This window comes from Lacerta agilis, chromosome 5 (assembly GCF_009819535.1).
Source record: "Lacerta agilis isolate rLacAgi1 chromosome 5, rLacAgi1.pri, whole genome shotgun sequence".
NCBI lineage: Eukaryota > Metazoa > Chordata > Lepidosauria > Squamata > Lacertidae > Lacerta > Lacerta agilis.
The window spans coordinates 15,381,935-15,453,795 of NC_046316.1; the positions used below are offsets into that span (position 1 = coordinate 15,381,935).

At 45.0% G+C, this 71,861-nt stretch overlaps 3 protein-coding genes and 1 long non-coding RNA gene across 4 annotated transcripts; all 4 read right to left on the bottom strand.

Annotated features, from left to right (window-relative positions):
* Positions 1–1,579: 1,579 nt before the first annotated feature.
* Positions 1,580–47,893, bottom strand: LOC117046598 (disks large homolog 5-like). The gene is made up of 6 exons (XM_033148705.1): positions 47,871–47,893; positions 42,460–42,559; positions 41,232–41,395; positions 40,305–40,314; positions 2,388–2,488; positions 1,580–1,659 (listed from the first exon to the last, which is right to left on the bottom strand). The coding sequence occupies exons 1-6, from the start codon at positions 47,874–47,876 to the stop codon at positions 1,657–1,659; spliced, it is 384 nt and encodes a 127-aa protein (XP_033004596.1). The 5' UTR covers positions 47,877–47,893; the 3' UTR covers positions 1,580–1,656.
* LOC117046600 lies at positions 18,744–23,537 on the bottom strand. The gene is made up of 2 exons (XR_004426593.1): positions 23,390–23,537; positions 18,744–18,844 (listed from the first exon to the last, which is right to left on the bottom strand). It is a non-coding gene; the product is annotated as an uncharacterized LOC117046600 (long non-coding RNA).
* Positions 28,013–34,774, bottom strand: LOC117046596 (calcium-activated potassium channel subunit alpha-1-like). The gene is made up of 2 exons (XM_033148703.1): positions 34,388–34,774; positions 28,013–28,299 (listed from the first exon to the last, which is right to left on the bottom strand). Exons 1-2 carry the CDS (start codon positions 34,772–34,774, stop codon positions 28,294–28,296), a joined length of 393 nt encoding a protein of 130 aa, XP_033004594.1. The 3' UTR covers positions 28,013–28,293.
* A 28-nt stretch (positions 47,894–47,921) lies between the features above and the next one.
* LOC117046597 (calcium-activated potassium channel subunit alpha-1-like) lies at positions 47,922–59,305 on the bottom strand. The gene is made up of 3 exons (XM_033148704.1): positions 58,919–59,305; positions 52,573–52,790; positions 47,922–48,039 (listed from the first exon to the last, which is right to left on the bottom strand). The coding sequence occupies exons 1-2, from the start codon at positions 59,303–59,305 to the stop codon at positions 52,785–52,787; spliced, it is 393 nt and encodes a 130-aa protein (XP_033004595.1). The 3' UTR covers positions 47,922–48,039; positions 52,573–52,784.
* Between the last annotated feature and the right edge of the window lie 12,556 nt (positions 59,306–71,861).

Genomic DNA, 71,861 nt, shown 5'->3' on the forward strand with positions numbered 1-71,861 from the left:
GAGTTCCAGCACCTGTTTTTCTAGAAAAATAGCACTGCCACCATGGATCCGAATTCAGTGTTTCTCTTGGGAACTCCACTCCCTCGTGCTGAACTGCTTGGCCCCGAAGAAGGGCAACGTGAGGACCAAGCTCCTTGTAGAAGTGGAGCCCTTGCTTTCAACCTGACTCCCCTTCAATCGGCCTAGAATATAGAGCAGCTGCCCACCCCTACAGACGCAGAGACACAGATGCAGAGAGAGAAAAGGGGGGGGGGAATGAGGAAGCAGGTTACCTGATTGAATTGCGGGGACTGGTGGTTGGGGTGGTCTGCTTGGATGGAGGTGTCATGGTCCCTTCATCCTGTTTGCTCACAGTATCAATTACCGGTATGGAATGGCTGTCAGGGATTGCAGCTCCGTTGTCTTGTGGAGTGGAATGGCTGCTCACGGGTTCTAGCTGGGAACTCAAGTTAGAGGAAGGAAGAATACCAGAAAAATTAAAAGCTGATCAACTGCATTATATCTAAACAGTTTTAGATATTTAGATATTTAAATGGGTGCTTAGATTTTCATCCACAACCTGCTCTAAAAGCTTAAGGATGGCTGCCCCTGCTGCCTATAGATCTATCCTGGTCCTGGCTAGCAGCTGCAGCGACTGGCCTCTTGATTATTCTGGGATCAGCTGTATTCCCCTAGCCCTACCTAAGACATTCACAGAATAACTTAACTTATCATTTTGATGTTGCCCTACAGACACTGGGCTCGCAGAGACCCTGGGCAGGGTGGAAAGCGAGTTCTGTGACTGGCTACTGGCAAAGGACAAGATCTCTAGGTTAAGTGGCGACTGCGGTGGGGTTACCAGGCTGGGGCTGCTACATTCGGAATGGGACTGTGATCCTGTATAGAATGGCACCGGAGAAGCCATGGCAGTTGGATGTGTTGCAAAAGTTATCAGGGAAGTCACACCATCCCTTTACGTTGGCTTCCAAGTGTCTTTAAATAGCAGGCTTCCAATAAGAACAACACCTAATTGTTCAGTTATGTGCGCTATTTAAAGACTACCCCACCACTAGGATATCATGGAAAATTTCATATTAACACTGAGAGGTTGAGGGGGTAGAGAGAATGTTTTTAATACGTATGCACTAGAAATATGGGATGGGGGCACGTCCTTGCTCAAAACATGGACTGCCCAATGTGCACCGTGGTAGCTTCAGACTCTCCCTTGAGCCCCCCTTCCTAACTCTCTCAATTAAAAAATAAATAAACCAGGGTCTTGTTTGTTTTTAATTTGGGGGTCACCTCTCTTTGTCCCTGTGTTGTATTTGTTAAGGGCATGGGTGTTTTACCTCGTGCTTTGGGGAGGAGGCTTTTCTCATCCCATTATCGTGGTTTTTTTTCTGCAAAAGGGCTATGCTGTGGTGCCCATGACAGTTTCTTCAATTTCCAAATGTGACCCCGGGGGCCCACCAAAGATGGGAGGGTGCCCTGTTCTAAACATTGACGAAAATCTACTAGCTAGAACACAGAACTCTCCATTCATGCAGTAATTCCCAAGAAAGAAATAATATACGGTAAATATATATATATTACCCCTTTTGGAGCCAGTCTTTGGGAACTTGGGTGTCCAGGGTATTTTTATTCCTTCTCGGCCATATTTTAAGGTGATGGAAGAACCTACTTTAAAGTACAAAAGGAAAAACAGTCAGGCTTAATAAGAAAGAGGGGGGGGGAACTCCTTTAGGCCCTGAATTTCACAAGAGATCTGCAAGATTTCTGCTGTAAGCAATATAAAGTGGACTCTGGAAAACGCGTTATTGTTACAGAGAAAAATCAAACTGCATCCCCTCGTAGTTATATGGAGATATATCAATCACAAGGGGGACATCTTATTTTTAAAAAAACCCAAAAAACCTGCTATCCTTCTCCTGAATGCTTTCCTCCTCAAGCACAAGATTTACTCCCACAAGCACAATATTAAGATACATTGCTCTGTTCTATCTTTGGCAGTTCTAGACAAAGATGTAACCTCACTCAGACAAGGAATCATGTGCAGTGGGGCTGTAATATGACATGGGCAGTGCACGGGGCTCAACACAGTCCTTACAAGGGCTGAACAAACCCCATTATTCACTCCTGTGTCTCATAGGAGGCTGGTAGATGAACTAACTTGGGAGAATTCTAGAAATCTGCATGACAGCACTGCAGCAGCATTCCTGGTAGTTTAAATGAGGATTATTACTGGGCCTTTGAAAGGCTGTCTCTGAGTGGCCAAAGACAGAGAACAGAGTCTAAATCAAAGACTTGCAGCAACAGCTGGAGAGAAAGCAGAATATTTTCTTCCTAAATTGCACAGACAACTGAAGGAAAGAAATGTCTTGCACTGTCCAATCTGAAATGCCACTTACGAAGTCTTTCGCTAGAAGGCTGTGAATGTGAACCATGCTTTGATGAATACATTGGCATTCTTGCAGCTCAGGAGAAAGATGCTCTTCACTTGCTGGAGTGTCTTCCCCTCACACAGGGAAGACTGGGGTGTGTGGCTGAGGGAGGGGGATCCTAGCTTCATGCAGGGAAGACTGGGGTGTGTGGCTGAGAGAGGGGGATAATAGCTTCATGCAGGGAAGACTGGGGTGTGTGGCTGAGAGGGGGATAATAGCTTCATGCAGGGAAGACTGGGGTGTGTGGGTGAGGAAGGGGGATCCTAGCTTCATGCAGGGAAGACTGGGGTGTGTGGCTGAGGGAGGGGGATCCTAGCTTCATGTAGGGAAGATTGGGGTATGTGGCTGAGGGAGGGGGGGTGCTAGCTTCATGTAGGGGACACTAGGTGGTGTGGTGTAGGGGGTGGTGATGATGGTTTATCCATTGTACCTGTTGCCAAACACAAACAAGCATGGAGTTAGAGGGGTTAGAGAGCATTTAAAAAAACCCGAGCAATCTGTTTGCCAAAAAACTGCGAAGATAACATTACTAGCTAACAAAGACTGGGTCATCTAGTTCAACCCCTTGCAATGCAGGAATATTTTGCCAAACATAGGGCTGTAACCCACAACCCTGAGATTAAGTGTCTCATGCTCTCTGACGGAGCCATCCTAGGCATCCTTAGCTGCCCCCAACCCAACTCAAACAGCCGTGCCACGGAAAAGAGCCAAAGACCCATGCTCCAGTGCACATGTGTTAGACCTGGGAATATGCTCTCATGTGACCGTTCAGTCTTTTACCTGCAGTCATCAAAGGTTGATCCAGGAGACGACAGTGCAAGACGCTTCCTCAACTCATCCTGCTCCTGGCATGGCTGAAACAAAATGGTCTCCGGTTTCTCATTCATCTGCCTCACAGCAATAACTGCAGGGGGTGGTGATGGTGGTTTATCCGTTGTACCTGTTGCCAAACACAAATAAGCACAGAGTTAAGAAGGTTTAGACAAGAGCATTTTCAAACCAAGCAATACGTTTGCCAGAAAAGGTGGATAAGTGAACAAGCTATTCCAAAACAAGACTGATAAATTTGCCAGGGCCATGCATGGCTGCAATGAAGACAGACTTGTGGTCAAGTACACACATTTGGGGTGCTATCCACAATGCTTCCACAAACAATTGGTTTTGTTGATTTGTTATCCCCTAAAATCAATTATCTAAACACAACATATTGAGAACTGCAGTCAAGTTTCTAGGCCATATAACTTTGGAGATTGGCTCACACACCACTGAGCACCATCTGAATGACTCCCAAAGATTATCAAAATAACACTGCTCCCAGTGCCACGCGCAAGCAAAACGTGTCGCTGCCATTGTTCTGTGCGTGCCTCTTTTGGGGGCAGCAGATGCTTTTTGGAGGGGGGACGGGGCCCGAAGAGGGTGCGCAGGACAGGGAGTGGCCTTGGCAGGCCTCTCCAGCGGCCCGGAAAGTCGGCCTATGTGAAGAAAATGAGACTAGGCCGAATAGATTCGGCCTTACTTTGCCTTCGCCTCGCCCCCAACCCAGCTGGCCAATCGGCTGCGGGCAAGGGGCGGGGTGAAGGCAAGGCCAAGTCTCCTCGGCCTAGTCTTATTTTCTTCACATAGGCCGACTTTCCGGGACCCGGGAAGCCCAGCGCCGGGTCCCAAACTACCTCAGAGGGTAGGGCAGTAACTGTTCTTGATAATTTTGTAAAAAAAAAAAAAAAAAAAACCCATGGCACCCGGGGTGAACCATCCCCCCTGCTGTTCACCGCTGACTGCATATTAAATAAACGGAATGGAAGACACTCTCCTGCAGTGCCTCACAAAACACTTGAAAAACAGAACTCAGAAGGCAAAAACAGAGCAAAGGCTACCTGCTGCAGCTGACTGCGCAGGTCTGTTATTTCCTTCAGATCCTCATCATGAAGTCTCTTCATTTCCTCACATGACTGCTGGAGGTGATCGCGCTCTCGTACCAACTGGTTGTTCTTCTGCTTCAAAGTGTCCATGTCCTCCTCCAGCTGTGACTGTTCACTCAGCAGACGACTATGCAGTGTACTGTTCAGATATTAGAAACGTACGCAGGAAGGGCTCGTAAAAATGCCCCAACGGCAATTAAAAAGCAATTTTAGAAAACGTGGAACAGCAACATTGCTTTATTGAGTAAGCATCTCCGTTAAGCCATAAAAAAGGGGTCGGCATATCTGTCTGGCCCACTCCCCAGCAGACCTCTTGGCGGCACACGCTATTTCAACCACACACCTCACCAGTCTCCCCTCCAGGGATCTCCCCCTCCCTCAGCCACCCCCCCCGCCAGTCTTTGTTCCGTGAAGGCGGCATCTCCCTCCCTCACCCCACACCCCAGTGTCCCCTACCTGAAGCTAGGACCCCCTCCCCCAGCCACACCCGTCTTCCCTACATAAAGCTAGGATCCCCCTCCCAGCCACACACCCCAGTCTTCCCTACATGAAGCTAGGAGCCCCCTCCCCCAGCCACACCCATCTTCCCTACATTAAGCTAGGATCCCCCTCTCTCATCCCCCCAGTCTTCCCTGCATGAAGGTAGCATTTATTATTCCAAAAATGATACCTTCATCTGGTTGTAAAAATTAAGATTATACCAGCAAGAATGAGTCTTTTTGTAAAAAAGTGATTTAAATTGAGTCTTACTCGCTAGTGATTTAAATCATGATTATATCAATTTGATTCTTTGGCCTACCTAATGATAGTCAATAAACCTGACAAAAAAGAGATTTGTTGGTGTTTTGTCTTGTCCAGCCTCCTAGTGTTCCAACCTATTCCACAGCAGGTTATACTACCCTGGCCTAAAGGGATCAGGTTTATTATTTGAGAGTGCTCTTGGATCTAGCATTGTCACTGGAAGACCAAGTGGCCTCCATGATTAACAGCATTTTAAAACAAAACCAAAATCCCAGCTTATGCAAAGAAATCAATTGCAAGTCTTATCTGGACAGAGATAGCCCCCAACCCTTGTCTCTGCCAGAAACCCCACAAGAGTCCATTGGTTTAATTTCCTCACCCTTGAATTATGTGTTTTCAAGAGACGTGGGAATACATTTTTTTTTTAAAAAAACAAGTTTTTATTGAAATTTCTTTAAGATAATACAAATAATAATACAAACACAGTCTACACAATTACAAAAGACAATTACACAACCACATCATTACAATTACACAATCAAGTAAAAATAAAACTCAAAAAAAGACAGAGGAAAAAAAGAAAAAAAAGTTAAAATGACTTCCTAAAGTTCTTCTTCGTGTCTCCTACTAAAGTTCTTGTCTATGCTTTATTTAATAAATCAAGTTTGTTACAAAATATCTTTATATACTTATCCCTCGTTATCCATAATTACCTTTCCCTGTATGTCAGTCATTCCAAGCAGATCACCAATTTTGTTTCTACTCCTTCTTGGTTACAAAAGGACAAAAAGACTTATAGAGAATAAACTAGAGAATAAAACTCTCCCTCTTCACTTCTTTCTTCAAATATTCCTCCACATATTTCCATTCTCCTATAATTTTTTGTTTCGAAATATTTCTAATTGCTGCTGTCATTTTTGCCAAGTTCCATGAACTCTACTAATTTTAGGTGCCACTCCTGTATCGTTGGAACCTCTTCCCCTTTCCAATATTGGGCTAATAACATTCTAGCAGCTGCACACGAATATAGGAAAACATTTCTTCTATCTTCTTGTATTTCCTCCTGTACCAAACTCAATAACATTGTCTCTGGTGTTTTTTTAAAGGTGATTTTTAACATCTTTTTCATTTTTTCATATACCATATTCCAATACTTTTTAATTTTGACACAGGTCCGCCAACAGTGAAAGTAATTACCAACTTTCTCCTGGCACTTCCAACACTTATCTGACTTTAATTTATATATTTTGGCCAATTTTTCAGGTGTTAAGTGCCATCTATATACTAATTTTAGCATGTTTTCCCTTATTCGCGTGCAAGCCGTAAATTTCATACTAATATTCCATAAATTATCCCACTGAGATCGGTAAATTGTTCTACCTATAGAACAATACAATTTTTATGAGTAGCAAAGACCTGCCTCTGTAAAACAACAGCTTACACTTAATAGAAACAGTGCCCCCCCAACTTCCTTATCCCTCCTTTCTTGGCTTGGGTTCTGCTGGCTTCTAAGAGACAGCCAATCACAACACACAGGGTGCAGTTAAGATGAGTGAAAGCTCAGTTTCAGGGTTTTGCAAACATCACACAATGTAAAGGTGGGATGGGTTTTAGAAATGCATGTTTCAGGCAGGTGTCCTATTCAGATAAGAGCCACAATAGGCTGCATCATCCCTGCCATGAGTTTTCTGCTGCACACTACATGCAAGGATACTTGGTTTCATTTTACAGCCATTACCAATGTGGCTTGGCTGGAGCTCACTCTAGGAGTTTATGGCTAAACAAAAGTATGGTCCAGTAGTGCTTAGAGTGATAGGCTAGGACCTGAGAGACCAGAATTCAAATCCCCATTCAGCCAAGAAATTTACTGGGTGACCTTCGGCAGCCCACTCACTCTCAGTCTAAGATACCTCACAAGGTTGTTGTAAGGATAAAATGCTCAATCAAGAGTTATCTTAGATCCACTATGAGTCAAGCTCAGCTCTCTGGCTTAGCCATCTTGTCAATTGAATACAAAGCAGTGAAAGGAATTGATTTTGATCATGTGATTTCAAAATTTGCAGAATAAAGTTAGGGAAAAAAGTTTTAAGTGCTTATGTTCACAATGTTAAGTAAATAAACCACAAAATAACATTTGCAACTGTAAGCATGCATGAATTGCAGTGACCCTGGAAGCAGCAAGAAAAGGGCTCCTCCATCACGTGTGATGACTTGAAATGCAACCCTCAAACAAATCAGGAGTTGCCTGCACTATACAGACAGTAAAGGTAACCGGTGGCGCTGTGGGTTAAACCACAGAGTCTAGGGCTTGCTGATCAGAAGGTTGGCAGTTCGAATCCCTGCCACAGGGTGAGCTCCTGTTGCTCGGTCCCAGCTCCTGCCCACCTAGCAGCTCGAAAGCACATCAAAGTGCAAGTAGATAAATAGGGACTGCTCCGGCGGGAGGGTAAACAGCGTTTCCGTGCGCTGCTCTGGTTCGCCAGAAGCAGCTTTGTCATGCTGGCCACATGACCCGGAAGCTGTCTGCGGACAAACGCCGGCTCCCTCGGCCTATAGAGCGAGATGAGCGCCGCAACCTCAGAGTCGGACACGACTGGACCTGATGGTCAGGGGCCCCTTTACCTTTTAAAGGGAACCCTGACCATTAGGTCCAGTCGTGTCTGACTCTGGGGTTGTGGCACTCATCTCGCGTTACTGGCCGATGGAGCCGGTGTACAGCTTCTGGGATCATGTGCCCAGCATGACAAAGCCGCTTTTGGTGAACCGGAGCAGTACACGGAAACACCGTTTACCTTCCTGCTGGAGCGGTACCTATTTATCTACTTGCACTTTGACGTGCTTTCGAATTGCTAGGTTGGCAGGAGCTGGGACCGAGCAACAGGAGCTCACCCTGTTGCGGGGATTCGAACGGCTGACCTTCTGATCAGCAAGTCAAAAATGCTTTCTTCTTATATCACCAAATTTTTGAGGGAGAATTGCAATAAACTTTGTACATATCATTTATGTTGGGCTTGTCAGTTGGTGCAAGATTTTTGGAATTTAATTTTGATAGAGTATTACTGAAGAAACTACCGGTACTGTTTGTTGTCCAAGTTTAATGTTGCTGATTATTTTGATGATACCAGTGTAAATATACGGTCAAAAGAACTGGCTCTATATATGATCTTGGCAGCGTGTAAAGTAATTGCAACTCATTGGGAAACAGCCCGAAATCTTACACTGGACGCTTGGTACCACTCACTCTGAAATATAGCTATAATGGAGCAAGTTATGTGTAATCTGAGATTTCGACAACCACTTTTAGATCCTTCAACCACTTTTATGATTTGGCATTCCCTCATGACATATACAGAACCATCATTTTCATGACAACCCTCGTCACAAACCTGGCAAATTTGAAACTACAGTTGCAATCGAAATTATTCAACTCCCATTGCAAAGCAGGTTTATTATCAAAATTTACCTATTTTCAGTATACACACCCACCCACACACCGATAACGATAATAACAACAATAACCTGTTTAAAGGGCTGTGATATGGAGGATGGAGCAAGCTTGTTTTGTCCTGCTCCAGAGACCAGGACCCAAACAAATGGTTTCAAGTTACAAGAATTGAGATTCTGACTAAGCATCAGGACAAATTTTCCGACAGTAATATCTGTTTGACAGTGGAACAGACTCTCACCAGAGGTAGAGGATGCTTCTTCATTGGAGGTTTTTAAGCAGAGGTTAGATGGTCATCTGTCATGTATGATCTAGTTGAGATTCCTGAATTGGAGGATGAGAAGACCCTCAGGGTCCCTATGATTATCTCTCTTGTTTAAATAAACTTTGCCTTTTCCCTTCCTCTGTGCTTGGATTCCTTTCTTCCTTAACTTCAGCAGCAAGAAATTATGAACAGGGGGTGGGAAACTTTGGAGACAGATCAACATCAGTGCACTGAGAAACTGTTGGAAACAATGAATTTGCCTCAGGTAAAGGAAGGGGGGGAGGAGAAAGGCAAAGGAAGGGGGGGAAGGAGGAGAAAATGGGTGCCCAGCCAGTGATCAGTCAGCCTAGGATCCCTGAGCATGCCTTCTGACCAGTGGTGTAGGGAGCCGCTTTGCCGTCCGGAGCGGCAAACGCGGGGGCACCCCCAAGGGGCAGGGCACTGCTCCATAGCGTGCGTGCTGATGTCACAACACATGCGTCGTGACATCATGATGCATGCGCACTATGAAGCGCAGTCCGGCTGGGATGCCAGGTGCAAGCGGCCGGCACCCCTTCTGTGAGGGTGCGGCGGTTGCTCGCACGGCAACTCGTAAGGCTCAGCAGCCTTACGAGTTGCCGTGCGAGTAGCCACCGCACGGAAGGGGTGCCGGGCAGCGGCTTGGGAATCGTACTTGCGGGAGGGCAGCGCCGAGTGTCGCCACCCGGGGCGCAGTGCCCCCAACGCCCCAACCTCGGTACGCCACTGGTTCTGACATCAGGTACTTAAATCTAATTCAGGTTCTATTGATTAATTTAAGCTGCAATCCCTACCCAGCCTTCTGTGAGACTTACTTTTGAGATCAAATCACACTCTGACAGTAAACGAATCCAATTTTGGTTTATGCTGCTTCACATTGACTGACAAGGGATATCCCCAAAGTGCCATAAAACATGAGTCCATTCACATGCCAAGCTGCACATCTGGCAATAGCATGCATGTGCAAATGGGCCAAGGAAGGGACAACCAAGAGGGTGTCACCAATGCAGGATAACAATTAGCCAAGTCAACAGGTTCACACAAATATATATGAAAAATAAGCTGCCTTGAGACAACTTTGCTATCTTTTCACCTTTCAGCAGTGGTCACCCCCATCACACTCAGGTGTATGGGGAACAGAAGCAGCACGAACCAAGAAACCTTGCTTATAGCATGTTCCATCATTTGCCAGATTTGATAAGCCTTAAGGATGGAGAACCTTTGGCCCTCCACATGTTGCTGAACTACAACTCCAGGCACCCCCAGCCATTGGCCATGCTTGCAGGGGCTGATGGGAGCTGTAGTTAAGCAACGTCCAGAGGGCCAAAGGTTCCGCATCACTGGTATGAAACATGAAACACCATTGAGGTGTGGATTTTCCGCAGGCGTTGGCTTTTCCCCTCCACGGCCATTCGCAGCTCCCAGAGGAAGGCACCTGCTACACACGCGAGTGTGCGCGCTTTGTACGACCTCAGCTTCCCGCCTCGCCCTAGGCAACGTGTGAAGCGGCCCTCAAGCGGGAGAACCCGGGAAAGAAGAGAAACTGTTACCTTCTCCTTGCCCCCACAGTGGCAGCAGACGGTCCACAGGTACTTGAGGGTCCTCCAGAGCAGGGTGAGAAAGAGTCCCCCGAAAAAGGTGAGCATGGACGAGGCCAGGAAGGCCCACCACATGCGCTGCCGCGGTCGCAGGGGACCTCCATGGTCGTGGGGATGATGGCCGCGTTGATCGCCGAGGAGGAGTCCGCGTTCAGGTTGCTGCTGGTGCTGATCATCCTCCTGCTGCCGCCGCCGCCTCCTCCTCCTCCTCCTCGCGAGTAATATCTACTGCAGCCGCCTCCGTCATGTCTAAGAGCGGGCAGGCTGGGGCTCCGGGGAGCTCCCGCTGCTGCTGCCGGCGCCAGCCCCCTCAGGCGAGCCTATCCCCAGCCATAGCGCTGCTCTTCGGCGGGGAGGCGCGCAAGCCGAGCATCAGAGCGCACGTCCAGGCGGCTCGGTACCTCTCGCTCTGGCGCCCTCGCCGCCGCCGCCGCCGCCGCCGCGCCTTTCCTTCCAAGATTCCGGCGGGAAATCAAGGCGGCGGCGCCAAACCAGAGGCTGCCCCTTCCCCGCACCCCGAAATCAAGCCAGCAGCCACCGCTCGCTCCGGCACCTCACGACGCCCGCTGCCACGAATGGGAAAAGGCGGGCGGGCGGGCGGGCAGAAGCCCCAACAGGTCCCAGGCAGCTGGCGGAGGAGACGCGCCAGGCGCGCGGGAGGAAAGCGGCGCCTTGTGATTCGGCCGCTGAGGCGGCTTCGGCTCCCCAAGAAGAAGAGGCTCCCCTCACGGCTGGAGGCCGAGCGCGGACGGCTCCTTCCGGGCCAAGCTGCTGCCTCGTCTCGGGGCTCTCTCCAGGCTCCCCCTCGCCTTCTCCCAAACCACCCTGCGCGCTTCTCGGAGGCTGCCTGGGACAGACGGAGGCGAGCGAGAGAGCGACGCGCTTTACACGTAGCGGCGCAGCAGCAGCGGGGGGAGCCAAAGTCCAGGCGGCCCACGTGACCTGCCGCTTGAACAAGTCCTTCTGACGTCACAGAGAGAAAAGGCGAAGAGCTCCCGCGCGTTGATTGGACGCGCAGCAACCAGAAAGGCTCGCCTCTCTCTCTCTCTCCGTTTTCCTTCGTTCTCCATCGGAGGAGCAACGAGACATAGGGAGCACCCCGAGAGGGACCCGATCCCCTCCGATTAATGGCTGCTCTTGAACCCCAGCGTTCGGCTGGGATGGTTTTTGTTGTTCTTTATCGCGGCCCAGATCTGAAAGCAATATTTGGCTGAGGGCAGGGAAGGAGGCCGTGGGTTCTGGAAAAATGAACGAAAGCAGCGAGCCGGATCTTGTGCCAGGGTTGAGTTGCAGAAACGGGGGCTTCGCGATGCGGGGGGGGGGGGGTGTTTTCTTTTATGCGGGCTTTTGTCGCTCTCGCTTTAAAAGCGAAACACCCACCAGGAATTATTATTTTTTTAAAAAAATAATAATAATAATCTCCGCTAATATGGCTCATGGTTTTAAAATTGGCACAGGTAGCAGGGTGGAAAAGAGAGAGACTTAATCCCAAAATGCAACATGACAGGCAGTGGGAGGGGAGAATTCCAGGAGAAAGGAAAGCCCATTGTCAACGTCACAGCGACTGGATTGTACCGGAGCTTCCTCATGCGTGGAATTCTCAAGGCACAAAAGCAGCACCTGGTTTCACTAATGACAAGTGCTGATAGGTTTTCTGTCCCTTTGGCAGCTTTTAATGGTGACAGATGCCAAAATGGACACCACTTGTGTCATTGGTTAAGTAACGATTATTTTATAATGGTGGCTTTATGCAGGAGCTATAAACATATGACGAACAGGAGGGCATGTCCGTCAGTGCACAGCCAGACTCGGAGGCGTTTACCGCTGGAGAGGGGGAGCATTAAAAGGAAAACAGTAACGTGGTTTGCACTAACAAGCATAGGAATATGCTTGCACAGGATTTTGTGAAGCCTGCCTCCCCGTTTCCCCACAAGTGGGTTTTGGTGGTCCTGGCCAGGAAGTAAGAATGGAAGGCTCACAGTGTAAGGCAGGATTCTTTGTACCTTCGCAGGCTGGGCCTTCTAGGAAGCAATGAAGACCAGTGGTGCCAAATCCTTTGGTCTTATAGATGAGCCTTTCTTGCGTTGAATGAAGGGGTGGAGCTAACCCCTTTCCCTCCCAGTTCCATCATGCACTAGCAGAACTTGGGATGCCCTAGCCAGGATATGTTAATTGCATAAATCACTCACCTGAATAGCAAAAGTTACAGATAATCAACTGTTTTGATCTGTATGTGCCCCAAGAAATCAGACAATAATACTAACACTAGGACTGTTGACAAGAAAGGAAATTGTGAAAGGAAATTACAGAGGAAGTTTACTCAATAATATTTTGAATACCCCTGTAAAGAACAATATAATATAGAGAAAATTAAAACATGGGTGTGCGAATCTCTTAAACTGATCCGAAAGCTATGGAGGGAATATAAATCCATCTAATGTATCAGCGAGCCTCCAACTACATCAGTTTTAGCTAAACAATTATGCAACTCACTGCAGTGTCCACCATAGTTCTGTCATTTTGTGAAGTCAAAGTGCATTACTTTTAGAATTACAAAAACCACCTCATTCCTTGAGATAACCACATGCCCCATATAATAGCAGAAAATATCTCACTTAGCCGTTATGTGGAATTTATGGCCTTCTTTCAGTGTGATCACCAAAACAAAATCATGCAGATTATTAACCAGAGAGAGGATGGAGACAGCTATTCAAATATTTCAGTAGCTGAAGGAATGCTAGCTTGCTTCATAAAGTGTGCATTCATTTGTATTAATAAAATGTTATTTCTTTTCCAAGACATCTGAACTCAGGTCCAATTAAGCCTTTGCATTGTCCAAAATTTGTATCCCCCACTCCACCCCATGGCTTTGCCATTTTAAGCCTTCTCTTAACTTTATATTTTTTTTCCTTAATTTTTCCCAAGCAGCAATCTGAAAGACCAAAATCTTTTGACCATTTAATCATCACTTCCTTAACTTCTTCCTCTTTTACTTCCCAATTTTTCAGGAGTCTATATGCAACAATCTGAGACCAACATCTTTTGACCATTTAATCATCACTTCCTTAACTTCTTCCTCTTTTACTTCCCAATCTATCAGGAGTCTATACATTTAGATACTTTCTTTTTATTTTGTATTATTCTTTTTCCAGCCTTAATACTTCTGTCGCAAACCCTTTTCTTCGATCTAGTTTAAAAATATCAACCAATCTATAAGATGGTGTTTAATTTCTTCAAACTTTCTCAATTTTAGTTGGTTTTCTTCCTCCTCTAGTACAGTGGTACCTCAGGTTGCGCACTCAATTCGTTCCGGGGTGCCATTCGCACCCCGAACAGTGCGCAACCCGGGTGGCACTTTTGCGCATGCATGGACCGCGCGGACATGCGCAGAAGTGTCCTCGCTCTGTGTTACACTTCTGGGTTTGCAGAGTATACAACCCGAAAGTACGTAACACAGAGCATTTGCAACCCGAGGTATGATTGTATTTCTTTATAGGTTGCCCTGTTCCACCCCCCCAAATTTTTCCTCTTTACTGAGATAGCCTCTGGGGGGGGGGGATAACCACCAGTGTGTTTTTTTTTCTAATAGGTTTTTAAACCTATCCCACACCATGTATAATGATTTCCTTATTATGTGATTCAAAAACCCCATGTACTTTGACTTTTTCATGGCCTAAATAGGGATGCCACCCAAATCTGTTGTCCCATCCCTCCAAATCTGTATTCTAATAAATCTGTATTCTGTAAAATTATCCACTCTTTTATCCAATATAGGCTTCTAAAAATATTCTTTAATTTAAAACATTAATTAAAACAAGTATTCTACAAATGTTGCTACTGTTTAAAAAATAAAGTACATCTCTTACTCAAAATGAGAAAGAGCCCTGCTGTGGAAATGTTACTTCTACATTTAACTTACTTTCAAAATATACATATTAACAGGAGGCAGCAGAGCAGTTTTTTTTCTTTTCTTTTAACAATATACATAACATCACTGCAAGTAGTAATTTAAAAAAAAACAAAAACCTGAAAAGAATTTTCCCATTTGTTCCCAACTAGGCTGTACATTCTGCATTATGAAAGTAGTTAGTTTGGTTTCTATGAAGCTGTTAAATGAATTGTTTCCTATTAGTAGGTCCATTGTCACTGCTGAGCTGCCCAATGTGGGCAGGAGGAAGAAACCTCTGTATTGGAGATACAGTATCCACAAGATAAGAATGTTTGATATGTAGTTAGTAAGCTTTTAATGAAGAGCTGTATTTTGTAGGATAAAACAATATCTTCACAAGTTCAGTTCCACACTTAGGGCTCTTGCATATCTTGTAAAACAAACTGGAAATCCAGTTGTTCAAATTTTCAACCAATGCAGAGGTAACAGGACAAGTCATCTAAAAAAAGTTAATGTGTAACAGGGACATGCTGTAAGTAGTCATTTGTCAACCTCAAGATGCTTCTCCTTCTTTCTTCATCTTCTTCCTCTTCCGCCGCCTCCTTCTCTTCTCTCCCCCCCCCTTTTCTGTCTCAAGCCTTTTTTAGATATTTGCTAGCCAAGATCTTCTTTGGCAGGATATCTGCAAGGAACTGGAAAGTATCATAGTTCTCTGCTGGACAAGTTACTGTAGGTTAATGATGTTTTGTTCTTTCCCTGGCCGTGATTGTAGGAATGCATAGCTAAATAGTGGACAAACAACTCTGTGGTCTTCACTGTGAGGAAAATGGTGTCTGGGTTGATGTTGGGAGACCTCAGTCAAGCTCTTCATGATCACCCGGATGCGAGACAACAGCAGCGACACCAGCTGGTTTTTTCCACTCCTGCTGATTGCACTCACCCGTGACACCATCTTCCTGGACCATCTCCTTCCCACAACCGCGTGGCTGTTCTGTAGCATTCTGCAGATTTATTCCATGAAACTGTAGGAGAAGGAGGAAGACACATGCATTCAGCAGCACATTCCCACTGATGAAATAAGTACAGATTTCCCCACTTAACTTCATATTGCTTTTTGAAATTTTATCCCCCCCCCCCCGATTTATTGGATCTGTAGCGCAAGATATTTGTCGAGTTCAAGTCAGGGTGGATAGGAATGCCATTACTGATTCTATATTATTTAATTACTACTTTAAAGAAAAAAATCAATGCCATCATAAAATCTCAACAATGGTGGTGCCCTGCTCTAAATATGGACAAAAATCTACTTGCTAGAACAAAGAACTCTCCATTCATGCAGTAATTCCCAATAAATAAATAATATACATATATATATTACCCTTTTGGAGCCAGTCTTTGGCCACCTGGGTGTCCAGGGTATTTTTACTCCTTCTCGGAGTAAGGTGATGGAAGAACCTGCTTTAAAGTACAAAAGGAAAAACAGTCAGGCTTAATAGGAAAGAGGGGGGGAATTCCTTTAGGCCCTGAATTTCACAAGAGATCTGCAAGATTTCTGCTGTAAGCAATATAAAGTGGTCCTCTGGAACAAGTTTTATTATTTCAGAGAAAAATCTAACTGCATCCTCTGGTAGTTAAATGGAGATATATCAATCACATGGGGGACATCTTTTTTTAAAGAATAAAATACCAAAAGGAGTGTATTGGTAAGGAGTGGGGCACCATTGTCCCCTCCCTGCTATCCTTCTCCCGGATGCTTTCCTCCTCTGCTGAGCTCAGATATTGGAACTGTGCGCAGCTGGGTGGGAGAAAAGCATTTGAAAAAAGGGTTCTACGCTCCTTACTCCAGACAGCCTTTTTGTTCTTACAAACAGGACCCTTCCCATCCCTGTATTATCAAGAAACTGCTGTCTTTAGCTACAAACACACACCACTCATTCTGTAAGGGCCTATGGAGACTCACATCTCTCACAGTATGAAGAATGCAATTGGGACAAACCAAAGAAAGTCATCTCCAACTCCCTCAAGCACAATTAAGAGACGTTGCTCTGTTCTAGCTTTTGTAATTCTAGACAAAGATGTAAACTCACTCAGACAAGGAATCATGTGCTTGTAATATGACATGGGCAGTGCATGGGGCCTGACACAGTCCTTACAAGGGCTGCACAAACCCAATGATTCACTCCTGTGTCTCATAGGAGGCTGGTACTTGAACTGATTTGGGAGAATTCTAGAAATCTGCATGACAGCACTGCAGCAGCATTCCTGGCAGTTTTAATGAGCACTATTACTGGGCCTTTGAAAGGCTGTCTCTGAGTGGCCAAAGACAGAGAACAGAGTCTAAATCAAAGACTTGCAGCAACAGCTGGAGAGAAAGCAGAATATTTTCTTCCTAAATTACACTGTCCAATCTGAAATGCCACTTACCAAGTCTTATGCTAGAAGGCCGAGAAAGACTTGCTGGAGTGCATTTTTGTACCTGTGGGGAAAGTTCAGAATCACACACACTTTCAACTTGTTATTCTGGTACGGCAGGGATGGCCAACTTCTAGATTCACAGAGGGGTTATACTGTTCTCCAAACAGTGGCCTGGCATATTTTGCTGCACAAAAGTTATTTAACCGTTCCCTGAGACAAAGGGCAAGATGGCACCTCTCCTTGCATTCCACAGATGTTGAATGGCTTAGACACTGAGTATTCTTTCAACACTGGCAATGGGACAGTGTCTTCCACCACACCTGAGGTCAGCCACCTAATTCAAGAGGCACAAGGCAGCTTTCATGGCACACACAGCTCTGTCCTCTAAGAGAGAAGAATGGCCAAATACATTCTTAGGACCTCTGCTGCTAAAAGCAGCCACTTCACTTTCCTGAACGATAGGTCTGGCCCTGGGCACTAGCTAGCAGCAAGTGCTATCCAGTTATTCAGCGCATGTGCTCAGGCTTGCCAATGCATCCCAACGTATACAATTCATATTTACAGGCAGAACAGTAAGACGTAATATCCAAATGCAGGATAGCTTCTCCTTAAAGCTTGATGCATCCCACCCTACAAGTGGAACTGTGGGTTAATCTATCATAATTTGATTGCAAATTGGAAGTTCCAGCAAGGGCTCAAATATAAACTGCCTTGGATCTTGATTACAGGTTGCTAATGGGCCACTCCTGCATTATGAGGTTCTGCTTCCTAGTAAAGGCAACTACCACGTGTAGAACTGCCCCACAAACGTTCCACTTCATTTCAACTTCCAGTTCTCGGGATCTTAAGCATACACCTAGGAAAACCAGTTAGCCCTTTTCTTTTGCTCTTTGCCTTGATGCAGAAAAGGTATGCCACACAAATAAATCACTTTGGAAACTATGTGCCAGGACCCACACTTCATGTTCTCATATCTACCTGATGAGGTGGAATACGAATAGGCACAGGGGTTAGTTTATGTCTCAAGGCAGGAGCAGACCTGGGCCTTGGCTTTTTAATTTTGGGCTCTTCAATTCTTTGAAAACCAAAGTCATTTTCATCTGAATTCCTTGAAGGCAAATGTGCAGTTGACCCTCTCTTCCCTGTAATAATGTCTAGTAGGTCCAACTCGCCCCTTATTATTTTTTAATGTATTTTTTATAAAAGATTTCTTGGTTTACAAAAGTACGTGCAATGTCTTTTTTCAAGTTACATTTTCTACAGATCACTTTCATTTGCTGAGACATTAGAGTTGGGAAGAAAAGGGGGAAAGAGGTGGAGGGAGCCATGTTGAGTGGGGGTGGGGTGGGGTGGCAATGTTTCTATTCTACTTAATGTATGTGTGGGGTTTTGTGTCAGCGTCGCTTGTGCGGGTTCTCTTTACTATGTTTTTGAGTCAGGTTAGCCATATTGATTCGTATACTGTTGGTGGATTTTTGTCATTGTCTTGTTGGGCAGTGCATGTGATAAAGGGGAGCCATATCGGGGTGAAAGCACCTTCTTCTATTTGTCCTCATGTCAGTTTCAGTTCAACTCGCCCCTTATGAATACCACAGTCTGGCTTGAGTTAGATGGACACAGGAGGCTGAGCTGCAGTGGGCCTGACTGGCAGCGAGCCGGTCGTGGCGGTGGAGTCCGAGGTGGAACTTGCTTGTTGTTTGTGTTTGAACTTAATAGAATCACTTCTCTTGGGAGGGGTGGAAACGGCTTCCATTTTGGAGGGCTGGGGCGAATGTCCCAACGCCTGATTCGGAGACAGGTAGTCCATCTTAGGAGGAGTCAGAGGCCTCTTGAAAGTGTCCGGATCAAAGATGGACTTCTCTTGTTTTGGCGTTTTGTACACAGAGAATTTTTCTGTTTCTGCAGCAGTAATGTTGACCGCTATCTTGTGCCATGTGCCACCGCTGTGCTATGCACAGATGCAAATAAGCCCATGTTTTAAAATGAAAGATGCATCTTTTACTTCCTTTTACCTCCCATCCCCTTCAACACTCACCTTCATCGATGAAATGGCTTCCGTTTTGGAGGGCTGAGGCGAATATAGCAACGCTCCTATGCCCATCTTAGGAGTCTGAGGCCTCTTGAAAGTGGACTTCTGTTGTTAAAGAAAGAAGAAAAAATAAAGGGGATTGTGGTCGGAGAGAAATCTTATAACCAAACGCTTATGCCGAATATCTAATATTAACCACCGATAACCCTAGAGAAAGCACCCCAAAAGCAATAGAATTAATAAATGAATTTGGACACACGGCCGGATTTAAAATAAATTATAAGAAAACCAACTTGCTGGTTAAAAATATGGGAATTAATGAACAAAATGAATTACAGGAAATTACAGGGCTGGATTTTTTTTAAAAAGTCAAGTACTTAGAAATATGGCTAACGGCAAAATGGATTAATCTATTTCAAGATAATTATGTGAACACTTGGAACGAAGTGCTATAAAGAGAAACTTAGAAAGTTGGAGTAGACTCCATCTCTCCTTCTGGGGTAGAATATCAATAGTGAAAATGAATGTCCTGCCAAGAATGTTCTTTTCGTTTCAGACCATTCCGGTCCTAGGGGGAATGAATTGTTTTAAAAGCTGGCAGAGAGACATTGCAAGATTTATTTGGAATGGGAAGAAGTCCAAAATAAAACACAAACTGCTTATAGACCGGAAGGAGAGAGGAGGTTTTGCCTTACCGGACCTTCAACTATATCATGAGGCAGCAGGACTGGACTGGATCCGCGAATGGATGATACTAAAAGATACAGACCTGCTGGACATTGAGGGTTTTGATAACCGCTACAGTTGGCACACCTACCTAGCCTATGATAAGGTGAAAGTCCACAAAGGATTTCTAAACCATATAATAAGAACATATTTATATAAAATATGGAGTAAATATAGAGAACTACTGGAACCCAACCCCCCCCCCCCGGTGGATTTCACCTATAGACGCTTTAGCTGCGAAGAAAAATACGAAGGGAAACTGGCCAACGTACAAGATGTTATTAGAAGAGAAAAACAACAAATTGAAATTGAAGTAAAGGATTTTGAAGAAATTCGTTTTCATTTGACTGATTGACTTCAATACTTCCAAATTAATGAAAGATTAGGCATGGATAAACAAAAGGGGTTTGGTCAAGAAACATCAAAGAAGAGAATTAAATTTAGCCCAAATTTAGCCCTGGTCCTGAATGGGGTAACTGTGCCCCTGAAGAACCAGGTGTGCAGCCTGGGAGTCATTTTGGACTCACAGCTGTCCATGGAGGCACAGGTTAATTCTGTGTCCAGGGCGGCTGTCTACCAGCTCCATGTGGTACGCAGGCTGAGACCCTACCTGCCCGCAGACTGTCTTGCCAGAGTGGTACATGCTCTGGTTATCTCCCGCTTGGACTACTGCAATGCGCTCTATGTGGGGCTACCTTTGAAGGTGACCCGGAAACTGCAATTAATCCAGAATGCGGCAGCTAGACTGGTGACTGGGAGTGGCCGCCGGGACCACATAACACCGGTCCTGAGAGATCTACATTGGCTCCCAGTATGTTTCCGAGCACAATTCAAAGTGTTGGTGCTGACCTTTAAAGCCCTAAATGGCCTCTGTCCTGTATACCTGAAGGAGCGTCTCTACCCCCATCATTCAGCCTGGACACTGAGATCCAGCGCCGAGGGCCTTCTGTCGGTTCCCTCACTGCGAGAAGCAAAACTACAGGGAACCAGGCAGAGGGCCTTCTCGGTAGTGGCGCCCGCCCTGTGGAACGCCCTCCCATCAGAAGTCAAGGGAATAAACAACTACCTGACATTCAGAAAATACCTGAAGGCAGCCCTGTTTAGGGAAGTTTTTAAACTGTGATATTTTAAATGTATTTTAATGTTTGGTGGAAGCCGCCCAGAGTGGCTGGGGAGACCCAGCCAGATGGGCGGGGTACAAATAATAAATTATTATTATTATTATTATTATTATTATTATTATTATTAGTGCAATGCCATTTATCTGCAATGAAAATATGGTATGTCAACCATGCAAAAGCTAGGAGTGGGTCAACACCTCGGCTGGCCAACATCAATAAAGGCTGCTGGTATTCACTATGCTCAACTCCTACAAACTGCAAATTACCATATTTTTCGCACCATTACACACACCGGACCTTTCGGCTGCTTGTCTGTCTGCCCCCACCCCTGCAAGAGCAGGGACAGGATTCTGCTGCCAGGAGAGGCGCAGGCTCTGGCAGCAGAAGCATCCCTCCGCTCGTGACGCCGAGGTATCCTGTTGCCGTCCAGTGCCTACGCTCCATAAGACACACAGACATTTCCCCTTCCTTTTTGGGAGGGAAAAAGTGCGTCATGGAGCAAATAATAAGGTAGGTATCGGACACGGGTTCCTACCGGGTATCTGGATGACCACTATAAGAACAGGATACTGGGCCAGATGGGCCTTTCTGGCTGTTCAATGTTTAGACTTGGACGATTTATGTTCCCACGCCTCTAAAGAGTATTACTCCATCCCTTCTCTTGTCAAGTCTTTGTGTATGAGCAAACCATGATTTTCAGGGAGCCAATATTATCCGTGTCAAATAATCATCAGAAAAGAAACAAACTGTGAAAATTTGAAAAATGGGGTTCAACCGTCGAGTTTAAAAAGTCTTGACTTTAGACTGCCCCTCAGATTTATTTCTGCAAAGCCTTGGATACATCATGAAACATATAGTATATCTCTTACTGGCACACAAAATCATGGTCAAGGAATGTTTTGTTGTAATATCCCTACAAAGTAGGGATGTAAAAACCATTGTGCCTTATAGACTGTAGTGCCGAGCAGATGGAATTTTAAAACAGACAAGTAGCTCTTAAACCAGGCACCCCCAAACTGCGGCCCTCCAGATGTTTTGGCCTACAACTCCCATGATCCCTAGCTAACAGGACCAGTGGTCAGGGATGATGGGAATTGTAGTCCAAAACATCTGGAGGGCTGAAGTTTGGGGGTGCCTGTCTTAAACCATGCATTGCCCAGATGTTTGGTGGCACAAATCACCTGTCCTAAAGCTTCCATTTTCTCACTAGCCGCTGTGGACATGTTTTTCAGTTGGGATTTGACAAGTTCCAGCTCTGTTTTCAGCCCATCCATTTCATTGAGCATTTTGTCCCTCTCTTCCTCGTACTTCTTCTCTGCATCCTTCAAGGCTTTCAGATGCATTGTTTTAAACCTTGTCATTTCTGCCTGCATCCACTCCATCTCTCTCTGTAGCTCCTTGTTTAGGGCAATGGCCTTGCTCACTTTCTGCTGCAGAATCTCAAATCTAAAGAGAGGTGGGAGGTGTCTGTTCAGAGAAGGTCACCCAACAGTTGCTAACCTCGATTCATTCCACACCAAGCTAAGCTTATACAGTGGTACCTCGACACCCGAGCGACTCGACTTCCGTATTTTTCGACTTCCGAATAATAATAATAATAATAATAATTTATTTGTACCCCGCCCATCTGGCTGGGTCTCCCCAGCCACTCTGGGCGGCTTCCATCAAATATTAAAATACATTTAAAATATCACAGTTTAAAAACTTCCCTAAACAATGAATGACCTCCGGAAGCAAAAAAAAATACCTCAACTTATGAAAATTTGAATGCACATTTTTCGACTTCCAATTTTTTCCCGCCGTTCCAAGATGGCGCCTTCGACTTCCGAAGATTTCGACTTACGAGCGCGCCTTCGGAACGGATTAATTTCATAAGTCGAGGTACCACTGTACTCCCCACCATAATATGCAAGAACTGGCTCTCCACCTTCTTCTTAAATCTTAAATCTGTAACCAAAAGCTCTGCACATTATCTCTCTACTGATGTTAAAATGATGCCATTTTAGCGACTTCCGCTGAGGAGTGGGAGGAAAATGGCAGAAAATAACATCTCTTCCGAATCTCATGGGGTAATTAGGGGCTGAGATGGGAGCAAATCAGCCTCCCGAAATCTTCCCAGGACCGGTGGGAAGAGCTGCCTCGTCCACGATGCCCATTAACCCTGCCCCGACCTCTGAGGAGGGAGGAAAAGCGGGGTTCGGACGCATAGCCCCCGAGAGAATTCCGGCTCTCCCTGACGCCATTGTTCCTGCCCTGAGTTCCACAACTTAAATGAATAATTCGGTAATGTTTTGGACTTGCTTCAGACTAGAAGGAGAAAGATACTTTGCTTAAAATCCAGCCACCTGAGGAGATAAGAAGAAAAGAGGACTGCAACTTTCTATCAGTATGCCTTGCTTTATGTTATGGAACTCTGATGTATCTATGGGCAAAACCCCCTTGAAGAAACGTTCTTATTACTTACAACAAGTGAGATTGGAAATAAACTGTGTGGAAAAGAATTTATAACATAATTACACCCCTGGTTGTTGGTTGCTTGTTCACCTCTGTTAGAGACCTAGCCGACTTCTTGGAGTGTCTGGAGTGATTTATGACGCAGATTAATTAGAGGTCGACTGCAGCAGATAGGGCTGCGAATCAAAGTCAGAGAGGGCGGGAAAGCCATAAACTATTTTAAAATACACGGACTTATACATTGACAGGCCCTCACCCTTGGAAAGACTTTGAAGCAGCCAGAATGATAAGATTTTAAGCAAAACACAACATATGTGTTAGACCTGGGAATATACCCTCAGTCTTTTACCTGCATTCATCAAAGCTTGATCCCGGAGACTCCTCCTGTTCCTGGCAAGGGTGAAACACAATCGTCTCCGGTTTATCATTCTCTCTTTTTTCCTCAGTAGGCGTGGTGGAATTTCTTTCAGCACTATTATTATTCATCTGCCTCACATCAATGAGTTCAGGGGGGGTACCTGTTGCCAAACATAAGCAAACACGTAGTTAGAGGGGTTAGACAATAGCATTTTTCAAAAAACCAATCAATCTGTTTGCTAGAAAAAGTGAGAATGTGAAAAAGCTATTCCAAAGGAAATGAATGATAAATTTGCCAGGGCCATGCATGGCTGCAATGAAGACAGACTTGAACCGCAGTCAGGTTTCTAGGCTAGTTTCCACTCTAGCCACCAAAGTAGGCTCACTCATCTAACTGGGATGTGTCTTATCAACATAGTGTTGTGTCCAATGTACTATACACACAAATTCCATGAACTCTGGGGATGAAAAAAGTAGATCTAGAGGCTGGGGACAAACAGTGCAGTGTCCCCCAACTTGGCAACCTCCAAGAAAAAACTACTGGCTGTTGCAGCGCCTGCTGTAGGTATAGAGACTGATGCGGGAGAGACATGTTTTGTTGCAGCTGAGGCAGATGAAGATGTCTGGTTGTGCTGATGCAGGTGTACCGCTGTGTTTCTTCTCCTCCCCTCAGCGGTCATTCCTCCTCGTCATTGCTAGGAATACACAATTTGACTGCCTATCTCCAGGCACTTTGGTCATCTACAAGAGATTCCCCTACGGTGGGGTTGATGTTGCTAGCCTCATTGCTAGGTGTCAGGGAACTGCCACTAGGCTCATGGAGGGGGCCGGGGGGGGTCCATAGAGTACAGGGAGCCTGCACCCTTATTGTGCAGCAGCACCTGTTCCAGCATGGCGAGCAGCCACACCTCCAGTGGGGAGGAAAGGGAAGGGGCCAGCCGGGAGGTGAAAAGGCTTGGAGAAGCCATGGAGAGCCCCAATGCCTCATCCCAACCGAGCGGTCAAGAGGTTGGGACGCCACGTCCGTCGCCCCAGCTGTGCAGAGGGATGAAGTGCAGAGAGGGGAGGAGGAGACTCGGGGTGTTGAAGTTCTTATGTTGGGGGAGAAGCCGGAAGGGGCCACTCCCCGATTCTGCCCGCAACTGAGATGGACATGTATTCTGAAACTCTGCACTGTATATACTTTGCACAATAAACCTGTTAAAAGACAGGTTGGACTTCTGAGTCGTTACTCGTGAGTCACCACCACACAGATCTTACACTAGGAATACACAATTTGAATTCCTGTCTCCAGGCACTTCGGTCATCTGCAAGAGATTCCCCCACGTTGGGGTTGTTGCTAGCCTTTGTGTTACATTTGCAGACATCTGTGTAACGCAGAGATGGTCTGCCATCTGGCCTGGTGACTGAATCCAGCTCCCCTTAGAGCACATCCTTGGGAATCCTGCCATCTTCCATTATGTGGACATGGCAAAGCCAGCATAGACATTGCTGAAACAGTATTGTGAATACGCTGGGAATAAAGACTTAGGAAACATCTTTGTTTGACATTCTGTTCTGCCATGGGATACCCAAAGTCCTCCTCACGCAGATGTGGAGGGAGTTGAGGCATCTCTCCTGATAAGTTGCCCACGACTCACGTCCATAAAGCAGCATGCTCAACATGCAGGCTTCGTAGACCTTCCTCTTCGTATCACATTCTCCTATACCCTTCTGTGGAGGTGGGCCCTTGCCATAGCTATGTTGACAATACACTTGTCCAGCTCAGCATGAATAGAAATATTGCTGGTTATGGTGGAACCCAGGTAGGCAAAGTTGTCTACCACCTCAAGCGTGTGGTCACCAATGCTGATGTGTGGAGTGCTGGTGACATCCTGATCAGTTGACATGGGCACACAAATTCTTCCCAAGGAATAAACTTTGGGAACCATGATGCTTAAGATATGTTTCCAGGTTCCTTAAAGGAAACTCCTTAAAATTACAGGCAATTACTATTTTGTGCATGTTCCAACTATACATGGCCGTGCATGCAGTGGCGGAGCTTCATTCTCCGGCACCAGGGGCGGGGAGCAGGCGGGGGCAGAGCTGGCACGCATCCCGAGGGCGTGCCGCCCAAAGGGGCGCGGCACGCACACTAGGGGTGTGGCGCGCTGCCCTCAGGGGCGGGGCACCCGTTCTGGGGGTGGGACGTGCAGCCTGCGGGGGCGGGGAGCCCAGCGCGGGTGCAGCCATGATGGAACCCCCGGGATCGCGCCAAGGGGGGCAGGGTGCTCCCATCGCCTCCACCTTCCTCTGCCCCTGCGTGCATGCATGAATTGCGGTGACCTTGGAAGCAGCAAGAAAAGGGCTCCTTCAGTGCGTGCCATGACCCAAAATGCAACCCCCGAACAAATCAGGGGTTGCCTGTACTACACAGATGGTACTGTACTCCTTTGCACATGTAAAAAATGCTTTCTTCTGTATCACCTAATTTTGGGGGGAGGATTGCAATAAACTTTGTGCATATCATTTATGTTAGTGCAAGATTTCTGGAACTACTGTTTGTTGTCCAAGAAACTACTGTTTGTTGCCCAAATTTAATGTTGCTGAATATTTTGATGATACCAATGTAAATATATTGTCAAAAGAACTGGCTTTATATATGATCTTGGCAACATGGAAAGTAATTGCAACTCACTAGGAAACAGCCTCAAATCTTACACTGGAAGATTGGTACCATTCACTCTGAAATATAGCTATAATGGAGTATGTTATGTGTAAGCTGAGATTTTGACAAGGACTAGATCCTCCAGCCACTTTTATATGATTTGGCATTCCATCATGACATATACAACGGAACCATCATTTCCAAGACAACCCTCGTCACAAACCTGGCAAATCTGGAACTACTACTCCCATTGCAAAGCAGGTTTATTATCAAAATTTACATACTTTCAGCTGTTTGCAATGAGCAAATCAAACCAAAGCAATTGAAATAGCTAAAATCAACATATGCTTCAAGCGGTTTCTCCAAATTCAGCTGAAAAAGCAACTTATACTGGCTTCTCCAGTCTCACTGTGAGTAACAGTGAATAAACCCCCTGAATGGAATTCCTCGCAAAGGCACAAATACAACAGGTGTTGTCTCAAGCACAACCGATGCAACTCATCAAGGGCCTTGGGAGTTGCACCAGGTGTGTTTGAGGTGGAACACATGAAATAAGGACCACCATTTTTCGGAAGACATATTTGCGTGTGACAGGTTGTATGTAAGGCCCTCTTCCACTAGAAAAATGCAGCCAACTTGTAACCTGAGCTTCTGTGACTGTAATCGGTGCCACTGTGATTACAGTTCATGTGCATTTGCGGGGTCTGCCTCAACCTTGTATCCCTATTGAGAGATGCCTGCAGTTACAACACATGGCTAGCAAGGGAAGTGCAAGGCCATATGGGCTGGCGGGCATCAGAGAACCTTGGAAAGAGTTGCAGGGGTTCTTGCTTCTAAATAAAGGTATCACCCTGTGGGACTTTGGCTCCTAAATGCACAGCAAGAGTCAGAATGTCAGAACGATGCGATTAAAAAAACTACTTATGCAAGGGTCATGCGCACAACAGTGGGGTAAGATATATGCATAAAAGTAAAAGAATCTTTCTTCGCATCTCATTGGCATCTCAAAAAGTGCATGATGCAAGAGAGTAACTTAGGAAAAGGCACAGTAAACCAGGCCAACGGTCTTTGTGAACCACTAAGCAGCAGGGCATAGCGCAACTGCTACCAAGTTTGTCCAAAGCCTCTTGCTATTGGTGCTTGGGATATCAGGTCCAGGAAACTCCCATTTTCAACACATTCAAAGCATGTGCGACTGTGCACGCATGTGCGGTTTCTGCACCTGGAAGAGGGAGGAATGGGGGGGGGCGAATGGGACTCGGCATAATCGGGTGGGCTTATGTGCACTTTGCCGATGCGCACAATGACCTTGGAACTCAACCCCCATGCAAATAGGGGTCTTAAGAATTAAAATTTAGTCTTGTTCGACATCAGGCATGGGGCAGGTATAAATGCGGCTACAATCAGGAGATTAATCCTGATGGGTGCTGTTGGAAAGCTCTGCTTGCAAAGGAGCAATCAGCTGATTGGAATTGACAGGAAGACCCATGGGGATTGACTGCACTAGGGCTGTGTTTTGAAGTAGTTTACATTGAAATTGTATCCTGAAAGCCCCCCCCCCCCCAATTTTAGCATGCAGTTTCAATGCAAGCTACTTTGGGATAATGGAGCAAGCCTCTCCTTTGAAAGTGGGTGCTCTCTTTCACTCTCTCTGCCAGTGAGCTGACTGATGCTAGAAGCACACCTTCAAAAAGGGTCACTATAATTGCCCATGAGCTGGCCAACTGTTGCAGCAAGACACACACCCTGTCGAACTCTGACAGGTGTCAATCGCCTGACATCTTTAGGACATTGTGTGATTGACAAGTGTTGGCCCCACCTTCTTTTCAAAGCGGCCCATGACAAGCTGGTGACTGAGGGATACAATTTGTTGGGCAGATCCAAGTCCCCCACACCAGTTCTAGAGTATATAGCAAAAACAAGCTAATCTAAGTTTTTAAAAGGTTTTTGTTTTTGTTTTTGTTTTTTAAAAAGAGGCATGACAAATGGGCATGTAAAACAAGTAGCACTTAAAATATAAAAAGGAGGGCAGCTCACCTGAAGGTCTGGTTTCTCCAGGTGGATGGAGACCATGAACACAACTTGGATCAGGTTTCTGCTGTGACTCCTCATCAAAGACATTCACCGATTTACCTCTCTCTGAACGCTTTGCTCTAGCTTTGTTGCTACCGCACCACAAACTGTGACAAAGACCCATTTTCACCCTGTGTTCTGCACCAGTATGGGTGAATACATTCACAGGTGATCCTTCATTCCTGGAATCCAGCAAATTAACAAAACAAAGCTTAGACTGCGGTCCTAGACACAAGGACCTGGGATATTCTCTCACTCTAGTTATTTCAGATTGTTCTCTGCAATACAGTGACTGAACAACACAAACCCATTTATTATTTCTAGAGTGACCTTGACCTTGCTTACCTAGTTACTCAAAACAGCAGGCGGCTAGACTGGGGTGGGGGGTGTCAAGGAACGTGTATTCCTATTGTCATTCAAAGCACTATCTCCTTTACCCCCAATGATATTTAACATTTACACAAAGCCACTGGGAATGGTGATTAGGCATTTGGGGGCAAGGTGCCAACCGTATACTGATGACACATAGCTCTATTTCTTCATAACATCTGAATCAGGAGAGGCTGTGCAAAACCTGGGCCAAAGCCTAGAGGCAGTGGTGAGATGGACAACGGAAAATAAGCTGAACTGGAATTCTGGCAAGACAGGGGTAATGTGGGTGACAGTTTCCTGCATCTGAAAAGCTGGTCAACTGCCTGCCCTGTATAGGATTACACTCCACTCGAAAGCCACATATCATGTGAACACAGCACCATTAAAACTGCTTCACAAGGGACATGGTTCTTTTACTTGATGGGCATCGCAGCCCTACTCAGACACGAGTCTTTGGTCTCCTAACACCTAGCCCAGTGTTTTCTCAAACTTAGGTCTTCAACTGTTGTTGGGCTACAAGTTCCATCATCCCTAGCTGGCAGTACCAGTGGGGCCCCAAGTTTGAAAAATGCAGATCTAGTCATTTGAAACTATCACCTCCAGGCAACCAGCCCACCCACAGTACAGTGGTACCTCGGGTTAAGAACTTAATTCATTTTGGAGGTCCATTCTTAACCTGAAACTGTTCTTAACCTGAAGCACCACTTTAGCTAATGGGGCCTCCTGCTGCCGCTGCGCCACCAGAGCACAATTTCTGTTCTTATCCTGAAGCAAAGTTCTTAACCTGAAACTGTTCTTAACCTGAAGCACCACTTTACCTAATGAGGCCTCCTGCTACCGCTGCGCTGCCAGAGCACAATACAGGTACCACTGTATTATTAATTCTATAACAGCACCTACAGTTAAGACCACACCAACAGGTGGCTTTGCCTACAAAAAGGACTTATCCTTTGGACTGGCTCTGGACTAGTTGGTTTTGTAGCTCTTGGTTTTTATGCTTATGTGATTTTTATTCCCCAACCATTCAATTTCCTTACATCGCAAGCCTGTTTGAGACAGAACTATTACAAATTTATGGTGTGAGTGGGGGGGGGGAACTGCTATGAGTTGAGTCCATAGGACAGAACGGTAAATTAAATTAATATGTGACACATCATGCCAGCTGCTCCTAAATGACATAATACAAAAAGGGGGGAAGGAATGAGTCAGGAGCAGGAAATCAGGTACCAACCTCTTTCATCTGTTATGGGATGAAGAAGTGAAATAGTCGTTGAAGAACGCTCAGGAAAGGGGAGGAGCCAAATGGCTGTTGGTTCCAACAATGACCATGTAGAACAGTCATTGAAGGCTCCGTTAGCAAGGGGCCAGTGCTTGCTGTTGTCTTTCACAAACATTTGAGCTTTAACAACTAGCTTTCAATTTTACTCAGCACAATCTGTCACTGGATGCGAGGTTGCAAAACTCTGATGCAAGACTGCATTCAAGGGAAACCTTTGGCAAACTATTGGGGGAGAAACATAAAAATCCCACCGTTGGGATGCAGGCAATGAGGAGCTGATTGTAATTGTATGTGAATTGTGCCTCTTCTGCTTCCCCAGATTGGGAAAGATGGTTTGTGGAATGGGTTGTGAACGCGATCTGTGTGGGAGGCATGTTTACAACCCGCAGTGTTTGCAACCCACGCTGCTGCGTCTGCGCACGCGCAACGCAATCCAACACTTCTGTGCATGTGCAAAGAGCGAATTAACGCTCCTTCACATGCGCAAGTGCCAAAACCTGGAAGTAACCCATTCTGTTACTTCTGGGTTTGGTGCGGTCGGCAACCTGAAATTGTGCAACCTGAAGCGGCCGTAACCGAGGTATGACTGTACACACAAAGGGGGAATGATATCTAACCTGTCAGGAACAAGGTGCCATTTCTAGGGGGAACAGTCAGGCAGACAGACAAGGATGCTTAACCCTTTTTATGTCCGTTGATTTTCACTTGCGAATACCCCCAATGCCATTTTGCCCCCCCCCCCCGTAACTGCCCAGAGCCTGGTTTTTCTTCCCTTCAAAAACAACAACAAAATGTAGCTGGATTCTAGTTCCCATCAGCTGTATCCCCAGCCAACGCCCAGGATGATGGGAGTTGTAGCTCAGCTACATTTGGAGGGTCGCATGTTCCCCAACCCCGATATTATGCCCTCCAACATTTCTCCAATGAAAACAGGGATGCCCTATTCAAAAATTATTATTAATGAATAATAATAATAATAATAATATTCACTCTGGGTGGCTTCCAACATATATAAAACCATAATAAAACATTAACTATTGAACTTAATCCCTATATACAGATGGCAGGTTGGATAACTCCATACCCTCCAACATTTCTCCAATGAAAATGGGGATGTCCTAAGGAAAAGCAGGACATTCCAAGGTCAAAACATAAACTGAGATGTCTTCTGTAACTCAGGAACTGTCCCTGTAAAACAGGGACACTTAGAGGGTATGCGATGTAAGTAAATAAACAATCCTCAAGCCAAGTTATTGGGCTTTACTACCTAAGGGCAAACTGTATCCATGCCTTTTCAGATGGGCGGGGTATAAATAAATTATTTATCATCATCATCATCATCATCATTTCAATGGTTAACTGCTATCAAGTGAATTAAGGTAAGGGTCAACAGCACCAGGTGTGGCTTTAGCACCTTATTGTGCCCACAGCCTGGTTGAAGCAAGGCAACTTTGGATCAACTCCGGATGCTGCCAACATTATCCAGAAGACTGGAAAGACCCCATGACATTGCAGGTCTCAGTCACAAGCAGAGTCACCCTGACCTGGGTTCTGAAGGTGCAGTGCAAACAGACCTGCTGGAAAGATCACAAGAAATTCAGACGATTATGGAATCAACCAGTAACCACAGACATTTCCTTCCAAAGCTGAAACGTCCAACTCCACAGTGCAAAATGAACATAAATAGTACAAATGGGCAGTGTTTCGTGGGACCTTCAACAACATGCCTGGAATGTGAGGAGGGGGCTTTCCCCCTTTCCCTCCCACCTTGAGGCCTTTCCTCTGCTGTGCTATATCAGTGGGGTCAGATTTAGAGGTGACAACTAGTTGTGAACCTGAGCATTTGATTACTACACAATATGGGGAAGTTGTGGCATGACAGTAGAGGAAAGTTAATCTATTGTTTTCTTATCTCTTCGATCCACCGCCATCAGTTTTCTGTAGATCCTGCCAGTGCATAAGGCCTTTGGCGTAAAATTTATTTTTCTTTTAATTTACAGGTGTGTGTATACCTAGGGATAGCCAGGTAGAAACCACTTGCTTACTTTTGGGTAGTCCTCTTTTGCTTCCAAACAGATAATCATGTGATCAGCCATGTTTGCAATTAGAATGATTATGGGCCATCTGATGTGCTATTTTTTGCATTTATACACTTTATATCACAATGTCATGAGCAACAACACATGAATAAATAAGAACCCATCATCTAATTCCCTAATAATTTCCCCATTTTTAGATACAAACCAGGACCCATGTTAAGGAAAAAACACCAAACACAATACATACTTCTCCCTAGATCATACAAGTAAGCAAGTAAGCAAGCAAGCAAGCAAGCAAACAAACAAACAAACACTACTTAAAATTGCACAGTTATACTTTTAAAAACTGGCATGAATAATTCAATTCATATCTTTAATTGAGAAATCACTAGTACTCTCTCTATATATATATATTTTCAGAATCACCTAGCATGCAGTTTTGACATGGCTGAAGCAAAGGCAAAATTCCTATTGATTCCACAATTATGAGTAGTAGCCTAAAGTAGAATTAATTAATCCTGTAGCTAAGGTATTTTAATGAGATGCCTCCATTCCCCTTCAGTTTGGTCTACATTGGTTTCTTGAAAAATACGTTTCAACAAGCATGCAGGGTGTGTTCTGGGTATGCAGCATAAAAAAGCAGCAGTGGGAATGAAGGGGCCTGTGCGAAACAATGTTCTGTCACCCAACATCTTCCCGATTCCTAAACTGCATACTCTAAGAGCACCATGTAATCCTGTAGCAGAAGGTGTGTGCGGGGGAGCACTTTCCTGCCTGCCTCCCAGCAGGTAAATCATTGGTGCTTACTCAGGGCAGGGGGCAAGGGTGCGGTGAGAATGGCAGAGAGCAAATGCACAAACTTGAGTACTGGATTGACATGGCCAGTGCATTTGCACTGCACCGACCTTGCCACTGCCTCAAACCCACCCTACCACAGGTAAATAGCAGCTATGCACCTGCTAGAGGAGTAAGGTATGCATCTCCACCACCACCCATACTGTCCACTACTAATGCAATGCCTCTATTGCACCCAGGGCTCTTTTGTGAAAATACAAACCAGTACAGAGGACTGACACCCCCTTTTCTGCTAACCATGGCAACCATTTATCTTACCAAAAACAGCACTGATTGCACAGCCTCACAATACATGAATCATAGAACTGTTGAGTTGGAAGGGACCACTAGTCATCTAGAGGGGGTCTGCGGCAGTGAACCAGCCCATGCAAGATAAGACTTGCCGACCCCTGATCTAGCCTAAACCCCTGCAATGCAGGAAACTTTCACCCAATGTGGGGCTTGAACCCACAACCCTGAGATTAAGATGCTCATGCTCTGTATTTTGTAAATGTGGACAATTACTCAACCAAGGGACACATTTTAATGATATGAATTGTACATTTAAAACAACAATCCAGAAGGACACACAGGCCTTTCAAGGTCAGTAATGTTAGCTAGAGAAAGGCAGTAAAAAACCTACTCAATATACAACCTGGCCAGGAAACATCAACAATATATGGCATGTTCAAAAGTAATGTTCAACTGTGCAATATGTGCTATCAGTTTTGAATGAGAAGGCTTCTTTTCAAAGAGAGTTTATGAAGCATCAGCTGTTAGCTTGCTCAGGGGCTTAGGGAGGGCAGCATGCCAGGAGGAGTGCCATCTCTGCAGTTTCTCTTGGACTTTAAGCACAGCACAGTAAACACAATTCAGCCACCCTGTACTACTGATGGTGAATGAGCAAAAGTGGAGATGTGTGACTCTCCAGATTTATCAATGACTCTTTGAGAGACACTGCAGGGTTAGCTGCCTGGGCAAGTGGGGCATATAACGAAGAGCCCACTTTGGCTCTAGAAATTGCTAATACTGCTGGACATTCAAGGGATAGAAACTTATTCCTACAACCAAGTCCACATGGATGACTTGGCAGCCCACAGAAGAACTGTAGGTACTTTGTTCAGTTCTGTAACCTTGGGATCAGGTGGTCAAGGGAAATATAGGTAGTGCTGGTAATCATCTCCAAATAATTTCTGGGTATTTGGTGCCTTCTGGACTTCCTTAAATATGTTTCTTGCAACAAAGGAATGCACTTTAATATATTTATTAATATGTATAAACACACGGAAGGAGGGAGGGAGGGGGAGAGAGAAAGAAAGAAAGAAAGACATCTCTAGCAGTAAATTAGAAAGGACCAAAAGAAGTGAAGGAAAGATGAATCTTCCCATCCCTTGCAGTTTACTTGGGACCAAGGCTGCAGTCCCTGAGTCCTTTGAAAGAAGGGCTTCTGAAGAAACAGGTTTAGAACTGAGCTGCATGTGACGTCTGCTGCACTTGCTCTCCTAAGCAGATGCCCTCAAGAATGAAGCCTCTGAACTCACTGGGATCCATTTCCCTATCAGATGCATGGCTGCAGTCTTAACCCAAGTTGCCCTGGAATGATTTGTAAATAATAAACGGGACATTCTGCAGGTGTCAAACCCTCGCCTTCCCCCCACTCCACAACCTCAGCTTCCCGCCTCGCCCTAGGCAACGTGTGAAGCGACCCTCAAGCGGGAGAACCCGGGAAAGAAGAGAAACGGTTACCTTCTCCTTGCCCCCACAGTGGCAGCAGACGGTCCACAGGTACTTGAGGGTCCTCCAGAGCAGGGTGAGAAAGAGTCCCCCGAAAAAGGTGACCATGGACGAGGCCAGGAAGGCCCACCACATGCGCTGCCCGCGGTCGCAGGGGACCTCCATGGTCGTGGGGATGATGGCCGCGTTGATCGCTGAGGAGGAGTCCGCGTTCAGGTTGCTGCTGGTGCTGATGGGGCTGTTCATCTTAATGCCGCCGCCGCCGCCTCCTCCTCCCGAGTAGTAGCTACTGGAGTCCGCGTTCAGGTTGCTGCTGGTGCTGATCATCTTGCTGCTGCTGCCGCCTCCTCCTCCTCGCGAGTAGTATGTACTGCAGCCGCCTCCGCCGCCGTTTGCCATGGCTAAGAACGGGCAGGCCGGGGCTCCGGGGAGCTCCCGCTTCTGCTGCCTCCGCTAGCACCCTCGGGCGAGCCCATACCCAGGGCCCAGCCATAGCGCGGCTCTTCGGCGCCCTCGCCGCCGCCGCCGCGCCTTTCCTTCCAAGTTCCAAGATTCCGGCGGGAAATCAAGGCGGCGGCGCCAAACCAGAGGCCGCCCCTTCCCCCCAACCCCGAAATCAAGCCAGCAGCCACCGCTCGCTCCGGCACCTCACGACGCCCGCCGCCACGAATGGGAGAAGGCGGGCGGGCGGGCAGGCAGGCAGGGAGGCAGAAGCGCCAACAGGTCCCGGCCGAGCAACTAGCGCTGCTGCGGGATTCGTCCCTTGGTCGCCTCACGATATGAGCGCCAAGGAAGAGAGCGACCCCTCGCCAGTCGCGCCCGCTCGGCGTCTCCCTCAGGCAAGTCCTGCCTCTTCCTCTCTCCTCATCTGAGGCGGCGGCTTCGGCTCCCCAAGAAGAAGAAGGGGCTCCCCTCACGGCTGGAGGCCGAGCGCGGACGGCTCCTTCCGGGCCAAGCTGCTGCCTCGTCTCGGGGCTCTCTCCAGGCTCCCCCTCGCCTTCTCCCAAACGGCCCTGCGCGCTTCTCGGAGGCTGCCTAGGGCAGACGGAGGCGAGCGAGAGAGCGACGCGCTTTACCTGCCGCTTCAACAAGTCCTTCTCACGTCACAGAGAGGGAAGGCGAAGGGCTCCCGCGCGTTGATTGGTCGCGGAGCAACTAAAAAGGCTCGCCTCTCTCTCTCTGTTTTCCTTCGTTCTCCATCGGAGGAGCAACGAGACATAGGGAACAGCACGAGAGGGACCCGATGCCCCCCGATTAATGGCTGCTCTTGAAACCCAGCGTTCGGCTGGGATTGTTCGCGTTGTTGTTGTTCTTTATCGCGGCGCAGATCTGAAAGTAATCTTTGGCTGAAGGCAGGGAAGGAGGCCGTGGGTTCTGGGGAAATGAACGAAAGCGGCGAGCCGGATCTTGTGCCAAGGTTGAGTTGCAGAAACGGGGGCTTCGCGATGCGGGGGTGTGTGTTTTGTTTTGTGCGGCTTTTGTCGCTCTCGCTTTAAAAGCGAAACACCCACCAGGAATTTTTTTTTTTTAATCTCAGCTAATATGGCTCATGGTTTTAAAATTGGCACAGGTAGCAGGGTGGAAAAGAGAGAGACTTAATCCCAAAATGCAACATGACAGGCAGTGGGAGGGGAGAATTCCAGGAGAAAGGAAAGCCCATTGTCAACGTCACAGCGACTGGATTGTACCGGAGCTTCCTCATGCGTGGAATTCTCAAGGCACAAAAGCAGCACCTGGTTTCACTAATGACAAGTGCTGATAGGTTTTCTGTCCCTTTGGCAGCTTTTAATGGTGACAGATGCCAAAATGGACACCACTTGTGTCATTGGTTAAGTAACGATTATTTTATAATGGTGGCTTTATGCAGGAGCTATAAACATATGACGAACAGGAGGGCATGTCCGTCAGTGCACAGCCGGACTCGGAGGCGTTTACCGCTGGAGAGGGGGAGCATTAAAAGGAAAACAGTAACGTGGTTTGCACTAACAAGCATAGGAATATGCTTGCACAGGATTTTGTGAAGCCTGCCTCCCCGTTTCCCCACAAGTGGGTTTTGGTGGTCCTGGCCAGGAAGTAAGAATGGAAGGCTCACAGTGTAAGGCAGGATTCTTTGTACCTTCGCAGGCTGGGCCTTCTAGGAAGCAATGAAGACCAGTGGTGCCAAATCCTTTGGTCTTATAGATGAGCCTTTCTTGCGTTGAATGAAGGGGTGGAGCTAACCCCCTTCCCTCCCAGTTCCATCATGCACTAGCAGAACTTGGGATGCCCTAGCCAGGATATGTTAATTGCATAAATCACTCACCTGAATAGCAAAAGTTACAGATAATCAACTGTTTTGATCTGTATGTGCCCCAAGAAATCAGACAATAATACTAACACTAGGACTGTTGACAAGAAAGGAAATTGTGAAAGGAAATTACAGAGGAAGTTTACTCAATAATATTTTGAATACCCCTGTAAAGAACAATATAATATAGAGAAAATTAAAACATGGGTGTGCGAATCTCTTAAACTGATCCGAAAGCTATGGAGGGAATATAAATCCATCTAATGTATCAGCGAGCCTCCAACTACATCAGTTTTAGCTAAACAATTATGCAACTCACTGCAGTGTCCACCATAGTTCTGTCATTTTGTGAAGTCAAAGTGCATTACTTTTAGAATTACAAAAACCACTTCATTCCTTGAGATAACCACATGCCCCATATAATAGCAGAAAATATTTCACTTAGCCGTTATGTGGAATTTATGGCCTTCTTTCAGTGTGATCACCAAAACAAAATCATGCAGATTATTAACCAGAGAGAGGATATTCAAATATTTCAGTAGCTGAAGGAATGCTAGCTTGCTTCATAAAGTGTGCATTCATTTGTATTAATAAAATGTTATTTCTTTTCCAAGACATCTGAACTCAGGTCCAATTAAGCCCTTGCATTGTCCAAAATTTGTATCCCCCACTCCACCCCATGGCTTTGCCATTTTAAGCCTTCTCTTAACTTTATATTTTTTTCCTTAATTTTTCCCAAGCAGCAATCTGAAAGACCAAAATCTTTTGACCATTTAATCATCACTTCCTTAACTTCTTCCTCTTTTACTTCCCAATTTTTCAGGAGTCTATATGCAGCAATCTGAAAGACCAACACCTTTTGACCATTTAATCACCACTTCCTTAACTTCTTCCTCTTTTACTTCCCAATCTATCAGGAGTCTATACATTTTAGATACTTTCTTTTTATTTTGTATTTATTTTGTATTATTCTTTTTCCAGCCTTAATACTTCTGTCGCAAACCCTTTTCTTCGATCTAGTTTAAAAATATCAACCAATCTATAAGATGGTGTTTAATTTCTTCAAACTTTCTCAATTTTAGTTGGTTTTCTTCCTCCTCTAGTACAGTGGTACCTCAGGATGCGCACTCAATTCGTTCCCCGAACAGTGCGCAACCCGGGTGGCACTTTTGGGCATGCATGGACCGCGCGGACATGCGCAGAAGCGTCCACGCTCTGAGTTACACTTCTGGGTTTGCAGAGTACACAACCCGAAAGTACGTAACACAGAGCATTTGCAACCCAAGGTATGACTGTATTTCTTTATAGGTTGCTCTGTTCCGCCCCCCCCCCCCCACATTTTTCCTCTTTACTGAGATAGCCTCTGGGGGGGGGGGGACACAACCACCAGTGTTTTTTTTTCTAATAGGTTTTTAAACCTATCCCACACCATGTATAATGATTTCCTTATTATGTGATTCAAAAACCCCATGTACTTTGACTTTTTCATGGCCTAAATAGGGATGCCACCCAAATCTGTTGTCCCATCCCTCCAAATCTGTATTCTAATAAATCTGTATTCTGTAAAATTATCCACTCTTTTATCCAATATAGGCTTCTAAAAATATTCTTTAATTTAAAACATTAATTAAAACAAGTATTCTACAAATGTTGCTACTGTTTAAAAAATAAAGTACATCTCTTACTCAAAATGAGAAAGAGCCCTGCTGTGGAAATGTTACTTCTATATTTAACTTACTTTCAAAATATACATATTAACAGGAGGCAGCACAGCTTTTTTTTTTCTTTTCTTTTAACAATATACATAACATCACTGCAAGTAGTAATTTAAAAAAACCAAAAACCTGAAAAGAATTTTCCCATTTGTTCCCAACTAGGCTGTACATTCTGCATTATGAAAGTAGTTAGTTTGGTTTCTATGAAGCTGCTAAATGAATTGTTTCCTATTAGTAGGTCCATTGTCACTGCTGAGTTGATGTTGGGAGACCTCAGTCAAGCTCTTCATGATCACCCAGATGAGAGACAACAGCAGCGACACCAGCTGGTTTTTTCCACTCCTGCTGATTGCACTCACCCGTGACACCATCTTCCTGGACCATCTCCTTCCCACAACCGCGTGGCTGTTCTGTAGCATTCTGCAGATTTATTCCATGAAACTGTGGGAGAAGGAGAAAGACACATTCATTCAGCAGCACATTCCCACTGATGAAATAAGTACAGATTTCCCCACTTAACTTCATATTGCTTTTTGAAATTTTACCCCCCCCCCCGCCCCGATTTATTGGATCTGTAGCGCAAGATATTTGTCGAGTTCAAGTCAGGGTGGATAGGAATGCCATTACTGATTCTATATTATTTAATTACTACTTTAAAGAAAAAAATCAATGCCATCATAAATCTCAACAATGGTGGTGCCCTGCTCTAAATATGGACAAAAATCTACTTGCTAGAACAAAGAACTCTCCATTCATGCAGTAATTCCCAATAAATAAATAATATACATATATATATATATATATATATATATATTACCCTTTTGGAGCCAGTCTTTGGCAACCTGGGTGTCCAGGGTATTTTTACTCCTTCTCGGAGTAAGGTGATGGAAGAACCTGCTTTAAAGTACAAAAGGAAAAAACAGTCAGGCTTAATAGGAAAGAGGGGGGGGGGAATTCCTTTAGGCCCTGAATTTCACAAGAGATCTGCAAGATTTCTGCTGTAAGCAATAGAAAGTGGTCCTCTGGAACAAGTTTTATTATTTCAGAGAAAAATCTAACTGCATCCTCTGGTAGTTAAATGGAGATATATCAATCACATGGGGGACATCTTTTTTTAAAGAATAAAATACCAAAAGGAATGTATTGGTAAGGAGTGGGGCACCATTGTCCCCTCCCTGCTATCCTTTTCTCGAATGCTTTCCTCTGCTGAGCTCAGATATTGGAACTGCGCAGCTGGGTGGGAGAAAAGCATTTAAAGAAAGGGTTCTACACTCCTTACTCCAGATAGCCTTTTTGTTCTTACAAACAGGACCCTTCCCATCCCTGTATTATCAAGAAACTGCTGTCTTTAGCTACAAACACACACCACTCACTCTGCAAGGGCCTATGGAGACTCACATCTTTCACAGTATGAAGAATGCAATTGGGACAAACCAAAGAAAGCCATCGCCAACTCCCTCAAGCACAATTAAGAGACGTTGCTCTGTTCTAGCTTTTGTAATTCTAGACAAAGATGTAAACTCACTCAGACAAGGAATCATGTGCTTGTAATATGACATGGGCAGTGCATGGGGCCTGACACAGTCCTTACAAGGGCTGCACAAACCCAATGATTCACTCCTGTGTCTCATAGGAGGCTGGTACTTGAACTGACTTGGGAGAATTCTAGAAATCTGCATGACAGCACTGCAGCAGCATTCCTGGCAGTTTTAATGAGGACTATTACTGGGCCTTTGAAAGGCTGTCTCTGAGTGGCCAAAGACAGAGAACAGAGTCTGAATCTTGCAGTAACAGCTAGAGAGAAAGCTGGATATTTTTTCCTCAATTGCACAGACAACTGAAGGAAAGAAATGGCCTGCATTGCCCAATCCAAAATGCCACTTACCAAGTCTTATGCTAGAAGGCCGAGAATGACTTGCTGGAGTGCATTTTTGTACCTGTGGGGAAAGTTCAGAATCACACACACTTTCAACTTGTTATTCTGGTACGGCAGGGATGGCCAACTTCTAGATTCACAGAGGCGTTAAACTGTTCTCCAAACAGTGGCCTGGCATATTTTGCTGCACAAAAGTTATTTAACCGTTCCCTGAGACAAAGGGCAAGATGGCACCTCTCCTTGCATTCCACAGATGTTGAATGGCTTAGACACTGAGTATTCTTTCAACACTGGCAATGGGACAGTGTCTTCCACCACACCTGAGGTCAGCCACCTAATTCAAGAGGCACAAGGCAGCTTTCATGGCACACACAGCTCTGTCCTCTAAGAGAGAAGAATGGCCAAATACATTCTTAGGACCTCTGCTGCTAAAAGCAGCCACTTCACTTTCCTGAACAATAGGTCTGGCCCTGGGCACTAGCTAGCAGCAAGTGCTATCCAGTTATTCAGCGCATGTGCTCAGGCTTACCAATGCATCCCAACGTATGCAATTCTTATTTACAGGCAAAACAGTAAGACGTAATATCAAAATGGAGGACAGCTTCTCCTTACAGCTTGATGCATCCCACCCTACAAGTGGAACTGTGGGTTAATCTATCATAATTTGATTGCAAATTGGAAGTTCAACCAAGGGCTCAAATATAAACTGCCTTGAATCTTGATGACAGGTTGCTAATGGGCCACTCCTGCATTATGAGGTTCTGCTTCCTAGTAAAGGCAACTACCATGTGTAGAACTGCCCCACAAACGTTCCACTTCATTTCAACTTCCAGTTCCCGGGATCTTAAGCATACACCTAGGAAAACCAGTTAGCCCTTTTCTTTTGCTCTTTGCCTTGATGCAGAAAAGGTACGCCACACAAATAAATCACTTTGGAAAGTATGTGCCATGACCCACACTTCATGTTCTCATATCTACCTGATGAGGTGGAATAGGAATAGGCACAGGGGTTAGTTTATGTCTCAAGGCAGGAGTAGACCTGGGGCTTGGCTTTTTAATTTTGGGCTCTTCAATTCTTTGAAAACCTAAGTCATTTTCATCCAATTTCCTTGAAGGCAAATGTGCAGTCGACCCTCTCTTCCCTGTAATAGAAGAAGAAGAAGAAGAAGAAGAGTTTGGATTTGATACCCCACTTTTCACTACCCGAAGGAGTCTCATAATAATGTCTTTTAGCCCCTTATTATTTTTAATGTATTTTTTATAAAAGATTTCTTGGTTTACAAAAGTACGTGCAATGTCTTTTTTCAAGTTACATTTTCTACAGATCACTTTCATTTGCTGAGACATTAGAGTTATGTTAGTAAAAAAAAGAGGGAAAGAGGTGGAGGGGGCCATGGTGAGTGGGGGTGGGGTGGGGTGGCAATGTTTCTATTCTACTTAATGTATGTGTGGGGTTTTGTGTCAGCGTCGCTTGTGCGGGTTCTCTTTACTATTCGCTCGTGTTCCTTTGTTGATGAGAGAGGTTGGGGTTGGCATAGGGTGTGGTTGTTTGTTTGTGACTGGCTGTGGAGAACTTTGTTTTCATGTGTGAGTGGGGTGGGTGGGTGTTTTTGGGTCAGGTTAGCCATATTGAATTATATACTGTTGGTGGATTTTTGTCATTGTCTTGTTTGGCAGTGTATGATGTGATAAAGGGGAGCCATACCGGGGTGAAAGCATCTTCTTCTATTTGTTTCAGTTCAACTCGCCCCTTATGAATACCACAGTCTGGCTTGAGTTAGATGGACACAGGAGGCTGAGCTGCAGTGGGCCTGGCTGGCAGCGAGCCGGTCGTGGCGGTGGAGTCCGAGGTGGAACTTGCTTGTTGTTTGTGTTTGAACTTAATAGAATTGCTTCTCTTGGGAGGGGTGGAAATGGATTACATTCTGGAGGGCTGGGGCGAATGTCCCAATGCCTGATTCGGAGACAGGTAGTCCATCTTAGGAGGAGTGAGAGGCCTCTTGAAAGTGTCCGGATCAAAGATGGACTTCTGTTGTTTTGGCGTTTTGTACACAGATAATTTTTCTGTTTCTGCAGCAGCAATGTTGACCGCTATCTTGGGCCAAGTGCCACCGCTGTGCTATGCACAGGTGCAAATAAGCCCATGTTTTAAAATGACAGATGCATCTTTTACTTCCTTTTACCTCCCATCCCCTTCAACACTCACCTTCATCAATGAAATGGCTTCCGTTTTGGAGGGCTGAGGCGAATATAGCAATGCTCCTACGCCCCATCTTAGGAGTCTGAGGCCTCTTGAAAGTGGACTTCTGTTGTTAAGGAAAGAAGAAAAAATAAAGGGGATTGTGGTCGGAGAGAAATCTTATAAGCAAGCGCTTATGCCGAATATCTAATATTAACCACCGATAACCCTAGAGAAAGCACCCCAAAAGCAATAGAATTAATAAATGAATTTGGACACACAACCAGATTTAAAATAAATTATAAGAAAACCAACTTGCTGGTTAAAAATATGGGAATTAATGAACAAAATGAATTACAGGAAATTACAGGGCTGGAAATTTTTTTAAAAGTCAAGTACTTAGAAATATGGCTGACGGCAAAATGCATTAATCTATTTCAAGATAAGTATGTGAATACTTGGAACGAAGTGCTATAAAGAGAAACTTAGAAAGTTGGAGTAGACTCCATCTCTCCTTCTGGGGTAGAATATCAATAGTGAAATGAATGTCCTGCCGAGAATGTTCTTTTTGTTTCAGACCATTCCGGTCCTAGGGGGAATGAATTGTTTTAAAAGCTGGCAGAGAGACATTGCAAGATTTATTTGGAATGGGAAGAAGCCCAGAATAAAACACAAACTGCTTATAGACCGGAAGGAGAGAGGAGGTCTTGCCTTACCGGATCTTCAACTATATCATGAGGCAGCAGGACTGGCCTGGATCCGCGAATGGATGATACTAAACGATACAGACCTGCTGGACATTGAGGGTTTTGATAACCGCTACAGTTGGCACACCTACCTAGCCTATGATAAGGTGAAAGTCCACAAAGGATTTCTAAACCATATAATAAGAACATATTTATATAAAATATGGAGTAAATATAGAGAACTACTGGAACCCAACCCCCCCCCCCCCGGTGGATTTCACCCATAAACGCTTTAGCTGCGAAGAAGAAAAATACGAAGGGAAACTGGCCAACGTACAAGATGTTATTAGAAGAGAAAAACAACAAATTGAAATTAAAGTAAAGGATTTTGAAGAAATTCGTTTTCATTTGACTGATTGACTTCAATACTTCCAAATTAATGAAAGATTAGGCATGGATAAACAAAAGGGGTTTGGTCAAGAAACATCAAAGAAGAGAATTAAATTTAGCCCAAAGGGAAATATTTACCAAAGATGTATAACCTCTTCCTCGACTGGGAAGTCAAGGAGGAGGAGGTGAAATCGGTTATGGTACGTTGGGCTCAGGATGTTGGACAAAGAATATAAATGAATGAATGAATGAATGAATGGGAAAGGCTATGGAGGGTAGACATAAGGTTCGCTGCATGTTACAATCTTAGAGAAAATGTGATGAAGATGTTATACAGGTGGTACCTAACCCCGGCCAAATTGGTCAAGATGTACTAGAATAGTTCAGATGTTTGTTGGAGATGTAAAACAGGGTAGGTACCTTTATGCACATGTGGTGGGAATTTAAGAGCATAAGAGAATTTTGGGACACTATATATAATGAACTTAAAAAGATCTTCAAATTCTCATTTAAAAAAAAAAACCCACCTGAAGCCTTTGTTAGGTATTATGTCCATGGAAGCACGGGGCGCAGGTGGCACTGTGGTCTAAACCACTGAGACTAGGGCTTGCTGATCAGAAGGTCGGCGGTTCGAATCCCCGCGACAGGGTGAGCTCCTGTTGTTCGGTCCCAGCTACTGCCCACCTAGCAGTTCGAAAGCACGTCAAAGTGCAAGTAGATAAATAGGTACCACTCCGATGGGAAGGTAAATGGCGTTTCCGTGCACTACTCGGGTTCGCCAGAAGCGGCTTAGTCATGCTGGCCACATGACCCAGAAGCTGCCTGCGGACAAACGCCAGCTTCCTTGGCCTATAGAGCGAGATGAGCGCTGCAACCCCAGAGTCGTCTGTGACTGGACCTAACAGTCAGGGGTACCTTTACCTTTACCTTTACATCCATGGAAATTAAAAATTAATAATCTCAGACCCCTTTTTATGTACGCAACCACAGCGGCTAGGATCTTAATAGCAAAGAATTGGAAAGGTGACAATATCCCCACCAAAACCGACTGGCAAGTGAAAATTATAGAATATCTACAACTCGCAAAAAAGACTGGGAGAATAGGAGGAAATACAAATCACAAAGTTTGTGAAGACTGGATAATATTTAAAGAATACCTTAGAAATTATTGCGATAATGCAAATCTCCTGAAAGACTTAGACTGAAACATAGAAAAAGTATATAACAAAAGTTTTCAATAAATAATGGGAAAACAATGAAATACATATAGATTAACAAAATGTAAAAAGTTCAAAGAGATGAATCGGAAGTTAAAAAGGGTATCACGTTAAGTTAATGTCTAGGGTGTGTTTATGTTGATGTATGTATATATTGTATGTACTGTTTAAGTTTATATGTTAATTGTTGTATAATAAAGGTTATTTTTTAAAAAAGAAAGTGGACTTCTGTTGTTTTGGCTTCACATTCAGTCAGTGATTTATTATCTAGTGCAGGCATAGGCAACCCTCGGCTCTCCAGATGTTTTGGCCTACAACTCCCATGATCCCTAGCTAACAGGACCAGTGGTCAGGGATGATGGGAATTGTAGTCCGAAACATCTGGAGAGCCGAAGGTTGCTGACCCCTGATCTAGTGCAATGCCATTTATCTGCAATGAAAATATGGTATGTCAACCATGCAAAAGCTAGGAGTGGGTCAACACCTTGGCTGGCCAACATCAATAAAGGCTGCCGGTATTCACTATGCTCAACTCCTACAAACTGCAAATTACCATATTTTTCGCACCATTACACACACCGGACCTTTCGGCTGCTTGTCTGTCTGCCCCCACCGCTGCAAGAGCAGGAACAGGATTCTGCTGCCAGGAGAGGCGCAGGCTCTGGCAGCAGAAGCATCCCTCTGCTCATGACGCCGAGGGATCCTGCTGCCGTCCAGTGCCTTCGCTCCATAAGACACACAGACATTTCCCCTTCCTTTTTTGGAGGGAAAATGTGCGTAATGGAGCAAATAATAAGGTAGGTATCGGACACGGGTTCCTACCGGGTATCTGGATGACCACTATAAGAACAGGATACTGGGCCAGATGGGCCTTTCTGGCTGTTCAATGTTTAGACTTGGACGATTTATGTTCCCACGCCCTCTAAAGAGTATTACTCCATCCCTTCTCTTGTCAAGTCTTTGTGTATGAGCAAACCATGATTTTCAGGGAGCCAGTATTATCCGTGTCAAATAATCATCAGAAAAGAAACAAACTGTGAAAATTTGAAAAATGGGGTTCAACCGTCGAGTTTAAAAAGTCTTGACTTTAGACTGCCCCTCAGATTTATTTCTGCAAAGCCTTGGATACATCATGAAACATATAGTATATCTCTTACTGGCACACAAAATCATGGTCAAGGAATGTTTTGTTGTAATATCCCTACAAAGTAGGGATGTAAAAACCATTGTGCCTTATAGACTGTAGTGCCGAGCAGATGGAATTTTAAAACAGACAAGTAGCTCTTAAACCAGGCACCCCCAAACTGCGGCCCTCCAGATGTTTTGGCCTACAACTCCCATGATCCCTAGCTAACAGGACCAGTGGTCAGGGATGATGGGAATTGTAGTCCAAAACATCCGGAGGGCTGAAGTTTGGGGGTGCCTGTCTTAAACCATGCATTGCCCAGATGTTTGGTGGCACAAATCACCTGTCCTAAAGCTTCCATTTTCTCACTAGCCGCTGTGGACATGTTTTTCAGTTGGGATTTGACAAGTTCCAGCTCTGTTTTCAGCCCATCCATTTCATTGAGCATTTTGTCCCTCTCTTCCTCGTACTTCTTCTCTGCATCCTTCAAGGCTTTCAGATGCATTGTTTTAAACCTTGTCATTTCTGCCTGCATCCACTCCATCTCTCTCTGTAGCTCCTTGTTTAGGGCAATGGCCTTGCTCACTTTCTGCTGCAGAATCTCAAATCTAAAGAGAGGTGGGAGGTGTCTGTTCAGAGAAGGTCACCCAACAGTTGCTAACCTCGATTCATTCCACACCAAGCTAAGCTTATACAGTGGTACCTCGACACCCGAGCGACTCGACTTCCGTATTTTTCGACTTCCGAATAATAATAATAATAATAATAATAATAATAATAATAATAATTTATTTGTACCCCGCCCATCTGGCTGGGTCTCCCCAGCCACTCTGGGCGGCTTCCATCAAATATTAAAATACATTTAAAATATCACAGTTTAAAAACTTCCCTAAACAATGAATGACCTCCGGAAGCGAAAAAAATACCTCGACTTATGAAAATTTGAATGCACATTTTTCGACTTCCGATTTTTTTCCCCGTTCCGAGATGGCGCCTTCGACTTACGAAGATTTCGACTTACGAGCGCGCCTTCAGAACGGATTAATTTCATAAGTCGAGGTACCACTGTACTCCCCACCATAATATGCAAAAACTGGCTCTCCACCTTCAAAGATTTTTTTTTTTAACTAATCTTAAATCTGTAACCAAAAGCTCTGCACATTATCTCTCTACTGATGTTAAAATGATGCCATTTTAGCGACCTCCACTGAGGAGTGGGAGGAAAATGGCAGAAAATAACATCTCTTCCGAATCTCATGGGGAAATTAGGGGCTGAGATGGGAGCAAATCAGCCTCCCGAAATCTTCCCGGGACCGGTGGGAAGAGCTGCCTCGTCCACGATGCCCATTAACCCTGCCCCGACCTCTGAGGAGGGAGGAAAAGGGGGGTTCGGACGCATAGCCCCCGAAAATTCCGTCTCTCCCTGACGCCATTGTTCCTGCCCTGAGTTCCACAACTTAAATGAATAATTCGGTAATGTTTTGGACTTGCTTCAGACAAGAAGGAGAAAGATACTCTGCTTAAAATCCAGCCACCTGAGGAGATAAGAAGAAAAGAGGACTGCAACTTTCTATCGGTATGTGGGAACGGAACGAAGGGGGGGGGGGCCTTGCTTTATGTTATGGAACTTATATGTATCTATGGGCAAAACCCCCTTGAAGAAACGTTCTTATTACTTACAACAAGTGAGATTGGAAATAAACTGTGTGGAAAAGAATTTACAACATAATTACACCCCTGGTTGTTGGTTGCTTCTTCACCTCTGTTAGAGACCTAGCCGACTTCTTGGAATGTCTGGAGTGATTTATGACGCAGATTAATTAGAGGTCGACTGCAGCAGATCGGGCTGCGAATCAAAGTCAGAGAGGGCGGGAAAGCCATAAACTATTTTAAAATACACGGACTTATACATTGACAGGCCCCCACCCTTGGAAAGACTTTGAAGCAGCCAGAATGATAAGATTTTAAGCAAAACACAACATATGTGTTAGACCTGGGAATATACCCTCAGTCTTTTACCTGCATTCATCAAAGCTTGATCCCAGAGACTCCTCCTGTTCCTGGCAAGGGTGAAACACAATCGTCTCCGGTTTATCATTCTCTCTTTTTTCCTCAGTAGGCGTGGTGGAATTTCTTTCAGCACTATTATCATTGATCTGCCTCACATCAATGAGTTCAGGGGGGGTACCTGTTGCCAAACATAAGCAAACACGTAGTTAGAGGGGTTAGACAATAGCATTTTTCAAAAAACCAATCAATCTGTTTGCCAGAAAAAGTGAGAATGTGAAAAAGCTATTCCAAAGGAAATGAATGATAAATTTGCCAGGGCCATGCATGGCTGCAATGAAGACAGACTTGAACCGCAGTCAGGTTTCTAGGCTAGTTTCCACTCTAGCCACCAAAGTAGGCTCACTCATCTAACTGGGATGTGTCTTATCAACATAGTGTTGTGTCCAATGTACTATACACACAAATTCCATGAACTTTGGGGATGAAAAAAGTAGATATAGATATGGTGGCTGGGGACAAACAGTGCAGTGTCCCCCAACTAGGCAACCTCCAAGAATAAACTACTGGCAGTTGCAGCGCCTGCTGTAGGTATAGAGACTGATGCGGGAGAGACATGTTTTATTGCAGCTGAGGCAGATGAAGATGTCTGGTTGTGCTGTTGCAGGTGTACCACTGTGTTTCTTCTCCTCCCCTCAGCGGTCATTCCTCCTCGTCATTGCTAGGAATACACAATTTGACTGCCTGTCTCCAGGCACTTTGGTCATCTACAAGAGATTCCCCTACGGTGGGGTTGATGTTGCTAGCCTCATTGCTAGGTGTCAGGGAACTGCCACTAGGCTCATGGAGGGGGCCGGGGGGGGGGGGTCCACAGAGTACAGGGAGCCTGCACCCTTATTGTGCAGCAGCACCTCTTCCAGCATGGCGAGCAGCCACACCTCCAGTGGGGAGGAAAGGGAAGGGGCCAGCCGGGAGGTGAAAAGGCTTGGAGAAGCCATGGAGAGCCCCAATGCCTCATCCCAACCGAGCGGTCAAGAGTTTGGGACGCCACTTCCGTCGCCCCAGCTGTGCAGAGGGATGAAGTGCAGAGAGGGGAGGAGGAGACTCGGGGTGTTGAAGTTCTTATGTTGGGGGAGAAGCCGGAAGGGGCCACTCCCTGATTCCGCCCGCGACTGAGATAGACATGTATTCTGAAACTCTGCACTGTATATAGTTTGCACCATAAACCTGTTAAAAGACAGGTTGGGCTTCTGAGTCGTTACTCGTGAGTCACCACCACGCAGATCTTACACTAGGAATACACAATTTGAATTCCTGTCTCCAGGCACTTCGGTCATCTGCAAGAGATTCCCCCACGTTGGGGTTGTTGCTAGCCTTTGTGTTACATTTGCAGACATCTGTGTAATGCAGAGATGCTCTGCCATCTGGCCTGGTGACTGAATCCAGCTCCCCTTAGAGCACATCCTTGGGAATCCTGCCATCTTCCATTATGTGGACATGGCAAAGCCAGCATAGACATTGCTGAGACAGTATTGTGAATACGCTGGGAATAAAGACTTAGGAAACATCTTTGTTTGACATTCTGTTCTGCCATGGGATACCCAAAGTCCTCCTCACGCAGATGTGGAGGGAGTTGAGGCATCTCTCCTGATAAGTTGCCCACGACTCACGTCCATAAAGCAGCATGCTCAACATGCAGGCTTCGTAGACCTTCCTCTTCGTATCACATTCTCCTATACCCTTCTGTGGAGGTGGGCCCTTGCCATAGCTATGTTGACAATACACTTGTCCAGCTCAGCATGAATAGAAATATTGCTGGTTATGGTGGAACCCAGGTAGGCAAAGTTGTCTACCACCTCAAGCGTGTGGTCACCAATGCTGATGTGTGGAGTGCTGGTGACATCCTGATCAGTTGACATGGGCACACAAATACTTCCCAAGGAATAAACTTTGGGAACCATGATGCTTAAGATATGTTTCCAGGTTCCTTAAAGGAAACTCCTTAAAATTACATGCAATTACTATTTTGTGCATGTTCCAACTATACATGGCCGTGCATGCAGTGGCGGAGCTTCATTCTCCGGCACCAGGGGCGGGGAGCAGAAGGGGGCAGAGCTGGCACGCATCCCGGGGGCGTGCCGCCCAAAGGGGCGCGGCACGCACACTAGGGGTGTGGCGCGCTGCCCTCAGGAGCGGGGCGCCCATTCTGGGGGTGGGACGTTCAGCCTGCGGGGGCGGGGAGCCCAGCGCGGGTGCAGCCATGATGGAACCCCCGGGATCGCGCCAATGGGGGCAGGGTGCTCCCATCGCCTCCACCTTCCTATGACCCTGCGTGCATGCATGAATTGCGGTGACCTTGGAAGCAGCAAGAAAAGGGCTCCTTCACTGCGTGCCATGACCCAAAATGCAACCCCCGAACAAATCAGGGGTTGCCTGTACTACACAGATGGTACTGTACTCCTTTGCACATGTCAAAAATGCTTTCTTCTGTATCACCTAATTTTGGGGGGAGGATTGCAATAAACTTTGTGCATATCATTTATGTTAGTGCAAGATTTCTGGAACTACTGTTTGTTGTCCAAGAAACTACTGTTTGTTGCCCAAATTTAATGTTGCTGAATATTTTCATGATACCAATGTAAATATATTGTCAAAAGAACTGGCTTTATATATGATCTTGGCAACATGGAAAGTAATTGCAACTCACTGGGAAACAGCCTCAAATCTTACACTGGAAGATTGGTACCATTCACTCTGAAATATAGCTATAATGGAGTAAGTTGTGTGTAATCTGAGATTTTGACAAGGACTAGATCCTCCAGCCACTTTTATATGATTTGGCATTCCCTCATGACATATACAACGGAACCATCATTTCCAAGACAACCCTCGTCACAAACCTGGCAAATCTGGAACTACTACTCCCATTGCAAAGCAGGTTTATTATCAAAATTTACATACTTTCAGCTGTTTGCAATGAGCAAATCAAACCAAAGCAATTGAAATAGCTAAAATCAACATATCCTTCAAGTGGTTTCTCCAAATTCAGCTGAAAAAGCAACTTATACTGGCTTCTCCAGTCTCACTGTGAGTAACAGTGAATAAACCCCCTGAATGGAATTCCTCGCAAAGGCACAAATACAACAGGTGTTGTCTCAAACACAACCGATGCAACTCATCAAGGGCCTTGGGAGTTGCACCAGGTGTGTTTGAGGTGGAACACATGAAATAAGGACCACCATTTTTCAGAAGACATATTTGCGTGTGACGGATTGTATGTAAGGCCCTCTTCCACTAGAAAAATGCAGCCAACTTGTAACCTGAGCTTCTGTGACTGTAATCGGTGCCACTGTGATTACAGTTCATGTGCATTTGCGGGGTCTGCCTCAACCTTGTATCCCTATTGAGAGATGCCTGCAGTTACAACACATGGCTAGCAAGGGAAGTGCAAGGCCATATGGGCTGGCGGGCATCAGAGAACCTTGGAAAGAGTTGCACGGGTTCTTGCTTCTAAATAAAGGTATCACCCTGTGGGACTTTGGCTCCTAAATGCACAGCAAGAGTCAGAATGTCAGAACGATGCGATTAAAAAAACTACTTATGCAAGGGTCATGCGCACAACAGTGGGGTAAGATATATGCATAAAAGTAAAAGAATCTTTCTTCGCATCTCATTGGCATCTCAAAAAGTGAATGATGCAAGAGAGTAACTTAGGAAAAGGCACAGTAAACCAGGCCAACGGTCTTTGTGAACCACTAAGCAGCAGGGCATAGCGCAACTGCTACCAAGTTTGTCCAAAGCCTCTTGCTATTGGTGCTTGGGATATCAGGTCCAGGAAACTCCCATTTTCAACACATTCAAAGGATGTGCGACTGTGCACGCATGTGCGGTTTCTGCACCTGGAAGAGGGAGGAATGGGGGGGGGCGAATGGGACTCGGCATAATCGGGTGGGCTTATGTGCACTTTGCCGATGCGCACAATGACCTTGGAACTCAACCCCCATGCAAATAGGGGTCTTAAGAATTAAAATTTAGTCTTGTTCGACATCAGGCATGGGGCAGGTATAAATGCGGCTACAATCAGGAGATTAAATCCTGATGGGTGCTGTTGGAAAGCTCTGCTTGGAAAGGAGCATTCAGCTGATTGGAATTGACAGGAAGACCCATGGGGATTGACTGCACTAGGGCCGTGTTTTGAAGTAGTTTACATTGAAATTGTATCCTGAAAGGCCCCCCCCCCAATTTTAGCATGCAGTTTCAATGCAAGCTACTTTGGGATAATGGAGCAAGCCTCTCCTTTGAAAGTGGGTGCTCTCTTTCACTCTCTCTGCCAGTGAGCTGACTGATGCTAGAAGCACACCTTCAAAAAGGGTCACTATAATTGCCCATGAGCTGGCCAACTGTTGCAGCAAGACACACACCCTGTCGAACTCTGACAGGTGTCAATCGCCTGACATCTTTAGGACATTGTGTGATTGACATGTGTTGGCCCCGCCTTCTTTTCAAAGCGGCCCATGACAGGCTGGTGACTGAGGGATACAATTTGTTGGGCAGATCCAAGTCCCCCACACCAGTTCTAGAGTATATAGCAAAAACAAGCTAATCTACGTTTTTAAAAGGTTTTAGTTTTAGTTTTTTTTTTTAAAAAAAGAGGCATGACAAATGGGCATGTAAAACAAGTAGCACTTAAAATATAAAAAGGAGGGCAGCTCACCTGAAGGTCTGGTTTCTGCAGGTGGATGGAGACCATGAACAAAACTTGGATCAGGTTTCTGCTGTGACTCCTCATCAAAGACATTCACCGATTTACCTCTCTCTGAACGCTTTGCTCTAGCTTTGTTGCTACCGCACCACAAACTGTGACAAAGACCCATTTTCACCCTGTGTTCTGCACCAGTATGGGTGAATACATTCACAGGTGATCCTTCATTCCTGGAATCCAGCAAATTAACAAAACAAAGCTTAGACTGCGGTCCTAGACACAAGGACCTGGGATATTCTCTCACTCTAGTTATTTCAGATTGTTCTCTGCAATACAGTGACTGAACAACACAAACCCATTTATTATTTCTAGAGTGACCTTGACCTTGCTTACCTAGTTACTCAAAACAGCAGGCGGCTAGACTGGGGTGGGGGGTGTCAAGGAACGTGTATTCCTATTGTCATTCAAAGCACTATCTCCTTTACCCCCAATGATATTTAACATTTACACAAAGCCACTGGGAATGGTGATTAGGCATTTGGGGGCAAGGTGCCAACCGTATACTGATGACACATAGCTCTATTTCTTCATAACATCTGAATCAGGAGAGGCTGTGCAAAACCTGGGCCAAAGCCTAGAGGCAGTGGTGAGATGGACAACGGAAAATAAGCTGAACTGGAATTCTGGCAGGACAGGGGTAATGTGGGTGACAGTTTCCTGCATCTGAAAAGCTGGTCAACTGCCTGCCCTGTATAGGATTACACTCCACTCGAAAGCCACATATCATGTGAACACAGCACCATTAAAACTGCTTCACAAGGGACATGGTTCTTTTACTTGATGGGCATCGCAGCCCTACTCAGACACGAGTCTTTGGTGTCCTAACACCTAGCCCAGTGTTTTCTCAAACTTGGGTCTTCAACTGTTGTTGGGCTACAAGTTCCATCATCCCTAGCTGGCAGTACCAGTGGGGCCCCAAGTTTGAAAAACGCAGATCTAGTCATTTGAAACTATCACCTCCAGGCAACCAGCCCACCCACAGTACAGTGGTACCTCGGGTTAAGAACTTAATTCATTTTGGAGGTCCATTCTTAACCTGAAACTGTTCTTAACCTGAAGCACCACTTTAGCTAATGGGGCCTCCTGCTGCCGCTGCGCCACCAGAGCACAATTTCTGTTCTTATCCTGAAGCAAAGTTCTTAACCTGAAACTGTTCTTAACCTGAAGCACCACTTTACCTAATGAGGCCTCCTGCTACCGCTGCGCTGCCAGAGCACAATACAGGTACCACTGTATTATTAATTCTATAACAGCACCTACAGTTAAGACCCCACCAACAGGTGGCTTTGCCTACAAAAAGGACTTATCCTTTGGACTGGCTCTGAACTAGTTGGTTTTGTAGCTCTTGGTTTTTATGCTTATGTGATTTTTATTCCCCAACCATTCAATTTCCTTACATCGCAAGCCTGTTTGAGACAGAACTATTACAAATTTATGGTGTGAGTGGGGGGGGGGGAACTGCTATGAGTTGAGTCCATAGGACAGAACGGTAAATTAAATTAATATGTGTCACATCATGCCAGCTGCTCCTAAATGACATAATACAAAAAGGGGGGAAGGAATGAGTCAGGAGCAGGAAATCAGGTACCAACCTCTTTCATCTGTTATGGGATGAAGAAGTGAAATAGTCGTTGAAGAACGCTCAGGAAAGGGGAGGAGCCAAATGGCTGTTGGTTCCAACAATGACCATGTAGAACAGTCATTGAAGGCTCCGTTAGAAAGGGGCCAGTGCTTGCTGTTGTCTTTCACAAACATTTGAGCTTTAACAACTAGCTTTCAATTTTACTCAGCGCAATCTGTCACTGGATGCGAGGTTGCAAAACTCTGATGCAAGACTGCATTCAAGGGAAACCTTTGGCAAACTATTGGGGGAGAAACATAAAAATCCCACCGTTGGGATGCAGGCAATGAGGAGCTGATTGTAATTGTATGTGAATTGTGCCTTTTCTGCTTCCCCAGATTGGGAAAGATGGTTTGTGGAATGGGTTGTGAACGCGATCTGTGTGGGAGGCATGTTTACAACCCGCAGTGTTTGCAACCCACGCTGCTGCGTCTGCGCACGCGCAACGCAATCCAACACTTCTGTGCATGTGCAAAGAGCGAATTAACGCTCCTTCATATGCGCAAGTGCCAAAACCTGGAAGTAACCCATTCTGTTACTTCTGGGTTTGGTGCGGTCGGCAACCTGAAATTGTGCAACCTGAAGCGGCCGTAACCGAGGTATGACTGTACACACAAAGGGGGAATGATATCTAACCTGTCAGGAACAAGGTGCCATTTCTAGGGGGAACAGTCAGGCAGACAGACGAGGATGCTTAACCCTTTTTATGTCCGTTGATTTTCACTTGCGAATACCCCCAATGCCATTTTGCCCCCCCCCCCGTAACTGCCCAGAGCCTGGTTTTTCTTCCCTTCAAAAACAACAACAAAATGTAGCTGGATTCTAGTTCCCATCAGCTGTATCCCCAGCCAATGCCCAGGATGATGGGAGTTGTAGCTCAGCTACATTTGGAGGGTCGCAAGTTCCCCAACCCCGATATTATGCCCTCCAACATTTCTCCAATGAAAACAGGGATGCCCTATTCAAAAATTATTATTAATGAATAATAATAATAATAATATTCACTCTGGGTGGCTTCCAACATATATAAAACCATAATAAAACATTAACTATTAAACTTAATCCCTATATACAGATGGCAGGTTGGATAACTCCATACCCTCCAACATTTCTCCAATGAAAATGGGGATGTCCTAAGGAAAAGCAGGACATTCCAAGGTCAAAACATAAACTGAGATGTCTTCTGTAACTCAGGAACTGTCCCTGTAAAACAGGGACACTTAGAGGGTATGCGATGTAAGTAAATAAACAATCCTCAAGCCAAGTTATTGGGCTTTACTACCTAAGGGCAAACTGTATCCATGCCTTTTCAGATGGGCGGGGTATAAATAAATTATTTATCATCATCATCATCATCATCATCATCATTTCAATGGTTAACTGCTATCAAGTGAATTAAGGTAAGGGTCAACAGCACCAGGTGTGGCTTTAGCACCTTATTGTGCCCACAGCCTGGTTGAAGCAAGGCAACTTTGGATCAACTCCGGATGCTGCCAACATTATTCAGAAGACTGGAAAGACCCCATGACATTGCAGGTCTCAGTCACAAGCAGAGTCACCCTGACCTGGGTTCTGAAGGTGCAGTGCAAACAGACCTGCTGGAAAGATCACAAGAAATTCAGACGATTATGGAATCAACCAGTAACCACAGACATTTCCTTCCAAAGCTGAAACGTCCAACTCCACAGTGCAAAATGAACATAAATAGTACAAATGGGCAGTGTTTCGTGGGACCTTCAACAACATGCCTGGAATGTGAGGAGGGGGCTTTCCCCCTTTCCCTCCCACCTTGAGGCCTTTCCTCTGCTGTGCTATATCAGTGGGGTCGGATTTAGAGGTGACAACTAGTTGTGAACCTGAGCATTTGATTACTACACAATATGGGGAAGTTGTGGCATGACAGTAGAGGAAAGTTAATCTATTGTTTTCTTATCTCTTCGATCCACCGCCATCAGTTTTCTGTAGATCCTGCCAGTGCATAAGGCCTTTGGGGTAAAATTTATTTTTCTTTTAATTTACAGGTGTGTGTATACCTAGGGATAGCCAGGTAGAAACCACTTGCTTACTTTTGGGTAGTCCTCTTTTGCTTCCAAACAGATAATCATGTGATCAGCCATGTTTGCAATTAGAATGATTATGGGCCATCTGATGTGCTATTTTTTGCATTTATACACTTTATATCACAATGTCATGAGCAACAACACATGAATAAATAAGAACCCATCATCTAATTCCCTAATAATTTCCCCATTTTTAGATACAAACCAGGACCCATGTTAAGGAAAAAACACCAAACACAATACATACTTCTCCCTAGATCATACAAGTAAGCAAGTAAGCAAGCAAGCAAGCAAGCAAACAAACAAACAAACAAACAAACAAACAAACACTACTTAAAATTGCACAGTTATACTTTTAAAAACTGGCATGAATAATTCAATTCATATCTTTAATTGAGAAATCACTAGTACTCTCTCTATATATATATATTTTCAGAATCACCTAGCATGCAGTTTTGACATGGCTGAAGCAAAGGCAAAATTCCTATTGATTCCACAATTATGAGTAGTAGCCTAAAGTAGAATTAATTAATCCTGTAGCTAAGGTATTTTAATGAGATGCCTCCATTCCCCTTCAGTTTGGTCTACATTGGTTTCTTGAAAAATACGTTTCAACAAGCATGCAGGGTGTGTTCTGGGTATGCAGCATAAAAAAGCAGCAGTGGGAATGAAGGGGCCTGTGCGAAACAATGTTCTGTCACCCAACATCTTCCCGATTCCTAAACTGCATACTCTAAGAGCACCATGTAATCCTGTAGCAGAAGGTGTGTGCGGGGGAGCACTTTCCTGCCTGCCTCCCAGCAGGTAAATCATTGGTGCTTACTCAGGGCAGGGGGCAAGGGTGCGGTGAGAATGGCAGAGAGCAAATGCACAAACTTGAGTACTGGATTGACATGGCCAGTGCATTTGCACTGCACCGACCTTGCCACTGCCTCAAACCCACCCTACCACAGGTAAATAGCAGCTATGCACCTGCTAGAGGAGTAAGGTATGCATCTCCACCACCACCCATACTGTCCACTACTAATGCAATGCCTCTATTGCACCCAGGGCTCTTTTGTGAAAATACAAACCAGTACAGAGGACTGACACCCCCTTTTCTGCTAACCATGGCAACCATTTATCTTACCAAAAACAGCACTGATTGCACAGCCTCACAATACATGAATCATAGAACTGTTGAGTTGGAAGGGACCACTAGTCATCTAGAGGGGGTCTGCGGCAGTGAACCAGCCCATGCAAGATAAGACTTGCCGACCCCTGATCTAGCCTAAACCCCTGCAATGCAGGAAACTTTCACCCAATGTGGGGCTTGAACCCACAACCCTGAGATTAAGATGCTCATGCTCTGTATTTTGTAAATGTGGACAATTACTCAACCAAGGGACACATTTTAATGATATGAATTGTACATTTAAAACAACAATCCAGAAGGACATACAGGCCTTTCAAGGTCAGTAATGTTAGCTAGAGAAAGGCAGTAAAAAACCTACTCAATATACAACCTGGCCAGGAAACATCAACAATATATGGCATGTTCAAAAGTAATGTTCAACTGTGCAATATGTGCTTTCAGTTTTGAATGAGAAGGCTTCTTTTCAAAGAGAGTTTATGAAGCATCAGCTGTTAGCTTGCTCAGGGGCTTAGGGAGGGCAGCATGCCAGGAGGAGTGCCATCTCTGCAGTTTCTCTTGGACTTTAAGCACAGCACAGTAAACACAATTCAGCCACCCTGTACTACTGATGGAGAATGAGCAAACGTGGAGATGTGTGACTCTCCAGATTTATCAATGACTCTTTGAGAGACACTGCAGGGTTAGCTGCCTGGGCAAGTGGGGCATATAACGAAGAGCCCACTTTGGCTCTAGAAATTGCTAATACTGCTGGACATTCAAGGGATAGAAACTTATTCCTACAACCAAGTCCACATGGATGACTTGGCAGCCCACAGAAGAACTGTAGGTACTTTGTTCAGTTCTGTAACCTTGGGATCAGGTGGTCAAGGGAAATATAGGTAGTGCTGGTAATCATCTCCAAATAATTTCTGGGTATTTGGTGCCTTCTGGACTTCCTTAAATATGTTTCTTGCAACAAAGGAATGCACTTTAATATATTTATTAATATGTATAAACACACGGAGGGAGGGAGAGAGAGAGAGAGAGAGAGAAAGAAAGAAAGAAAGAAGGAAAGAAAGAAAGACATCCCTAGCAGTAAATTAGAAAGGACCAAAAGAAGTGAAGGAAAGATGAATCTTCCCATCCCTTGCAGTTTACTTGGGACCAAGGCTGCAGTCCCTGAGTCCTTTGAAAGAAGGGCTTCTGAAGAAACAGGTTTAGAACTGAGCTGCATGTGACATTGAAAAGCACTTGCTCTCCTAAGCAGATGCCCTCAAGAATGAAGCCTCTGAACTCACTGGGATCCATTTCCCTATCAGATGCATGGCTGCAGTCTTAACCCAAGTTGCCCTGGAATGATTTGTAAATAATAAACGGGACATTCTGCAGGTGTCAAACCCTCGCCTTCCCCCCACTCCACGACCTCAGCTTCCCGCCTCGCCCTAGGCAACGTGTGAAGCGACCCTCAAGCGGGAGAACCCGGGAAAGAAGAGAAACGGTTACCTTCTCCTTGCCCCCACAGTGGCAGCAGACGGTCCACAGGTACTTGAGGGTCCTCCCGAGCAGGGTGAGAAAGAGTCCCCCGAAAAAGGTGACCATGGACGAGGCCAGGAAGGCCCACCACATGCGCTGCCCGCGGTCGCAGGGGACCTCCATGGTCGTGGGGATGATGGCCGCGTTGATCGCTGAGGAGGAGTCCGCGTTCAGGTTGCTGCTGGTGCTGATGGGGCTGTTCATCTTAATGCCGCCGCCGCCGCCTCCTCCTCCCGAGTAGTAGCTACTGGAGTCCGCGTTCAGGTTGCTGCTGGTGCTGATCATCTTGCTGCTGCTGCCGCCTCCTCCTCCTCGCGAGAAGTATGTACTGCAGCCGCCTCCGCCGCCGTTTGCCATGGCTAAGAACGGGCAGGCCGGGGCTCCGGGGAGCTCCCGCTTCTGCTGCCTCCGCTAGCACCCTCGGGCGAGCCCATACCCAGGGCCCAGCCATAGCGCGGCTTTTCGGCGCCCTCGCCGCCGCCGCCGCGCCTTTCCTTCCAAGTTCCAAGATTCCGGCGGGAAATCAAGGCGGCGGCGCCAAACCAGAGGCCGCCCCTTCCCCCCAACCCCGAAATCAAGCCAGCAGCCACCGCTCGCTCCGGCACCTCACGACGCCCGCCGCCACGAATGGGAGAAGGCGGGCGGGCGGGCAGGCAGGCAGGGAGGCAGAAGCGCCAACAGGTCCCGGCCGAGCAACTAGCGCTGCTGCGGGATTCGTCCCTTGGTCGCCTCACGATATGAGCGCCAAGGAAGAGAGCGACCCCTCGCCAGTCGCGCCCGCTCGGCGTCTCCCTCAGGCAAGTCCTGCCTCTTCCTCTCTCCTCATCTGAGGCGGCGGCTTCGGCTCCCCAAGAAGAAGAAGGGGCTCCCCTCACGGCTGGAGGCCGAGCGCGGACGGCTCCTTCCGGGCCAAGCTGCTGCCTCGTCTCGGGGCTCTCTCCAGGCTCCCCCTCGCCTTCTCCCAAACGGCCCTGCGCGCTTCTCGGAGGCTGCCTAGGGCAGACGGAGGCGAGCGAGAGAGCGACGCGCTTTACCTGCCGCTTCAACAAGTCCTTCTCACGTCACAGAGAGAGAAGGCGAAGGGCTCCCGCGCGTTGATTGGTCGCGGAGCAACTAAAAAGGCTCGCCTCTCTCTCTCTGTTTTCCTTCGTTCTCCATCGGAGGAGCAACGAGACATAGGGAACAGCACGAGAGGGACCCGATGCCCCCCGATTAATGGCTGCTCTTGAAACCCAGCGTTCGGCTGGGATTGTTCGCGTTGTTGTTGTTCTTTATCGCGGCGCAGATCTGAAAGTAATCTTTGGCTGAAGGCAGGGAAGGAGGCCGTGGGTTCTGGGAAAATGAACGAAAGCGGCGAGCCGGATCTTGTGCCAAGGTTGAGTTGCAGAAACGGGGGCTTCGCGATACGAGGAAGGGTGTGTGTTTTGTTTTGTGCGGCTTTTGTCGCTCTCGCTTTAAAAGCGAAACACCCACCAGGAATTTTTTTTTTTAATCTCAGCTAATATGGCTCATGGTTTTAAAATTGGCACAGGTAGCAGGGTGGAAAAGAGAGAGACTTAATCCCAAAATGCAACATGACAGGCAGTGGGAGGGGAGAATTCCAGGAGAAAGGAAAGCCCATTGTCAACGTCACAGCGACTGGATTCTACCCGAGTTTCCTCGTGCGTGGACTTCTCAAGGCACAAAAGCAGCACCTGGTTTCACTAATGACAAGTGCTGATAGGTTTTCTGTCCCTTTGGCAGCTTTTAATGGTGACAGATGCCAAAATGGACACCACTTGTGTCATTGGTTAAGTAACGATTATTTTATAATGGTGGCTTTATGCAGGAGCTATAAACATATGAGGAACAGGAGGGCATGTCCGTCAGTGTACAGCCAGACTCGGAGGCGTTTACCGCTGGAGAGGGGGAGCATTAAAAGGAAAACAGTAACGTGGTTTGCACTAACAAGCATAGGAATATGCTTGCACAGGATTTTGTGAAGCCTGCCTCCCCGTTTCCCCACAAGTGGGTTTTGGTGGTCCTGGCCAGGAAGTAAGAATGGAAGGCTCACAGTGTAAGGCAGGATTCTTTGTACCTTCGCAGGCTGGGCCTTCTAGGAAGCAATGAAGACCAGTGGTGCCAAATCCTTTGGTCTTATAGATGAGCCTTTCTTGCGTTGAATGAAGGGGTGGAGCTAACCCCTTTCCCTCCCAGTTCCATCATGCACTAGCAGAACTTGGGATGCCCTAGCCAGGATATGTTAATTGCATAAATCACTCACCTGAATAGCAAAAGTTACAGATAATCAACTGTTTTGATCTGTATGTGCCCCAAGAAATCAGACAATAATACTAACACTAGGACTGTTGACAAGAAAGGAAATTGTGAAAGGAAATTACAGAGGAAGTTTACTCAATAATATTTTGAATACCCCTGTAAAGAACAATATAATATAGAGAAAATTAAAACATGGGTGTGCGAATCTCTTAAACTGATCCGAAAGCTATGGAGGGAATATAAATCCATCTAATGTATCAGCGAGCCTCCAACTACATCAGTTTTAGCTAAACAATTATGCAACTCACGGCAGTGTCCACCATAGTTCTGTCATTTTGTGAAGTCAAAGTGCATTACTTTTAAAATTACAAAAAACCACCTCATTCCTTGAGATAACCACATGCCCCATATAATAGCAGAAAATATTTCGCTTAGCCGTTATGTGGAATTTATGGCCTTCTTTCAGTGTGATCACCAAAACAAAATCATGCAGATTATTAACCAGAGAGAGGATATTCAAATATTTCAGTAGCTGAAGGAATGCTAGCTTGCTTCATAAAGTGTGCATTCATTTGTATTAATAAAATGTTATTTCTTTTCCAAGACATCTGAACTCAGGTCCAATTAAGCCCTTGCATTGTCCAAAATTTGTATCCCCCACTCCACCCCATGGCTTTGCCATTTTAAGCCTTCTCTTAACTTTATATTTTTTTCCTTAATTTTTCCCAAGCAGCAATCTGAAAGACCAAAATCTTTTGACCATTTAATCATCACTTCCTTAACTTCTTCCTCTTTTACTTCCCAATTTTTCAGGAGTCTATATGCAGCAATCTGAAAGACCAACATCTTTTGACCATTTAATCATCACTTCCTTAACTTCTTCCTCTTTTACTTCCCAATCTATCAGGAGTCTATACATTTTAGATACTTTCTTTTTATTTTGTATTTATTTTGTATTATTCTTTTTCCAGCCTTAATACTTCTGTCGCAAACCCTTTTCTTCGATCTAGTTTAAAAATATCAACCAATCTATAAGATGGTGTTTAATTTCTTCAAACTTTCTCAATTTTAGTTGGTTTTCTTCCTCCTCTAGTACAGTGGTACCTCAGGATGCGCACTCAATTCGTTCCCCGAACAGTGCGCAACCCGGGTGGCACTTTTGGGCATGCATGGACCGCGCGGACATGCGGAGAAGCGTCCACGCTCTGAGTTACACTTCTGGGTTTGCAGAGTACACAACCCGAAAGTACGTAACACAGAGCATTTGCAACCCAAGGTATGACTGTATTTCTTTATAGGTTGCTCTGTTCCGCCCCCCCCCCACATTTTTCCTCTTTACTGAGATAGCCTCTGGGGGGGGGGACACAACCACCAGTGTTTTTTTTTTCTAATAGGTTTTTAAACCTATCCCACACCATGTATAATGATTTCCTTATTATGTGATTCAAAAACCCCATGTACTTTGACTTTTTCATGGCCTAAATAGGGATGCCACCCAAATCTGTTGTCCCATCCCTCCAAATCTGTATTCTAATAAATCTGTATTCTGTAAAATTATCCACTCTTTTATCCAATATAGGCTTCTAAAAATATTCTTTAATTTAAAACATTAATTAAAACAAGTATTCTACAAATGTTGCTACTGTTTAAAAAATAAAGTACATCTCTTACTCAAAATGAGAAAGAGCCCTGCTGTGGAAATGTTACTTCTATATTTAACTTACTTTCAAAATATACATATTAACAGGAGGCAGCACAGCTTTTTTTTTCTTTTCTTTTAACAATATACATAACATCACTGCAAGTAGTAATTTAAAAAAACCAAAAACCTGAAAAGAATTTTCCCATTTGTTCCCAACTAGGCTGTACATTCTGCATTATGAAAGTAGTTAGTTTGGTTTCTATGAAGCTGCTAAATGAATTGTTTCCTATTAGTAGGTCCATTGTCACTGCTGAGTTGATGTTGGGAGACCTCAGTCAAGCTCTTCATGATCACCCAGATGAGAGACAACAGCAGCGACACCAGCTGGTTTTTTCCACTCCTGCTGATTGCACTCACCCGTGACACCATCTTCCTGGACCATCTCCTTCCCACAACCGCGTGGCTGTTCTGTAGCATTCTGCAGATTTATTCCATGAAACTGTGGGAGAAGGAGAAAGACACATTCATTCAGCAGCACATTCCCACTGATGAAATAAGTACAGATTTCCCCACTTAACTTCATATTGCTTTTTGAAATTTTATCCCCCCCCCCCGCCCCGATTTATTGGATCTGTAGCGCAAGATATTTGTCGAGTTCAAGTCAGGGTGGATAGGAATGCCATTACTGATTCTATATTATTTAATTACTACTTTAAAGAAAAAAATCAATGCCATCATAAAATCTCAACAATGGTGGTGCCCTGCTCTAAATATGGACAAAAATCTACTTGCTAGAACAAAGAACTCTCCATTCATGCAGTAATTCCCAATAAATAAATAATATACATATATATATATATATATATTACCCTTTTGGAGCCAGTCTTTGGCAACCTGGGTGTCCAGGGTATTTTTACTCCTTCTCGGAGTAAGGTGATGGAAGAACCTGCTTTAAAGTACAAAAGGAAAAACAGTCAGGCTTAATAGGAAAGAGGGGGGGAATTCCTTTAGGCCCTGAATTTCACAAGAGATCTGCAAGATTTCTGCTGTAAGCAATAGAAAGTGGTCCTCTGGAACAAGTTTTATTATTTCAGAGAAAAATCTAACTGCATCCTCTGGTAGTTAAATGGAGATATATCAATCACATGGGGGACATCTTTTTTTAAAGAATAAAATACCAAAAGGAATGTATTGGTAAGGAGTGGGGCACCATTGTCCCCTCCCTGCTATCCTTTTCTCGAATGCTTTCCTCTGCTGAGCTCAGATATTGGAACTGCGCAGCTGGGTGGGAGAAAAGCATTTAAAGAAAGGGTTCTACACTCCTTACTCCAGATAGCCTTTTTGTTCTTACAAACAGGACCCTTCCCATCCCTGTATTATCAAGAAACTGCTGTCTTTAGCTACAAACACACACCACTCACTCTGCAAGGGCCTATGGAGACTCACATCTTTCACAGTATGAAGAATGCAATTGGGACAAACCAAAGAAAGCCATCGCCAACTCCCTCAAGCACAATTAAGAGACGTTGCTCTGTTCTAGCTTTTGTAATTCTAGACAAAGATGTAAACTCACTCAGACAAGGAATCATGTGCTTGTAATATGACATGGGCAGTGCATGGGGCCTGACACAGTCCTTACAAGGGCTGCACAAACCCAATGATTCACTCCTGTGTCTCATAGGAGGCTGGTACTTGAACTGACTTGGGAGAATTCTAGAAATCTGCATGACAGCACTGCAGCAGCATTCCTGGCAGTTTTAATGAGGACTATTACTGGGCCTTTGGAAGGCTGTCTCTGAGTGGCCAAAGACAGAGAACAGAGTCTGAATCTTGCAGTAACAGCTAGAGAGAAAGCTGGATATTTTTTCCTCAATTGCACAGACAACTGAAGGAAAGAAATGGCCTGCATTGCCCAATCCAAAATGCCACTTACCAAGTCTTATGCTAGAAGGCCGAGAATGACTTGCTGGAGTGCATTTTTGTACCTGTGGGGAAAGTTCAGAATCACACACACTTTCAACTTGTTATTCTGGTACGGCAGGGATGGCCAACTTCTAGATTCACAGAGGCGTTAAACTGTTCTCCAAACAGTGGCCTGGCATATTTTGCTGCACAAAAGTTATTTAACCGTTCCCTGAGACAAAGGGCAAGATGGCACCTCTCCTTGCATTCCACAGATGTTGAATGGCTTAGACACTGAGTATTCTTTCAACACTGGCAATGGGACAGTGTCTTCCACCACACCTGAGGTCAGCCACCTAATTCAAGAGGCACAAGGCAGCTTTCATGGCACACACAGCTCTGTCCTCTAAGAGAGAAGAATGGCCAAATACATTCTTAGGACCTCTGCTGCTAAAAGCAGCCACTTCACTTTCCTGAACGATAGGTCTGGCCCTGGGCACTAGCTAGCAGCAAGTGCTATCCAGTTATTCAGCGCATGTGCTCAGGCTTGCCAATGCATCCCAACGTATACAATTCATATTTACAGGCAAAACAGTAAGACGTAATATCAAAATGGAGGACAGCTTCTCCTTACAGCTTGATGCATCCCACCCTACAAGTGGAACTGTGGGTTAATCTATCATAATTTGATTGCAAATTGGAAGTTCAACCAAGGGCTCAAATATAAACTGCCTTGAATCTTGATGACAGGTTGCTAATGGGCCACTCCTGCATTATGAGGTTCTGCTTCCTAGTAAAGGCAACTACCATGTGTAGAACTGCCCCACAAACGTTCCACTTCATTTCAACTTCCAGTTCCCGGGATCTTAAGCATACACCTAGGAAAACCAGTTAGCCCTTTTCTTTTGCTCTTTGCCTTGATGCAGAAAAGGTACGCCACACAAATAAATCACTTTGGAAAGTATGTGCCATGACCCACACTTCATGTTCTCATATCTACCTGATGAGGTGGAATAGGAATAGGCACAGGGGTTAGTTTATGTCTCAAGGCAGGAGTAGACCTGGGGCTTGGCTTTTTAATTTTGGGCTCTTCAATTCTTTGAAAACCTAAGTCATTTTCATCCAATTTCCTTGAAGGCAAATGTGCAGTCGACCCTCTCTTCCCTGTAATAGAAGAAGAAGAAGAAGAAGAAGAGTTTGGATTTGATACCCCACTTTTCACTACCCGAAGGAGTCTCATAATAATGTCTTTTAGCCCCTTATTATTTTTTAATGTATTTTTTATAAAAGATTTCTTGGTTTACAAAAGTACGTGCAATGTCTTTTTTCAAGTTACATTTTCTACAGATCACTTTCATTTGCTGAGACATTAGAGTTATGTTAGTAAGAAAAGGGGGAAAGAGGTGGAGGGGGCCATGGTGAGTGGGGGTGGGGTGGGGTGGCAATGTTTCTATTCTACTTAATGTATGTGTGGGGTTTTGTGTCAGCGTCGCTTGTGCGGGTTCTCTTTACTATTCGCTTGTGTTCCTTTGTTGATGAGAGAGGTTGGGGTTGGCATAGGGTGTGGTTGTTTGTTTGTGACTGGCTGTGGAGAACTTTGTTTTCATGTGTGAGTGGGGTGGGTGGGTGTTTTTGGGTCAGGTTAGCCATATTGAATTATATACTGTTGGTGGATTTTTGTCATTGTCTTGTTGGGCAGTGCATGTGATAAAGGGGAGCCATACCGGGGTGAAAGCATCTTCTTCTATTTGTTTCAGTTCAACTCGCCCCTTATGAATACCACAGTCTGGCTTGAGTTAGATGGACACAGGAGGCTGAGCTGCAGTGGGCCTGGCTGGCAGCGAGCCGGTCGTGGCGGTGGAGTCCGAGGTGGAACTTGCTTGTTGTTTGTGTTTGAACTTAATAGAATTGCTTCTCTTGGGAGGGGTGGAAATGGATTACATTCTGGAGGGCTGGGGCGAATGTCCCAATGCCTGATTCGGAGACAGGTAGTCCATCTTAGGAGGAGTGAGAGGCCTCTTGAAAGTGTCCGGATCAAAGATGGACTTCTGTTGTTTTGGCGTTTTGTACACAGATAATTTTTCTGTTTCTGCAGCAGCAATGTTGACCACTATCTTGGGCCAAGTGCCACCGCTGTGCTATGCACAGGTGCAAATAAGCCCATGTTTTAAAATGACAGATGCATCTTTTACTTCCTTTTACCTCCCATCCCCTTGAACACTCACCTTCATCAATGAAATGGCTTCCGTTTTGGAGGGCTGAGGCGAATATAGCAATGCTCCTACGCCCCATCTTAGGAGTCTGAGGCCTCTTGAAAGTGGACTTCTGTTGTTAAGGAAAGAAGAAAAAATAAAGGGGATTGTGGTCGGAGAGAAATCTTATAAGCAAGCGCTTATGCCGAATATCTAATATTAACCACCGATAACCCTAGAGAAAGCACCCCAAAAGCAATAGAATTAATAAATGAATTTGGACACACGACCAGATTTAAAATAAATTATAAGAAAACCAACTTGCTGGTTAAAAATATGGGAATTAATGAACAAAATGAATTACAGGAAATTACAGGGCTGGAAATTTTTTTAAAAGTCAAGTACTTAGAAATATGGCTGACGGCAAAATGCATTAATCTATTTCAAGATAAGTATGTGAATACTTGGAATGAAGTGCTATAAAGAGAAACTTAGAAAGTTGGAGTAGACTCCATCTCTCCTTCTGGGGTAGAATATCAATAGTGAAATGAATGTCCTGCCGAGAATGTTCTTTTTGTTTCAGACCATTCCGGTCCTAGGGGGAATGAATTGTTTTAAAAGCTGGCAGAGAGACATTGCAAGATTTATTTGGAATGGGAAGAAGCCCAGAATAAAACACAAACTGCTTATAGACCGGAAGGAGAGAGGAGGTTTTGCCTTACCGGATCTTCAACTATATCATGAGGCAGCAGGACTGGCCTGGATCCGCGAATGGATGATACTAAACGATACAGACCTGCTGGACATTGAGGGTTTTGATAACCGCTACAGTTGGCACACCTACCTAGCCTATGATAAGGTGAAAGTCCACAAAGGATTTCTAAACCATATAATAAGAACATATTTATATAAAATATGGAGTAAATATAGAGAACTACTGGAACCCAACCCCCCCCCCCCGGTGGATTTCACCCATAAACGCTTTAGCTGCGAAGAAGAAAAATACGAAGGGAAACTGGCCAACGTACAAGATGTTATTAGAAGAGAAAAACAACAAATTGAAATTGAAGTAAAGGATTTTGAAGAAATTCGTTTTCATTTGACTGATTGACTTCAATACTTCCAAATTAATGAAAGATTAGGCATGGATAAACAAAAGGGGTTTGGTCAAGAAACATCAAAGAAGAGAATTAAATTTAGCCCAAAGGGAAATATTTACCAAAGATGTATAACCTCTTCCTCGACTGGGAAGTCAAGGAGGAGGAGGTGAAATCGGTTATGGTACGTTGGGCTCAGGATGTTGGACAAAGAATATAAATGAATGAATGAATGAATGGGAAAGGCTATGGAGGGTAGACATAAGGTTCGCTGCATGTTACAATCTTAGAGAAAATGTGATGAAGATGTTATACAGGTGGTACCTAACCCCGGCCAAATTGGTCAAGATGTACTAGAATAGTTCAGATGTTTGTTGGAGATGTAAAACAGGGTAGGTACCTTTATGCACATGTGGTGGGAATTTAAGAGCATAAGAGAATTTTGGGACACTATATATAATGAACTTAAAAAGATCTTCAAATTCTCATTTAAAAAAAAAAACCCACCTGAAGCCTTTGTTAGGTATTATGTCCATGGAAGCACGGGGCGCAGGTGGCACTGTGGTCTAAACCACTGAGACTAGGGCTTGCTGATCAGAAGGTCGGCGGTTCGAATCCCCGCGACAGGGTGAGCTCCTGTTGTTCGGTCCCAGCTACTGCCCACCTAGCAGTTCGAAAGCACGTCAAAGTGCAAGTAGATAAATAGGTACCACTCCGATGGGAAGGTAAATGGCGTTTCCGTGCACTACTCGGGTTCGCCAGAAGCGGCTTAGTCATGCTGGCCACATGACCCAGAAGCTGCCTGCGGACAAACGCCAGCTTCCTTGGCCTATAGAGCGAGATGAGCGCTGCAACCCCAGAGTCGTCTGTGACTGGACCTAACAGTCAGGGGTACCTTTACCTTTACCTTTACATCCATGGAAATTAAAAATTAATAATCTCAGACCCCTTTTTATGTACGCAACCACAGCGGCTAGGATCTTAATAGCAAAGAATTGGAAAGGTGACAATATCCCCACCAAAACCGACTGGCAAGTGAAAATTATAGAATATCTACAACTCGCAAAAATGACTGGGAGAATAGGAGGAAATACAAATCACAAAGTTTGTGAAGACTGGATAATATTTAAAGAATACCTTAGAAATTATTGCGATAATGCAAATCTCCTGAAAGACTTAGACTGAAACATAGAAAAAGTATATAACAAAAGTTTTCAATAAATAATGGGAAAACAATGAAATACATATAGATTAACAAAATGTAAAAAGTTCAAAGAGATGCATCGGAAGTTAAAAAGGGTATCATGTTAAGTTAATGTCTAGGGTGTGTTTATGTTGATGTATGTATATATTGTATGTACTGTTTAAGTTTATATGTTAATTGTTGTATAATAAAGGTTATTTTTTAAAAAAGAAAGTGGACTTCTGTTGTTTTGGCTTCACATTCAGTCAGTGATTTATTATCTAGTGCAATGCCATTTATCTGCAATGAAAATATGGTATGTCAACCATGCAAAAGCTAGGAGTGGGTCAACACCTCGGCTGGCCAACATCAATAAAGGCTGCCGGTATTCACTATGCTCAACTCCTACAAACTGCAAATTACCATATTTTTCGCACCATTACACACACCGGACCTTTCGGCTGCTTGTCTGTCTGCCCCCACCGCTGCAAGAGCAGGGACAGGATTCTGCTGCCAGGAGAGGCGCAGGCTCTGGCAGCAGAAGCATCCCTCTGCTCATGACGCCGAGGGATCCTGCTGCCGTCCAGTGCCTTCGCTCCATAAGACACACATCATTTCCCCTTCCTTTTTTGGAGGGAAAATGTGCGTAATGGAGCAAATAATAAGGTAGGTATCGGACACGGGTTCCTACCGGGTATCTGGATGACCACTATAAGAACAGGATACTGGGCCAGATGGGCCTTTCTGGCTGTTCAATGTTCAGACTTGGAAGATTTATGTTCCCACGCCCTCTAAAGAGTATTACTCCATCCCTTCTCTTGTCAAGTCTTTGTGTATGAGCAAACCATGATTTTCAGGGAGCCAATATTATCCGTGTCAAATAATCATCAGAAAAGAAACAAACTGTGAAAATTTGAAAAATGGGGTTCAACCGTCGAGTTTAAAAAGTCTTGACTTTAGACTGCCCCTCAGATTTATTTCTGCAAAGCCTTGGATACATCATGAAACATATAGTATATCTCTTACTGGCACACAAAATCATGGTCAAGGAATGTTTTGTTGTAATATCCCTACAAAGTAGGGATGTAAAAACCATTGTGCCTTATAGACTGTAGTGCCGAGCAGATGGAATTTTAAAACAGACAAGTAGCTCTTAAACCAGGCACCCCCAAACTGCGGCCCTCCAGATGTTTTGGCCTACAACTCCCATGATCCCTAGCTAACAAGACCAGTGGTCAGGGATGATGGGAATTGTAGTCCAAAACATCCGGAGGGCTGAAGTTTGGGGGTGCCTGTCTTAAACCATGCATTGCCCAGATGTTTGGTGGCACAAATCACCTGTCCTAAAGCTTCCATTTTCTCACTAGCCGCTGTGGACATGTTTTTCAGTTGGGATTTGACAAGTTCCAGCTCTGTTTTCAGCCCATCCATTTCATTGAGCATTTTGTCCCTCTCTTCCTCGTACTTCTTCTCTGCATCCTTCAAGGCTTTCAGATGCATTGTTTTAAACCTTGTCATTTCTGCCTGCATCCACTCCATCTCTCTCTGTAGCTCCTTGTTTAGGGCAATGGCCTTGCTCACTTTCTGCTGCAGAATCTCAAATCTAAAGAGAGGTGGGAGGTGTCTGTTCAGAGAAGGTCACCCAACAGTTGCTAACCTCGATTCATTCCACACCAAGCTAAGCTTATACAGTGGTACCTCGACACCCGAGCGACTCGACTTCCGTATTTTTCGACTTCCGAATAATAATAATAATAATAATAATAATAATAATAATAATAATTTATTTGTACCCCGCCCATCTGGCTGGGTCTCCCCAGCCACTCTGGGCGGCTTCCATCAAATATTAAAATACATTTAAAATATCACAGTTTAAAAACTTCCCTAAACAATGAATGACCTCCGGAAGCGAAAAAAATACCTCGACTTATGAAAATTTGAATGCACATTTTTCGACTTCCGATTTTTTCCCCCGTTCCGAGATGGCGCCTTCGACTTACGAAGATTTCGACTTACGAGCGCGCCTTCAGAACGGATTAATTTCATAAGTCGAGGTACCACTGTACTCCCCACCATAATATGCAAAAACTGGCTCTCCACCTTCAAAGATTTTTTTTTAACTAATCTTAAATCTGTAACCAAAAGCTCTGCACATTATCTCTCTACTGATGTTAAAATGATGCCATTTTAGCGACCTCCACTGAGGAGTGGGAGGAAAATGGCAGAAAATAACATCTCTTCCGAATCTCATGGGGAAATTAGGGGCTGAGATGGGAGCAAATCAGCCTCCCGAAATCTTCCCGGGACCGGTGGGAAGAGCTGCCTCGTCCACGATGCCCATTAACCCTGCCCCGACCTCTGAGGAGGGAGGAAAAGGGGGGTTCGGACGCATAGCCCCCGAAAATTCCGTCTCTCCCTGACGCCATTGTTCCTGCCCTGAGTTCCACAACTTAAATGAATAATTCGGTAATGTTTTGGACTTGCTTCAGACAAGAAGGAGAAAGATACTCTGCTTAAAATCCAGCCACCTGAGGAGATAAGAAGAAAAGAGGACTGCAACTTTCTATCGGTATGTGGGAACGGAACGAAGGGGGGGGGGAGCCTTGCTTTATGTTATGGAACTTATATGTATCTATGG

Excerpts from the sequence above, each read along its gene's own strand:
- LOC117046598 (XM_033148705.1), bottom strand. Across the intron at positions 41,396-42,459 it reads AAGCCATTTCATTGATGAAG|GGAAGAGAGGGTCGACTGCA; the intron begins GTGAGTGTTGAA and ends CTTCTATTACAG.
- LOC117046596 (XM_033148703.1), bottom strand. The coding sequence starts at position 34,774 with ATGGCAAACGGCGGCGGAGGCGGCTGCAGTACATACTACTCGCGAGGA.
- LOC117046597 (XM_033148704.1), bottom strand. The coding sequence starts at position 59,305 with ATGGCAAACGGCGGCGGAGGCGGCTGCAGTACATACTTCTCGCGAGGA.